Raw genomic sequence first — 52,115 nt, 5'->3', positions numbered from 1 at the left:
AGAGGTAAAGAGAAAGAAGGCGAGAGAGAGACAGAGAACATGGGTGTGGGATTTATTTATTTTTTTTAATCTCTGTTGGTGTTGATGTTTTAGACCAATCCCAGCCAGAATTACAGTACAGCGTTTTTAATGAGGGACCCAACAAGCAACAAATGCATGTGTTTGTGTGTATGGACACATATCTGAACATCCACCACGTCACTTCTTCACCAGTTTATTACAAACATGTCATCTGATGAAATTTCAATAGGGGTCAGTCTGATAACAATCATCGTCAATCTTCAAGCGTGTGCAGTTGTTTATGTGATTTGTAATTAGTATCTACCTGACTCATACTCTTAACGTGCTTTGTGCAACTGGACCATCTGAGCTGCTTTCATTTAACGTGACGTCGCATTTAGAGGAAATTAGAGGGGAAATACCATAACCAGATTAAACAGGCTTTACCTGCGTGTTTGCATGTGCGTGTGTGAGACTAAACAGGATTAAGAGTCAGAGACAGTAGATGTGGTTTATTTCAGAATAACAAGTAGCCATTCTGTAAACAGACATCCGGAAATACGCAATTACAGTAATGAGCGCATGTGGTTCAGTGGTGCACATCTGCTTAACATTGACACCAAGTAAATGACCATTTGTGGTGGAGTCAAGGATGAGACATGCATGGGTTTGTGTGTGGCAAGTTAGGATGTCAGTGTGTGTTTGCACAGACTACAGTGATGCAAACAGGCAGCTCTCCCAAAGGGCTCTACAGTGGCAAAAACAGACACATGCACATACTTTAATGTCCACCACCACATTTAACACTCTCGGGCTCTAAGGATATTATTCCCCTCTCTGTTATTTACTTATGCTGTTAGCACTGCCATGGCAACTAGCAGTGTTTTGGAGAGTGCTTATTCAGGGAATGTGAGTCTGGGGATGGATGAAAGAATACATGGGACCCTCTCTGCTTCTTCGGGTTCCTGAGAGGGGGAGGGAAGTTAAAAGAAAGACAAAAAGGCAAACAGAAGACTTAGTAAATGACCTTTTATGTACACCTTGAATGGTATTTTACATATTACTGAACATGTCATTCAAAAGCATACATGCTCTGCGTAGTCCCAAGTGATAAATACATTTAAAGAAAGAAAAGGAACATCAAGTAGACATGTTGTATGAAAAGGTGCCATTTTCGTGAGTAAATCATAGTACGAGACAAAAAGCACACTAAGACAACTGGTTCTGGAGGAAAATTGTATTAGGTGAGTTTTCAAAAGCACTCTAGCCTGGAGCACAGTTGCATTACTGAAATAAAACACATTTTGTGAGTTATTACGACATTAGCTCCGTGCCTCCTGATGGCAGACAGGAGAGGAAATTTTTTAAAATCAAACCTTTCTTGTTAGAAATGGAAAAAAAAGCCCTGTTTGGCAGAGCACACGGGGTCTCTCGCAAGCAACAGGGAAAAATAAGTTTTCTGTGATGCACACATTTCTATTACATTATCTGGGCTTTAATAATAGGTCCACTTGAGCTTTAAGTGGACCTATTATACACTTCCTACATTCTGTCATATATATACTGTTACAGTGATGGATGGCCATATTAAATATTGCCAGAGATTCGAATAATGAGGTCAGAGTAGGTGCAAGAAATCCATGGGAGCCAAAAACTCGGGCTTTAGACTGCTTTAATTGCTCAGTTTTTCAACTCCTGTCAAAGAGTGAGAGAGTTTACAAGACAGTACTGAAACTTGCTATGATGTATGGTTCGAAGATGGTGGCCCTCGCAAAAAAAACTTGTTTTGGTTGAGCTGGAGGTGGCAAAGATACTCAGATTTTCATTTGGAGTAACCAGGATGGACTGGATTAGAAATGAGTACATCAGAGGGAGAGCCTAGGTTGAATGATTTGGAGCCAGTGTTAGAGAGGCAAGGCTGAAATTATGGATGAGTATAGGGAATAGAGTACAGATGGATGTTGAAGACCGAGCTGCCAGGTGGAAGGGAAAAGAGGAAGTCCACTGAGAAGATTCATGGATGTGGTGAAGGAGGACATGCAGAATGTTGGCGTTACAGAGGATGCTAGGGATAGAAGTCAAAGACAGAAGCTATTCATAAATATCTCAGGCACACCGCTTTGGCTCTTAACATAACAGTCCCAACTCGCATGATGTTCAAGTCTTTTGTTTGCAAGGAAGAGCTAATGAGAAGGAAGGAAGAGGAACTGAGGCCCAGTATGTGATAAATCACTATTGTTTCTTAACTGTTATTTTTTTGGTTTTGTTTAATATTTAAGGGTCCATAGCGTACAATGTAAAGGATCTTAAGGCAACAGCTGTGAATTGGTGTCATGTGAATAAAACTGAAATGAACTGAACTGACAAAATATGAAGTTACTTATCACAATTTTAAAAATCTGAATAGTGAAAACAGAAATGAATAGTAATTTATTGCAAAAAACGACACCAGTAATTCCAAACTTCCCTTAATTTAATAAAGAAAAACACTTTAAGCCATTCAATTCAAGGTTAAAAGGCCAGAAGAGGGCAGTCATGTGCAGGATAAATAAATAGTGGCTATGTTTACAGATAAAGCTTTTTTTTGCGTGCTAAAATGTCTTATGTGTCCGTATGTGTGATTTTATCTGTTGTGGGGGTGGAGGGGTTCATGCAGTGGGTTTCCCCTGCAGAGCAAAGAATCTGAGGAACGCGTATGACCTGATGAGTGAACCGGTCCAGTGGTGAGGGTGTAAATCCTTCTGTCACATACTCAGCAGATACACAGTGGCCCTTTTCCTTCTCAAATAGCCAGATTCAACTGTTTTTGCTCATCTGACGCTGTCCATAACTCAGCTTCAAAGAAGGGGCTGCTTTGTGTGGTTGGAGTGATAAAACTCCCCTTGAATATAAGAATGTTAATGATCAGGGCTGCTCTGCTTTTGATGGAAGAATATATATATAGAGTCAAGTGAAAGCGTGTGAAAGGGACTAAGTGGGTGTCTATGGTATTTCACAATAAAGGCAATAAAGTGCTTAACATGATGCACAGCAGAATCACAGAGATAAACAGCACTGTTAGAGTTTAATGACGTATCAGAGGAAAGAGTCCAGTGTGGCTGCTCTGGGTACTGGGCAGGCTTGTACTGTAAGTTAATGCCGGTTAAGTGTGTGACCACAGACACTGATGAATAGCCCGTGTGAAAGTGAGGCCTGCTATGCTGTTCTACGCAGGGGGGGATTATGAGTCAGTTCCTTTTGACACTACAACTAGAATTTGGGCTCAGAGAGAAGGAGAGAGATAGAGAGAGAAGGGCATGGAAAAAAATCAGGGAGGATTTACGGTGTCTGAGCCCTGCTGTGAGAGGGCCTTTCCTCTGAAAGGCAAGGAAATACTTCTTCAATCTGTCTCCCCGCTGACACCGGTGCGTAACAGACGCATACATGCCCCCTTAACCCACCCCTTGCCTTTCACTTTCCTGTGCTGCTCTTCATCTGCCCTGCCTTTAAATCTGCTGGTAATGATGCAGCTCATTGAAAGTGGTGAGAGGAGGGGAAGAAAGACTGTGAGTGGAAAAAAAAGTGAAAAGAAAGAGAGGGATACGTCCAGTCCCCAGAGCCTCAGGGAATTCTCAAACTGTGGAAAATGCGTGCTCGTCGTCTCTTCATCCTTCTCCAGAGAGCACAGTTTCCAGGAAGCGCAGGGGTTATGCACACACAGTTTTTTAGTGACCTCACACCTCTGATTAGCCTTGCGTAGCTGCTAAGTGGTTCTCTGTGACTCCTCTGCTAAGCCTGCCAGATCGAAAGCATTTTCCACACAGTAGCAGCAAGCATGATCTATTTCTAAAGTCATGTTGTCCCAGGTATTGTGATAAACTGGTATGGCTTACTAATTAACGTAGCTTGGTTTCACTTATGGTGCAAATATGCATGCCCATTGTACGACAGATCTACAGCCAGTCGAGTGGAACTGAAACATGCTACCAACAGGCTTTGGTTCTGATGCTCTGCACAAACGCCTAGAGGCAATAAGTCCAGCTTGCTTGCGGCTTTGTATTGTGTGATTTTTTTTTTTTAAAGCTCTAATGCTGCGAAGCATAACCACCAGCTTTGCCATTGTTTTTTCCTCTTCTCCCACAGCTGACCCATTTCTGACCCGTTTTTTCTTGTCATGCTTGATATTAGAAAAGTTTAATCATTGCTGGGAGACATACAAAGAGGATTAACATTCCTAGGTCTCCTAAACTCAGACATTGCCCTTCTCCCTCCCATTTCTCTTTCACCCCCAAGCACCCCTTTCTCCCTCACTTCTCCAAACTTTATGCCTGCTTTCATTCTGCTTGTTACTTTTGTTTTGCCCTTTTTATAACTCTGCTAGCAGTCCTGTCACCAATCAGATATCTATTTGTCTTCAGTCTGAAAATGTTAACGCTTCCGTTAATGTCTGTAAAAGCATGTGGACTTGTCAGCATCAGATGTTCTTGTGTCTTTCCTCCCCCTGTCTTTGTTTTTATCTGTACAGGATATGACCAAATTGTTTGTGTTTGTGCTGCATACTTAGGCTGCAATTACAGCTTTTCACCATGGAAGCTACTTTTGCTCTCAGCCTGAGGGCAGAAGACTCTGTGTGGGCTTCCCGGTGCCATGTCCTGTATAATACTTACAAGTTTTGTCTGCTGTCTATGTAGACTGTACTCAAGTGAGCGTCTGTATGCTGTCATCTAGTGTATACAGTTCTCTCTGTGTAGACAATAATAGATGGTCGGTATATCACTTTTAATGAGTTTGAAGTGAGATTAGTGAGGTTAGAGTGTACAGCTCTATGTTTCTAAACATCTCCGTGCCTCTTGCATCTACAACTTATCGTGTGCACATTTGTCTGTGGTGTGTGGTACATGTCTTCAGTACCACACACCATCAAGGTTTATGTTGCTGATTTTTCTTACATGAGATAAAATCCAAATTTGCCCTTATCAAGTGTGATTGAGCAAGGGGATGACCACCATCCCATTCTCCCTCATTTTGGGTGTAACTCCTACTCCCTTTCAACACACCCTCCAACTATTTACCAAAGGAATGAGTGAAGGAGTATTGAATGTTCAAAATACTCGTAGCAGGCATGCAGCAGTTGTACATTAGACCTTTGATTTTAAAGAAGAAACAGCTGTCAGATCCTGTTTTACTGTGTACCCTTGTAGCATGAGTTTAAAATCGATACGTAGGCTCAGGGTGCTGATTGTGCATCGAGATTGTGAAGCGCATGCTGAAGCTGGATGTTCACAGTTATAGAAACTGTTGAAGTATATTGAAACATTCCACGTGCATGCTTTCCATGGAGAGCCTTGTGTGGGCTTAAACCAGATCACTTTCCACTGCAGCCAAAGAACAGGGTTGTATTTCCAGGGTTTGTTTGATGTATGATGCTATCTACTGAATGTATAGCACCACCTCAGTGCTGTCTCCAGACTGTTGAGTAGTCTGCCTTAGGCTATACAGTAGAGATTTGGCTGGCCTTTGATGCTGATGAGGTCAGTCATCATTTGTCACAGCATTGTTTGAGCCTCCTTTATCATGCTTCAAGAAGTTAAGTATTTTCTGGAATCAGGTTCTCAAAAAAGAATTTTTAAAAGCTACACTAAAATGAAAACAATTTGGGTGAGACATAATTTACACTTGTGATATATTTAGCAATACACTACTATCTTACATTGATATTTTTAGTAAACATGAATGAGCTCCCCCCATATTCTCCCATTAGACCTCCTCATGGAGGTGCTTATCATTCATTAAATATCACAAATGTAGATAAAGTGAACAGGAGTTAATAACTGGCATTTAAAATAAGAAATTAAAAAAATCATTGGGGAAAATGATAGAAGATTTGAGAAACCACATCAAAGAGCTAATTAACTTAATTGAAAGAATGAAAAATACTGTATTGAAATAATTCAATATAATACAATACAACAAAAAGACAATGCAACAAGCAAATACAAATTGTGGCTCTTTTTTCTTCTCAATTATATCCTGTTGTATCATAGATAATCTTTTCCTGCAATTTATCAATTATCGCAGAATCACACCATCACGATACAATGGTTATCATGTAATATTGTAATACTGGTTACAAAGATAAATGATTCAAATCTTCTTGTCATGCTAGATCTGGATATGACAATATTTTTTCCATAAGAGTTAAGAATGTTTTTTATTCATTGCTGTTAACAGTTGGTTAGATTTGCCTGTGCACCACGGCATACCTCATGTTATTTCCATTCTCCTAACATATTTTTGAGATCAGCAAGACCTGATGGTCTGACCAGTTCCATCCTGCTTGCCATCACTCCCTGGTGGCATGGATCTAAAACACATGATGAGAGAGTGGCATGCATCTTCCTCAAGACTACTGACACCCGAAAAGACCAGATTCTAAATAAACTTGTCTATTAAAAAACTAACAAAACAACCACAAAACTGCTGGTCACACATTGTGATAAAACACAAAACAGTGTGTTAAGAGTCAGTCACTCAGGCCTAGAGACCTCCTGGCAAAAACCGGTCAGTAAGTGATGCAGGTTGCAAAGAGGTATATGGACTTGCACTGGTTGCATTAAAGATGTTGACTTGTCTGCAAACACTTGTAAACAATTTATCAAGTGTGGTCAAACTGTGAAATATGTGACAGAAACCATAAACAGAGACCATTTGACTTTAAAGCAAATGTTTTGCTTTTTGGTTATTGGACTTGTCTCTGCATAGTGCTTTTGTGCTTGCACTCAAAGTGCTTCATACAACTTCACCCATTCACACACAGCAAGCTCCAGCAACCAAGTACATTTCTTTGGTGACCAAAGGATTCCAGGGGGTATTTGCGTCTTTAATTTGAAATGTTATGGTTAAGACCTGTCTATTACTGACTCTTAATGCATTTACGTTTATATATATGTTACATAATTATTTAACGCACACAAAATAATTTAGACAAAAACACAAATAGACTAGAAAAGCCACTTGTTGTGTAGTCAAAACTTTTCTAATTTTAGGACACTATCTATCACATTTGGAAAATAGGTTTCCAAGTCCATAATCTAATTTGGTCATTGGTGCGGCTTTTAATTTTCTTTGTCAGTGTGTTGGCCAAGCAATAAATAGTGAAATAGCTCTGTCATTAGTGTTATCTTGCGTGTGCTGCGGTGCACCCTACCACAATCTGACCCCTTCCTCTGCTTCTGCGTCGCAGCAGCTTTCATCAGTCAAAGAGCTGTTCTTCTCAGCCTATCATCAGCTGCCATTAGTGCTCTGAGAGGCCCATGCTGTTACTCACACACACACATTCACACACACATGCACAGGTGACACACTGCGAGCTGTTCTTCAAGGTTAGGTCTTAATGCCTCACCACATGGGAGTCTTTAATAATAGTTGAGTCACATGTCTTAGTGAATAAAAGACATTTTCATCATTTAGCCATTTATTTGTTGGAAATGACATTATTAAATGAAACTTTGTGACAATTTTCATCTGATGTTTTTGACCTTGTCTAGGAGGAAGAACCTTTACCTAGAAACCTCAGCACACACCCTAATTGATTGCTATTTGCCACTGACCATGACCGGTCATAACACACCAACACACAGACGCATAACTGCCCTGCTCTGATACGGTATCTTCTCCAAAGGCATTTCTTGTTGACAGGTGGCCAGTAAAGCCATCATTTTCTGGGTCGACAGGATGAATTATTGTAACCATTCTGTCCCCGTCTCTTTCTGAATACACACATTCTTCTTCCCCTGTAGTTCCTTTGACAAAGACGTGACCCACTTTGCATTCTTGAAGCCTGCAACCAGCCTTTATCACTACTTGCTTTTTATTGGTACATCCACATCCCTTCAAGCATGCTGTTCCTTTTCTTATGTGAGTGTTTTTAATCCTTGAAAAAAAGTCTTTGAAACTCTCAAACATTTGGCTTAGCTAATAAAATATGAACAGTGGTAGTATACGCACCGCCTGCTGGTTAAATCCATCAGATATTTACATGCCATATTATATGCTGTTCCTTTGGCTGTACTACATTTTAGAAACCAAAAAAAGTAGAGGAACAGATGATAAGCACAGCTATGGCTGTGTTTTTTGTGTTTGAGAATCCCCATGCTAGGAGCTGACTCAGTTACAGTAGCTCTGGCTTTTACTGGAATCTCTGGCTGATGTGAATGACTCTCAGAGCTCTTGTTGCTGTTGTGAAAATGTGTTGGTGTTTGCTTTGGCATAGGGCAAACTTGTAAAGGTCTATTCTAAGCCATTGAAAAATTAAATCAGGCAGCTGCCAAGCTGCTGGCTGTGAAGTGAGGTACTGTGTCATGTTTGTGCAGGGTAAATATAGATAAAAACATATCAATGACAATTCTGTGTGTTTCAAGTGTAACCGTGAGACTAATTACAGGCATTTGCATTTATTTGTGCTGCTAGTATGTATACGTATGTGTGCAAACTCCTGTCCATGTGTGGATGAGCCAGTGGAGCACAGTTTGAGTGTTGTATGATGAGTTCAGCACAGGAAGCTGCTCGTTTGTTGACTTGTCCCTCTACACCAACAGAGCTGCCAGCAGTTGATCTACAGCTAGTGAAATGGCAGAAAGAGAGGAAGAGAAGTTGAAGGGCGCAGAGACTGGGCTGGACCACAGTGCGGGACTGGCATCAAACGGATCATAGTCTCCTGTAAACTGTGTCCTGAGGATATACACACACACCAGACAGCACTCAACGTATGCATTTATCATTCATTTAGGGCTGCAGTTTCTAAGAGTGCAAACCCGTTTCAATATGAACATCTTCGCATTGCAGTCTGGTGCCAGCAAATGTCACTCACTGTGTAGTTCATCAGTCATCCGACTCTAATTAATTAATTTTCCATCACTTAACCAAACGTTTTGGCATTTTAACAGCTCATGTGGTTTAGATCACACTTGTATGTGTATAACAATGCTTTCACCACTTTTATCACAAGAGCTTTCACAGCTAACAGTACACTGCAATAACCTTATCCATGTGTCATACGCTGCATCTATTTTAAACAACTTTGACAGAGATTAAACACATGTTAATTGCATTTGGGTATATGGGGCATATGTTGATTGAACTGATCCTTATAATGCTATTCAAACCCTTAGCACGCAGAGAACAAAGCATATGACAGAAGCTGCTCATGTGAGTGAAACTTACACGAATAGGGTCACTACACGTGAATTTTTGAGTGGTGAGTCTTGGCTTGGATTAAAACCTGACGCTGTGCCTTCCAGGCAAAGGGTCGGTCCCCTGGGTAGCACCAGTGACACATCCAGCAAGTACAGCTCATCCAAGCCTTTGAGTGGTGAATAAAAGGAAAGTTGCTTGTCAGAGCTGGTCAGAGTCAGAATGTAAGGATGGATGGGGATATTTGATAAATGTATATTAGGGGAGGGCTGGTTTCCAGGAAAGGCGTCTAAGGGATAATACAGAACAAGAAGGGGTGAGGCAGTGGGGTGGCAGTGTTTGTTCTGCACCCAAAGCAGATAACCCTCTTTTACTGGCAGCACACATTCATAGGCTAGGAATCTCCATTTTGATTGTGCCAGTCTGTTATATCTGAGAGAGAAAAGGCAGGATACCAATGCAGGACACAAACAGGCTTCAGAAGATGAATTTTACTGAAATAAAAACACTGAGTGAGCAAGCCGGTGCAGAATCCAATAATAAAAAATAAATAAAAGCCAACGAGAAGCACAGAGAATGAACAGAGGCCGGATACTAAACATAACGAAACGTACAACGTCAAAAAAAAAGGCACCAACTTGAGTCACTCAAAAAACACAGGCAATGACCAGAGGCAGCCAGGGAACACAAACAAGCTGACAGCTAAAGCAGGACAAGACAAGACTATAAATATACTAATCGCAAAACAAGATGCTAGTGAAACCAATGATGGCAGGGCAGACAATCAAAAATGAGTGTATGTTCGTGTGTGCTGTCGTCCTGTGATGACTTTTCATCTTTATAAGCTGGTGTTGACAGACAGAGACAGAGGTTGTTTAGAGTATGATTAAAGAACCAGGGAAGCTCTTTCAGATAGCTGAAGGTCAAAACCACCTTCTAGGGTTTCACATCAACTACACAGACCACTGTGCTCTTCCTTACAGTACTTATAAGAAGATACAACTATAAAATCATCTCTATGCTTTTTATTAATGATTTCTAAAAGCACATGTTGCTTTTAACATGGAGGAAAATAGAACAAGACTTAGACAAGACAAGAACAAGACAAGTTAAAATATTTAGAAAGTCATAAACTAGGATTTCAACCAAGCTCAAGATTATAACCTTGTATCTGCTTCTTTAAACTCGTAGCAGTTGAACTGTTTTCACTGTGAGGCAGCCATAAGCCTGTAGATCATGCAGATGAGCCACTGCACATGTAGGATCTAGTAACTAACAGGAATAATAAACCTATTCTTGTTCTGCCCAACGCCTGCAGTTGCAGCACATGTAACCCAGGTAACAGGAGCATCTTGTAAATTTTGTGGTGCAGCGTGCCTTAATGCAGTTCCCTATCAGCGAATACGACAGGAGAAATCTTAAGACTGTATTTATAAGATGGACATAACACCAGCGAGGATTCCCCTCGTTTGTCACAGTTCCGGGTCAGTTTTGACCCAGTATTTTGAGTTTTCATGTTTTGGTTTGATTTTGTATTTTTTGGTTATCTTCTTGATCTATTTGATGATGATGTTCCAGCTTATTCTGGTTTATTTTTAGTTCTGCCCGTGTTAAGTCTGTGTTTCCTAGTCTGCGTCCTTGTGTATTGTTTCCTGTTTTATTTTGAAGGATTGTGTCTTATATCAGTGTGTCCAGCTTTGCTCCTCCTGTCTCGTTAGCCCCAATTTCTCCCAGCTGTGACCCATTCCCTGATTACCACCCTGTGTATATTAGCCCTGTGTTTTCCTCAACCCAGTGTCGCGTCGTACCATCAGATTATGCCTGTGTTTCTGGTCTCCGTATTCAGTGTTCACTTTTGTTTTTGTTTCTTGTCAGCAATAAAGCTGAGGTTTTGAGTTGTAGTCAGTGTCCGAGTCTCGCATTTGGATCCTCCTCTCCATCCGCCTGCACACAGAGCCCTGACACCATTGGTTTGTGTAGTCTCATTCTGAAGCCTCAAACACAATCATCTTGGTTTCTTGGACCCATGTATAACAAACATCGGTCTGAGTAACACTGGTAATGAGTAACAATCACAGGAAAACCACAGTGCTTTATGATCTATTTTACACTACTTATTTTACAGGCCTGCAATTTACTTCATCATTTAGTAAATAAGACTTGAAACTAGTGATTGAGACCATAAAAATATGGAAATGAAAGTGTTACTGAGGTCTTAGATCATGCCAGCAGCAGTGCAATTATTACCCTGTGTTTATAGTAAAAAGACAATCAGAGGAGTTGCCCCCTGCTAGCCATTAGGAACAATGCGGGCTCAACATTAGCCTAACTTTTCAGAGTCATCTTTCATATACAGTCTATATATGATGGCTTTATTTAAAGTGCTTCAAGGTGATTCAAGTGTTCCACAGCTTCTTGTAGGAGATTGATGGCTCTTTTTTTTAACCTGATATAAAGAACATTGTAACATGCCATGTGTTGAGTTCAGTGTTTTTGCAACTCATTTGAGTTACTGAAAAAATCCCATGAGGAATGAATTCATGGCTATATATGATTGACATAAATGCTTTCAGCTGCACTTGCCTTTACTGTACCTACACATAAAACGTGTGGACATTCTTAGAGTCTGTTCCGCTGTTTCATATTTTTACCACATGTGAGAGGGGTTGCCAGTAGGTCATGCAGAGAAAGCAGGTTTTACGCGATTTATGAATGATTTATATGTAAAACGTTTTTGTAAAGAACGTGGCACTTGATCTGTCCTTTTAGACCAGGGATTTTAAACTTTGTGTTACCAAGTTGCACAGGGTGATGGGCCAAGATTTCATGGCACACCTCTATTCATATCTATGCAAAATAGCCTGTGTTATCTGACATCGTATCAGACTAATGCATTTTTGACAGCCCATTTGTCATGCTAGGTATAAGGTCCTAGCACCTTGACACCTACATTTTTATTTTAATTTTTGCGAGCATGCCACAACTACATTACCTCCAGTGACTTGTCAGCTTTGGTTACAGATCCAGTGCTGTTTGAAGTATCCCAAGCATCTCATAAAGGATATTTTGTTTCCATTTCCAAAAATGGGTCTTACAGGGGAAAGGTGTGTGTACAAAGTACTGATAAATACTTTAAATTATGAAATAAATTAACAATTTATGTTTTTTTGTGCAGTTGTATATTGCAATAGTAATGCAATAAATGAACTCCCAGGGCACAAATGGACTTGCCACACCCCATCTGGGAACCACTGCTCTAGACGACCACAAAACCTCCATGGTAGAACGGAATGGCGTGCCTGTACTGTTTGAATCTCATGGCTGCATACTTTCTGTATGTGTGTTTTTAACATATAAAAAGGTTTCAGGTTAACTGTTTCATTATCTATGCATACAGTCCACTAGAAAATAAAGTCTTACCTCTTCAAACAAGTTAGTAGGGTAAGTAGTAGCTAGGTGCTGCTGATACTGAACCTACTAACTTAACTTTTGCATAAAATACTGCTGGGCAATTGATCAGATTTTGCTTTCAGTGGTGACTTTGACGCCTAATTAAAACAAGATAATTCTGTCTTGCAGTGGTGCTCAATGTTTTGCTATAAATTGGACCCCCCACCCCCCCAACCAGGCAAGGTTTTTTTACTTTATCAAATGTCCAAGCTTACTCACCACTCAGCACTGGCAATCAGCTGAATTACAAAAAAACCCCCCAAATCATCCATTGAAATTTTAAAAAAGTGTAACAAATGAATATGTTTTGTTTCCAAACCCAACCATGTCAACACTAATCCTTTCAGCATTGACCAGAACAGCTTTGATTATGGTTTTTGTCATAATCAAGCTGCCCTACTTTAAAATAAGGAATGCGTTTGTTGATTTTTTTTTTTAATAGCGAGTGATTACATTAGAGATTATATGGTTTGTAGAGTAATCAGTTATTAATCATCAGTTCCTTTGATAATCTCTAGTAATTCTTAAATGGATATTAGACATTATCTAGTTTTGGTTTCTCAAATTTAAAATTAGTTGGTTTTTTATGTCATAATTTCAATCGACAAAACACAAAATGGACAAAAACAAGATGTTTGAAGATGTCATGTTTGGCTTTTGGGAAATACCTATGAGGCCACAGATCAGTCAAGAAAATGCTTAACAGACTGATTGATAATGACAGAGGAGAGAATAGTTGTATCCCAGCAGCATATATCAAATGAAGGAGCAGATCTGACAAGAGGAGAGCATGACATCTGTAAATCTGAAACCTGCACTTGTGTCCAAGAAGCTCTGACGTCTACTTAAACACCTGTTTTTCATTGGTCGTCTTAGATGTCGCTGTGGTTGGACACTTGATGTTTTGACATCCCTGGGGTACTCACCCAACCTAGACCACACAACCCTCATATCCCACACTATAAAACAACACAGCTCTTCTGATGAAACATTTTCCCATTGATGGACGCTCTGTCTGCTTACCCAAGTGCTCCACTATGCCAAACATGTGCTGGTCTTTTGAAATGTTGGACCGTTAATGTCCATAAACACTTCAAACACTGAAGAGCAATTTCTCTGAAACTGAGCTACATTTGGTGGGGTTATTGTTTCAGGCAGGAGAGGGAAAGTACAGATTTCTATTTTTTTCTTTGGGCAAGTGATCTGCTCATGGAAAGGATTCAGAAGTTTAAAGATTTTGATGATTAAAGCTTTGCAGTCTGTATTCACACCAAGGACAAATAGCAGTGGGAAACATTTAAGAACCTCAGTTAAAACATATTTGTGTGAATATTTACCGCTTTACACTTTATTGTAAATTTTCTGGCAAAGATTTCCAGGTCTTTGTGATATATTATGACGTTCAGAGTACTGAAAGAAAAGTGATACAAAAAAGACTGAGTAAAACATTAATTATATGGCTTGTCATCGGGGCAAAGAGAAGCAAAAGAAAATAAGAAGAAGTGAAAATATAGCAAAGGACTGAAAGCCTAACAAGATGCAAAAACAGGGTTAGGTAGGGTTTAAAACAGCTGAAACAATGCTCAACAAAGCTGATTACCATGAGAACACTTGTGCAAGTAAATCCAGCTTTTCTGTTAGAATGGTGCATACTGCACAATTGTTTCCATAAGATTACAGAAAGACAAACGTGAAGGAATCCATTTGCCAAGTTCTTTGTCTGCCTATAAATCAAAAGGAAACTACACTGTACGTGTTCTTTCTCTTTTCATTTCTTTGCATTTTAAAAGTGACATCTGTTATGGCTCATTTTCTGCCTTCCAATTTGAAACCCTTTAATTAGTTTTTAAATCTTGGACCACAACACACCGCACAAGCCTCCCTCCCCATAGTTGGCCTGACAACACATGTCGACAACATTTCCAGAGTTATTAAGGAAACCAAATCTTACTAGGCAATTTATTTTCACGATTGGTTCTGATTATATTGATTTTTTTCTAACCAAGCGATTCAGTAAAAAGTCTGCTCAGATTCAGGTCCGTTAAGGAAGAGAAGGAAAGCTCCTGGCAGCAGAGTGAACAATAACCCAGGGACTATTTTCACTGCACAATAGTGGTATGCCACCCAAAGACACTCTCGCCCAGACACACTGTTCTGTTTGAAAAGAGACTGGCGAGTGGGAGATGGGAGATTATGTCATTTAGTGGCCACAGTCCCACCTGACCAAACTGCCTTGTCTCTCAGGGTCTGATGGGGTCAGAGTTCATGACCTTGCTGCCAAAACATGGGGGCTCCTAACCCCCAGCTGCAAATGAGGGCTTTGACTCTGCACACAGTTTTGTCAGCCTCCAACCCCCCCACACACAAACACACTCAACAACACACTTTCACCTCCCTCCAACCTTCTGACTGACCTTGACCTCTGCTGTTGTGCGTGTGAAAAAAAAGAGAGCCACAGAGGGTCAACAGGTCGCCAGGGAAACAGATTTATTTATTGGCCAATGCTTGTCTTTCCAAACGGGTGTAAATCTCCACTCCAGCCAAGTGTTTGTGCACGCACGTGGGCGTGCGAAGAGCATGAGCATTAGTTTCTGCTTATGTGTTTATGCCAATATTTGTTTTGTCTGAGCCATTGCATCCTGGCAAGAGTTTGTATAAATACGCATGGATGCGTGTTTGGCTGCACCTGTGGGTGGATCCTCTTTGATGTTTGTATGTGTGAGGGTGTCAGTGTGTGGGCGTGTGTTTATGTGCGCGCTTTCCATGTGGCAGTAAATCTCCAGACTGACATGTTGGTTCAGTAGTGAAACAGCAGGTTTGGGACACACTGATGGCCTTCACAGATGGCGTCAAGGCCCTGCCCATGGGAGGCCTTCCACTCCACCTATTAATTTATTCATTTTCCACTGCAGAGGAGGCATTGAGGCCAATGTGATTGTTTCCGATTGCCAAAGTCCCTTGAGAGTAGCTTGGTTGTTTTCTTATCCAGTCATGTCTTCCCCCCCATTGTTTTCCCAAGTCCCTGTCCCCTGTTTTCTTTTTCCTACGTCAGTGTTGTGTATGTGTGTGATCTGTGGATGTAATCCCTGTGCTGCAGGCTAACTGATAGGTTGTGAATGTGATTTTATTAGTATTTTTGTGTTGGTGAGTCAGCGTGGGAGAAGCAGCTCACACTTGTTCACATTCTACATTTTTGGTTAGTTTTTGTTTTTTTTAAAGTGTAAATTCAGTCAGCACTTTAGAGGAACTGCTGTTGAATGGCTAAGAAGTTTTTGGCTTCTTGTATTCACACCAGTTTAAAATATGTGAATGTGCTTTTATTTTATGGGTTTTCTATGTGCATTAGACCTACACATTGTCATCAGATGGCATTTCTATTAAGGAGGATGAAAGAAGAAAGAAACTACTAAATGATCTGAATGTTTCTGACAGATTGTTTTTAGCAGTCACACCTTCAAGAGTTGCAACACGTACAGGGAAAACTAGACAGATGCAGTCAGATAAGTTATCTAAAGTTATAATACACATTTTATCTTTTTATGAAAAATGGGACCTGGTACATGTAAACACACGTGAACACCTTTAAATAATGATGCATTTTCTTACAGAGGGTCTTACAGAGAGCAATAAATGATGAAGAGTGCAGCAAACGGAACTGGTGTGTTAGCATGAGCGAGTATGCATGTAAATAAGAACAATGCTGTGGAAAACAGACTTCTCAATGGGAGGACCACATGTAAAAAGTTTATTTGACTTTATTAACCCTTTAAAGCCGGTCGGAGCGGGCACGCTTCATTTTGCGTAACTATTTTTAAATCCCTGTAGAACCGTAACCGCGTAAGCTAGCGCAATAATTTTTTTTGCATATGAAACCGGAGGAGTTGTACTTACATCTTATGCCATCAGTTGTCCTAGGTCACGGTTTCCTTCCACATATAGCTTTGCAAATATTGCATAAAAAGCGCTTGCAGGAACAAAAACACAATATTCCAGAAACACGCTTTGCCGATCCAATCAGCTGTTCGTAACACTTCCCACATTGAAACAGACATCGCATGTCCGCCATTACCTGCCCGAAACCGGACGACGAAATGTAGTTTTTTTACTTGTAGGCCTTAAAAGCCTATACTGGTGTTTTTATAAGTCATGTTTGACTTTGTGCTTTTCTGAATAGTTTCTGGGATGCTTAGAACTCAAATTGCACTGCTTAAAATAGATTATTTTGATGCACATGCTGTTTTCTTTGCAAATTTGCATTACAGTGTTTATTTTCGTTTTTCCTGTAGTACATAAAAAATGGTGTATCTCAAAAATAAAACTATAAAGACACTCAATATAAATTTCCTGTTGTTGTAAACTATTTTTTGCAACTTTTTTGTATTTAAAGTTTTGAGGGATAAACCTCTTAAATTTCTCCAGGTAGAAATATATGTAAAAAAAACAAAAACGATTTTCAATTTTTTTGTAGTTTATTGCACTTTTTTGCTTTTTTTATGTAGTTACTATGGACTTAATGCATACATATTATTAAAATATGGGCTATAACAGTTGTATTGATGTATAGCAACTTGAAATGCTCCCAAAAATGGCACTACAGCATATAAAAATATAAAGTAAGCTCTGGTGGCCTTGGTTCTATGGTAGGTCTTAAAGGGTTAAAGGGAGAAAATGATTCATTGGCTTGCTCTAGGCCTTTTTAAACAAGTGTTCTTAGCAAATTTATGCACATGCACAAGCACACAACAAAAACATGCTACATCTTTATTGCATTTTACTGAACAAGGCAGGCCGGAGCTCTGAGACAGTGCAGTGCTTCTGTCAGAGCGCTGCTGTTTCCATTCCATTCTCTCCCTCTCTCACTTTCTTCTTCTAAATGAAAGAACAAGTCTGTGTGTCCACCCTTCCTGCAGAAAGGTGGTCTAGTGCTTCAGACCAGAAGGATGTTGGCTTACTGTCTAATGCTGTTTTAATGGTACCTTGTGTGGTGGTTAGAGGGAGGCATGCAGCACCTAATAGAAATTATTCTGACTCTCCAGGATGTTATATAATGGTCTCATTCTTTGCAGGCAGACTAGTCAGATTTGATTAACCTGTGAGCGTGTGCGTGTTCATTCATATGCTGACTGGTCTGAGAGTGGATATTTGAGTCTGCGTCATGTTTCTGTTTAAAGAATTTTAAAAACCTGAACAAATATTGAGATTATTCATAATTGTCCTGATAAATATGAGCGTATGAGACTTATTCTTGTAAATACACAATTTCAGGTGTGAATGATATTTTTCAGTACTTTCGCTTTACAGCAAGAAGGGTCCTGGTTTGAACTTGCATGTTCTCTCTGTCTGGCTTTCTCACAGTCCAAAGACATTATATTAGGGTAATTTGTGATTCTAAATTGGCCATAGGTATGAATGTGAGCGTGGGTGTAACCCACCTTTTGCCCAATGACAACTGGGACAGGCTCCAGCCCCCCTGAAACCCTAAATTGAATAAATGGTTAAGAAAATGGATGGTATTTTTGTTTTATTAAGAAAAAATGTTTCTTGTTGCCAGTTCCCAGTTCTCCAGGAGCATTTAATGTGAGTCTTTTTGTTGTCAGTTAAATAGAAGAGTGATGATTTCCAAACTTTCCTGTAGCTCTCTCCCACCCTGAGTATTGGATCAATGGAGTTTTTTTTCTTTCATTGCCCATAACTCAAAAAGAAATCAGATGAAGTTTAAGTAATAAATAGCTTTAGGATTACTTTAAAAAAAAGTCAGTACTTAACAGCCACCGACTTCACATACATTCATGCTTCAAAAGCTCATTTCCCAAATGAATGTTATCGCATATGCAAAATATTTTTTCAAATGTTGAAAGAAAAAGTGGTTGGAAGTCGATCACACCCAGCTCTCTGGGTTTTGTCAAAAGAAATTAGTGAAAACTCAGGAAATCAACAGCCTAAAGAAAACAAGTGGGTGGATTCTGGAAAATGTTAAAAAAATATATGTTTTTTTTTTTAAAAGGAAAATCAATTTACAATGCACACTGTATGACAGGGTGCGAGTGCCCGTGATCTAAGATATGCTTGCACGTGTGTGCCTACAATTTACAGCGTAACAGACTGCCACTATTTAACTGAGAAAAAAGGTCGTGCTTATCAGGACTCTGCAATAAAAATACACAATGTGGCCATTCTTCTATGGTGTGTATAAGTGTGGGCATGCATGTGTGTGGTGATCCATTTTTTTCCACCATTTTTTTTCTGGACCCAATCAAGTGTATTTGAATGGATGCCTCATTAGAACAAGGCATGTCAGTGTAAGTTTGTCATCTTATTACATATTCCCAACATATGTGTCTTTTGAATGGATGTGAGCATTTTCCACGTGTGTCACTGGTCGCTCCCTCATCAGGCCCTCATTAACTACACAAGTGACCTTTGAGGAGCTGCTGATGGATGTCTTTGGGACTCAGCCAAGCTTTCCCTTGTCTCCTTTTCCACCTTCCCTCTGCGCCTTCCCCTGCTTTAACTTACGTCTTGATTAATGAAAGCTGCTCATCATTTTCTTTGAAGGTACATTTTATCTACTGCACGTGTGCTGATTCACTTCTAAAGGAGAGGTCAACACTTTCCAACAAAGGCTTCCTCACTTCAGCTTCATGGCATTTAAACTTTTATCTCAGTCTTTAATCGGTTTTGATTAAGTTTCCAGTAAAGGAACTCTTGTCCAGCATATTTCTACCCAATATGCCTGTCCCCTCCTGTTTCTGTCATTCCACAGCCTAGAGACTGTGCTCTATCTCAACAATCACTTGGAAATAGGTCGCCACTCCACTGGCGTTTACGCTTGAAACAGCCTCCAAAACTCTCCACATTCCGGGAAATATGGGTGGAAGACAATAAACACTGTAAAGTGTCACAGTTGATCCGTTTTGCATTTTGGAGAACAAAGATTCCAAATCTTTTTTCTTTTTTTTTGTAGTAAATTAGTAGTGTATGTGTCTGGAGTGTTCAAGCTACGTATGGTTTTGATAAAGTTGGTCAGTTTCAGCGCAGCCTGCTGTCTATCTGCATCACCCCTTCACTCTGTCAATAAATACTGGTGGCTTTGTTGCCCAGGCTTTGCTTAGAGCTGAGGGCCCAGTGTGGATCTGAAAGGTTTTGGAATAGAGCAGAGCAAAAATGAGATTTTACTTCTGATACTTCTTTGTTTCCTTTTGCAAATAGAAATGAAGGTGTGTGGCAGCCTATGCGCACTTTCACGATCCTTATCCCCTGATGTTTTTGGAAAAGCTGCAGCTTATATTGGGTGTGTGTAACACTGCCTAAAATAATCTCCAACCTGTTCCTCAAATGACCACTCGCCCCACAGGGAAGCCAGTCCACATCAGCTTCCATGTTTAAATGTCCACCTTACCAGTGGAAACAAACAATCAAACAAACTGACAGTTTGTTACCGAAACTGTTTAGGTCTCAGTGGCTAATACCCCCATTCACAAAAACTAAACAGATTTGCTTATTTTTGACTCACTTGCTTTAAATGATGTAAAACTGAGATTGTGAATCAGTTGTACTAAGAGCTATACTTATAGCTCAGTCACACTATAGTAAAAATAGGATGAGAACCTATTGGTGGTTGCCCTGTTTTGTTTTTTGTTTTCACTTTCAGAGACCAATTCCAAAACCTAATACAAACTTTGGATGACCACTTTCAGTCACACAGTAATTACGAGTCGCCTGGTGGAAGGAAACCTGTCTCCAAATAATTGTGGTTGGATCTGGGACTGACTGCAATCAATCTCAGGCAGATTGTTGAATATTTGCGGTGTTTTTACAGCTATGTTGCAGTTAAATCACAATCCTGCAGTAGCTACGTCACTGTTTGTGGAGAAATCTTCTTCTGTTTTAAACCAGGAGGTTCTGGCTGGAATGTGAATTTAAATGATAAATAGACAGTGTGCTTTATGTCAAACACATCACAAGAGAATAGGATGGCCAAACCAACAAACAAAAATCACTGTTTTTGATTTACGGCCTACAGTGAACATTGAGAAACATCAGACCAAGACATTTTCAACTTGTCAACTTTATTTTATGCTTTGACAGTTGGTGTGGTAGATTAAAAAATTGAAAAAGTGTAAATCAGAGTAGTTTCCTTTTCTATTCGTCCCATTTTATTGCATCTAATTGGCCAGTGAGAAAAGTATCTGTTTAATATGAAAAATGTTAAAAAATAAATGAAGTCGTAAAATACTGAGCATCCTCATTCAAGTGTGTTAGTTACTTACGCGCTTCTTTTTTTTTAAACCAGTCGAACATTTTATGCAGATGATAGTCTGAAAATAATTTTTTAGGCATGAATATACACTTTGTGGTTTATTGGTAATAAATGTGAAACATGACATTTCAAGCAGGTGTTCTTTATAAAAATTTAAAATATATTTTATTCATTAACTTTTTCTGTAAAACAAAGATCTATTTCAGTAACAGAACTACTTACAGGTTAATAGGTTAGAAAAAAAATCTCTCATTGTTACATCAACAGTGTATTCAGGTGCTCTTTGTGTAGGATTTTTTGTTTTCATACCATAGATGTTTAACTGAAGCATTTAAAATAAAATAAAAAAGTACAAAAAAAGAAACATTTGAAGACTGATAGTGAAAAATAGCGAGTACAAGAGACTTATGAATCCAACATTGTTGGTTGTGTCCAGAGTCTCTCTCTCTTTCTTTCTCTTTTATTCTCCACTTGTTTTCCAGACGATGCCTTCACTGCCCTAACTTTATTCTCTTTCAAAATTAAAAAGTAAAAAATATTCAAGTTTCCCTCTTTCAGGCCACAGAAATGGTTCTGTACAAAGTCAGTGGAAGCATCAGTCAGTCTGTCTCATTCCATCAGTCTTCGTTCCCAGCATGGATAAGAAAAATAAAACAAATCCCAGTTTTCTAAGCATTTAGTGTTGGTCTGAATTACCTACTTTTTACAACATGCAGTTAAGTGGATCATCAATATTTCTGTGCTTTGATGTTGTTCCTTGGAGCACTGTGCCAGCGTGTGCACTGGTACATCACACAACCCACATACGTTCACTCTCTCATTGCTCTCGGCACTTTTTGCACAGAAACAAACCTTCCCATAATTTTCATTTCACTACAGCGTCGAGCGTGTTTTCATTCCAGTAGTTAAATTTCCATTTCTTAATGCTGATGTCTAAGAAGATTGCTTTAGGATATGATTTAAGTGATTCTATAATATCAGAATAGGCAAGCATATTAATGAAGAGTACATTAGATTCCAGGGTGTGAATCAATATGAAATCATTATTATTGTCTTTTTTTGATGGAAGGGAGGGACTTGACTTATTTAAAAAGCAGTTTTCCTCTCTCCAATAATAATAATAATGATCTCTAACATCAAAGGAGAAAAGGACAACTACCTGATTCGTGTTTAGCTTCGGGGCTGGTAAAAGATTTTATAGGATCCATGACTCAGGGATGCATTAGTGAAATAACTGCTATAATCTAAGTGAAACAAAGGTTGAATCTGAAAAGCAAAGTTGTGGAAAGTTCAGCGAACACTGCAGTGAAGCACATCACTGGAAGACGGTGTGGTAGGTGGGGCACTGATGGGACTTCATGTATTTGATGGCGACCTTGAGCTCCTTGCTCTTCTTGTCCCACTTGTGAATGGACGTGAGAAGCAGTTGTTGGTCCACTTTGCGGCCCATGATGAGGAAGTTGGAGCCCAGGCTGTCCAGCTGGGAGCACGGACAGTTGGCACCATTCTTAATGTACAAGGTCAGCTTCTTCAGGTCCTTCTTCCTCAGCACGCCCTGCTTCAGAACTTTCTTCTTCTTTTGTGCTGCAATCAGCTTCCGGTCACCCTTTTCCTTTTTCACCTCCTTGATTTTCATCTTTAGGACTAAAGGAGAAGAGAAGAAGATATTTAAATGGATTTTTATTCAGTAAAACCCTAAAGCTCTTAATGTGTCACTCTGATCCCAGTGTTTCACTCTTATTTAAGCAGCTGTGGTATTTTTTTTAACTTCTGGAAGTCTAGTACTGAGCTCTGTACTGTTCTAAAGCAGTAGCTATTTTACACCTCCCCCGAGTATCATCATTTAGACTTTCCTGAGCAGTGTGCAAAAACTGCATCCTTGTGAATGTCTGACTCGGGAAAAACTCCACAGTCCAACATCATTTTGGAATTTGGTGTACATATTTTGGCAATATAAATCACAAGTCTTCTCTTTGTTGTTGTTGGGCTATTCCTGAGCAAAAATCATCTTAAATGATTTTGCTTTCAAGTCTCAGACAAAGTCAGATTTATAGTCAGGTTCAGGACATCCATAAGTCTAAAAAACTGCTTGCAGCATAAGATTAATATTGCTACATGGAATCATTATCATCTGTTGTCATTCTGCCCTGCCTGTGTCATTGTTTACACACTTGCAGTGCAGTGTTTTGCAACCAGTGGTGTATTTTTAGGCAAAACATATACAGAACAGAGAACCTCTGTGCACAGTTTTTATTACATGTAGGATCTGGTTACAGCAAACTCAAAGTTTATCAGCCTAATGAAGTACTGACTTGAATCTCCCATTGCACCTTCTGTTTATAAGTTCATATTTTTATATGCGAGAGATTAAAATTGAACTGCCAAACATTCAAAAGAGGAATTCTCTGGGTGAGAATTTTGACAGGTGAAATTAATCACGGGTCGGGCAAAGGTGTGGGGTCGGTATGAAGCATCGCTATGTACCCCGGCCTGCTGGAAGATCGCCATTTCACTTCTCGCCTGCTTGTCTATGGCTGCATAAACATCCCTCGGTACACTCAGATAGGTATACAGTACATGTGAAGTGATAGCGTGTTCAAAAAGGAATGTGTGCATTGAGTTGCCCCTTGTTCACATCCAGCTCCTTCGCGGCGAGTGTGTTTATGTGCTGTATTTGCCTGCCTACATGCCTGAGCCGCGTGTGTTTTTGTGAAAGACCGCATTCATGTGTATGTACGGCGTGTGTTCAGTGAAGGTACGGACGATAATTCATCTCCCTCTGCTTCACTTTAAATGCCCACCCGTAATCAGTCATATTTAGTCATAAGTGATGCAGTGGGGCCCTCTGTGCTGCCTGGCCAGCATCTTTGTGACAGGCTGTGCCCACGTATTTATACCAAGTCGCTCTCTTTAAAGTGAGAAGAGGAGGGCGTCGAGGTAGAAGCAGCTGGAAAGAGAGGGAGTGAGGATTATGCCGTTGTTTTGAGGAGAAACAGGTTTTCTTCAAGCTGAAGCAAGCAATCTACTCTAACAACAAGGTGTCGGCTAGACAAGACTCTTGTCATTTGTGCAGCAGCTGGATAGTGCAGTAAGAAATGTCATGAGATTGTCCATGAAAAGCAGACCGTAGCAAAAACAGTGTCCAAAGATGAATAGGTAGCAGCATTCATGAGGTATGAGCTCAAGCTCTCGCACTACAGAATAACATTGTAGAGTTGTTCCTTCCTTGATCTCCAAATCCATGTGTCACACTTATCTTTTCGATGCATTCCCTTGCGAAAACGTCTTTCTGCGGCTATCTGCAATCATGTTTCATATTAATGAACAGAAAGAATCTGTGTTTTCCTTTATGATCCCTGAAGCAACCTCTGGTTAAAAGATTGAGTTATATAATCCCGCAATTAATCAGACAAATAAATATCCCTGATTTGGTAACGTCACGATGAATTACAGGAGACGTGTCTGCATTTTGGTTGTGGCTCAGAGAGTCAAGAAGGTGCGCACGGACGTGTTTTGTTGTTGTTGGATGTGGTTTTATCATTTATTATGGGTCATGCTCTGTATATTCTGGCTCTTTTGTACATGTGGTTATTTTGTAAAACTGTTTTATACTGCAGGCATCGCCTCTGCGGGAAACATGAAATATGCAGATTAAAAAATGATCCTGGCCACACATGCTTTTGTAATTTCACAACTTTTTGTCACCATTCCTCATTTGGTGCTTAACGTGTTTGGAACAGAGCAAATAGACAGCAGTTTATCATTAACTGTAAACACTGTAAACAATTCAGCTGCTGTGATGAATTCAAATAACAGAATATTTATATAATTATACTCTGGCTTCATCTTAAGGTCATTACTATTGTGAAACACGAAGGCTGGAAAGTGGAAAGTTTGAAATTGGGGCTAAGAAATGAAGTCATTTATCAGCTCATGTGAAGAAAAAGTCCATTCTAGCAGCAAAATTAATGCGAAACGGCTGCAATAAAGACTTAACCGAAGGGAGGATCAGAAGTGAGAAACAGGGATGTGCAGATGAGATTCTCTGTGTGGTTGCACATGCTTTTTAGTTCATAATCAAAGGAAAATAGCGTAAATACCAGTTAATCTTCATTTTATGTAACCACTGATAGCTCAAAGTTAAGCTTTCGTTTTAGGTGATTTTGCTATAAATTTATGTCCATGCCATTTATGTTGATGGGAGTTTTTAAGGACATAGTGCTTTGGCTTTTTAGTTTGTTATTACAAGTTTTCGACACAATATTAAAAAAAGATTTTATGATTACGTCATGAAACAGACTTGTAAATCCAAATCAACACCGTGGTGAAATGTTTTGCTTGCACTCTTGTACTTGGCTGACTGTTGTACACAAAGCAATTGCACTTTTCTGCTGTGTTGTCAATCTCTCACAAACTCCAGTTTACCAGACTGCAGATAGGTAAGAACGTTTCCATAACCCTGCTGTATGCTAGTGACCGTAGTCGGGTACTATGTTTTTCAGTTTTTTACTACTTACCAAAGTCACTTGCACAGTAATGCTCCATGATGTTGTCTTTCTTCAGCTCATTGTCACACGGTGGGCACACCTTTGACACTGAGGGGAAAAAAAGAAGGAAGAAAAATTTGTCGTCACCTATATTCAATCTCGTTTCCTTTGGTGCTTTTAAGACCAGATTAGCTCACATCTAACGGCAGCGTTGAGGTCAAGTGCAGTGAGCAAAACCAAAGTAGTGTCAGTATGAAATCGTTAAGCCCTGAGCACTTCTGAGGCACTTATTTGCCGCCGCCCCCTCCCTTGTCAGAGGCTATTTGCTGCTGAGTGAACGCAGAGTCCAGTAGGCTGACTGATGTTTGCCCTGCAATTACACTGGAGAAAATGTTTTTATTCTGGCCCGTTGTATATTTTGGTGGCGCAGGCATGGTCTCGGCTGTTCAGAAAGGTAAACGGTGCGGCGGGAGCTGCTGAACATGGTGAAAAGTGATTCAGTACACAGACGCAGCCATCACTTAGGCCACACAGCAACCGCACATTGTGAAAGAGCGATGGGGAAACCAAAGCAACAAGTTCAGTTTATTTTTAACTCAAAATTTACGGTCATGCATGCTTTACTCAAGAGCGTGTTTGGCCTGTCTAACTTTGATATGGGACTTTGTGATTGTTGTTGTTGTTGTCTTCCCACACAGTTGAGACAGAGCACATGAGGGAAGAAATACAAGCCCTGCATAAAATCCTTTTTATGTATTTTTTGCATGTTCCCATACTTTTATATGTATATAGCTGAAATGAACAAATAAGGCCTTGCCATTCAATTAATAGGATTTATAAAGCGTCAGAGACTTCTCTGACACACACATACACGAACACACACCGTCTTGTAATTTTCCCCTCGATATTAAACATTATCAAAACAATTACTGCTTCGATTCCATTTATTTCCAGAGTATTTCCAGCTCTACACATCTAATATCAAGCCACTCATCCACCAAACAGAGCCGCAAGCCAAAAGAGCAAAAAAAAAAAAAAAAAGTACAATATTAGAAAGGGCCACAGAGAGAAGGATGTGGTATAGAAGCATTGCCCTGACAACATACCTATACACCTAGGGGATAAATTTGACAACATGAAGGGAAAACAGTGCAGAACTTTTGCTGAGTTAGCAGCCTTTTTTTTCTCGAGATAACTGCTTATAGGAGAGTTTAGTTTTTCTGACATTCCCTCATTGCAAGATCCAAAATGTGTTATTCCCCCACCCCCTGAGTTCCCTGTGCTTTCCCTTTCCTTCTGTGTCTCCCACTTTCCAGAAACACACCTATGCAAAACGACACACCTCTCCTTGCACTGTGCAGGCCCTGGGTTAAAAGTCAGGGTTCAGAGGTTATCACCTCAGCCCAAACCTCAGCGTCTGGCCAGATAATGAGATGGGTCAAAGTTTAACATGCTTCGCTGCTTGGGTCATGGGGAGGTGAACCCCCTAACCACCAGTGAGTGTATGCATGTGTGTGTCTGCCTATATGTGTGTTGGAGGTAGCTGAGCCATGTTCTTGTAGAGCAACTGCCAGTTTTTTCTCCTCTGAGGGTTCCCATGCTTTCATAGGCAGGAGACCTGTGAGGCCTGCAAGGTCAGGCTTCTAATTGTTTGGTGCTGACATGCAGACTGGGACAGAAGCATGGAAACACACACACACACACACACACACACACACACACACAGAACAAGAGACAACAAAACTTCTCTGGATTTGTCCGTCTTGAATGGTCCCCTTGAAGCCGTTCGGTCTTATTCAGACTCGGTGGTAATTAATTCTGGTTTCACAGGGGTGGTATTTTGGCAGAAGGCCCGGTTGCGCTGATGCCAGAGCATGTGTCAGGAGAAAGCAGTCCCTCCATGAAACTTAGTTGAGCTTGGACCGAAAACCAGCGTTTGGATGGCGCTTAGAAATCACTTAAGGGATGACTGCCCTCATCGTCGGTCTCTGTCGAGGGAATCACCGTCATGTTCTGATGGGAATCACTGCTGCGTGGCTTGGTACTTTTTTCCTGGACACATTTCTGCTCAGTAAATATTTTGACTTTGAGCTCATTAATATATTTTTTGCCATCGTCTCAAAGCAGCTGAAGAATTTTTTACCATGCGATTAAATTGTGAAAATCTTGCTCTCACTCTGGTTGACTTTGGACTTGACCACCTCTTGTGTGCTACTTTTGGCATTTACCTACTGCGTTATAAACTTAATTACAGGAATTTTAATGTTCCAATTTATTATGACAAATGTTACTGTCTTACAGAGCTTACAGAACCTGGGGAGGATGAGGAGGTTGGGAGTTGATGATTGAGGATAAGAGGAAAGGGATAATGGGAACGGGGTGAGTAGGGAGGAGGTCTTGTGGAAGGCCCTGCTGTTAATCTTTAAACAGCAAGCCAGGGTGGAAATGGTGCACAGCAAGAGGGGGAAACTTCTCCAAAACTTCACTTACTCATAGCTCAGAGGTTAATAACATTTCAGTCTTTCTGCAGTGTCTTTTGTCTATAAAGAAATCTCCAAGAAAAACCTATTAAACTTATGAACGTGAAAACTAATTTGCAAAATAAATTTGGAATACAAAGCAGTGGCACCGTGTACCAATGCAAAGGAATATCTGTTCTCTTTAATGACATAGTTATTCTTATTTTGTTTTACTTAGCTTAGGAAATTGCTTTCTGGCATGAAATTTATTGGGCAACAACACAAATCATCGTGCCTGTTCACAGTGAATTCCTAATAGACACCGCTTGTCATCGCATGATATTTAACAATCTAATTAACGTACTTTAAACATGCAGCTGAAATCACAAACACTACAAATCATATTTTATGTTTGTTTCATTTGACTGATTCGCTCGGAATCGTTTTTATAGTCGGGTAAAAATGCAAGAGGTTACATGCCACCACTGCCTCTTTCTCTTATGTGCACTTTTGAATAAACACAAACACATGTCTTCACACATCTGACGACCACATCTAACAGCACCGTCATCTGGTTCTCTGACATTTCTTGTACCTTATTGCTCGTTGCCCGAGCTCCACAGCGACTTTTATAAGAAGAATGTGCGCCGGTCACTATCTCATGCCTTATTTGGGTCTTTTAAGTTATGAGCAGCAGCACTTATGACATAAAATGGTACAATCCCGGAGATGAAATTCAACGTGATTTACATCGGAGAGCCAAACATCTGTTGAAATTCGGGGCGGAGGAGAACTAAAGCATGACTCGGGGAACCCACGGGGCCCCTAAAACACAGCATGCTCCTTGCATCTGTAGGAAGCCTACACAGAAGAGAAAATACATCCTCATAACGCCTCGGCAGCGCTCCATACCCAGAGCATTGGATCATATTTTCCTTTTCATATAGTAACCAAGTTCATATGAGCAGTGACTGTTGTGCTGCTGGGGTCCTGACAGTGCTGCCTGTCTCCTTTAATGTGGTTGTAAATCACACTAGTCACATTTCATCACAGATTTCAGCAAGGACAGACCTTTCCTCCCATGCAATTTCACTGGCATGCACATATCTTGAGTGTTCATTTCTGGTGCAAACATGCAAACTAAGTTAAGAAACAAAACCAGAATCCAGTCTGTGATAATCATGCATACTGATTTACAGATGCTGACAGCAGCTAAAAGTGGCATCATTAAAACAATGAGGTGTAGTTGATGGTGTGGCAATAATTGTTCCCTGTCTGACAGACTGAGCTCGGCTGGCCTTTTCCGCTCCCGGGATGCCTGGGCCCTCTTTTGTCAGCAGTCAGCTTGTCTTCTGTGGTATAATATACAGACTTGTATTTCACATAATCACACCCCTTGGGCTCTTCACACACACACACACACACACACACACACACACACACACACATACACACACACATGCATGTAAAGGCACAAGTGCCAGCACAAAACCTGAGCTCAGGTAGTGGTGAGTTTCTGCCAGTTTTGGCTGTGACACAGAGGTGGAAAGTGAATCTTGCTCTGTACTGTTAGTTTCCACAAGAGTCCTCGAACCGTGCTATATCATGTAATTGCAGAATAGCTCAGATAGCATTGGGGCCTCCCGGACTGGGAGACCAGCGAGTAAAGCTATACTAATTCTTGTGATTGATCCAACTCCCAAAGATTCACCGTGTTTACCACAAGATTCTTCATGCGATCCCGTGTAAAGAAAATCGTCAGTGTCCTCCAGTGACATAGAAGCTTCCCGGGAAACTCACTTCTAAGAGCTCTTAGCTGAAATTCCTTTTTATTATTGCTGGCTGTGTTTTCATGTGTGTGTGTGTGTGTGTGTGTGTGTGTCTGTGTGTGTGTGTGCGGGTGTGCATCCGTGCGGAATTAGAAGCCAAAAGCTTGTCCTCGGGATGGCCTCATCGGCACATCTGAGAATCTCTGGTTCTTAGCGAAATGTCAGTGGCTGAGCCTCCGGGCTAGAAGTGATATGGGTTCACTCTCAGTTTGAAACACTCACAAGAATACATGCACATGCACACGCCTAAAAAAGCACACACCCAAATTTAACTTTACCGTTATTTCATTTTTGTTTTTGAGTGTCATTTTATTCTTTAAAAATTAAAATCAGCATATTTTTTCTTTTGTTCTTTGTATGTAAAATCTCCCAACACTAAAAATCCTTATTTCCACTGATTCTTCAGGACCATCTGTAATCTATCCTCCTCTGATCATTATTTGAATAGATGGGATCAACAAACAGTTGGCTGTTTGGGGAGGTGGCAGATGAACATCAAGCCGCCTCCTTCTCAAAGTGCATGTAGAAGAATGAATTATAACTCCGCAAACCAAAATGTCACATACTTGATACGAGTCCTACAAAAACAGAACGGCCATTTTCCCTAATGGAAAAAGTCAGAACTGCATTAATTCACCCAAAAATCTTCCACTGGTCTTTTTCCCACTGCTTTTTGCAAATCAGATTAGATACTTAGATGTCAGTATGCTGTGACCATTATTGATAAAAAGGAAAGATATGTCACACAACTGACTGACATTGTTTTTGTAATGATTGGTTTTCAGCGCTTTAGGAAATGTGTTTATCTGTCAAAGAACATCTCAAGTAACAGAAAGGACATTTCAAGTGAAAAAAGACCTTTTCACCATAAACGAAAGAAGATGAAAAATGAGATTAAACGGTTGAAAGCAAATCGTGAAGTAATGTGAGCAATATGGCAATGGCCATTTTATTTATATAGCATTTTTCAGCACGTACGAACTCAGTGTCCTTAACATAAAAGATAAATTAAGGCTTAGTTTGTAAAAATAAAAAAAATAAAAAATTTAAAGAGGGTTTTTAATTTTGGACACAGTTTTAATTGACTTTGGCTCAACAGGCACCTGCCCCCACCACCAACCCACACACAACCACAGTAACTGAAAGCACCTTCAGCACACTTAGATCTAATTCTAGGAATAGTTAAGAGATCTGCACCGTTTTCTAAACCGGATCTAAACCGTTTTCTTCAGGTTCTCATTGAAAGCAGAGGCAAACACTTCTTATGCTGCAGGAAGCAGCTTTTCTCCTCTTTTATTCGCTGTGTGCCTGTCCTTACTCTCCTGCTTCCCTCTCCTTTCACTCCTCTTCATTCTGCTCTCTCAGGGACAATCAGACTTTAGCGATTCCCATTCTCTGCCTGCGTCTCTTGTCCTGTCATGTCAGCTAATTAGTGGGAACTCAGTAATTGGCCTTCTAGCTAATTGGCCTGCTGGCTGCCAGACCCAACAATGGCTGAGCAGACTGGGACACAGTGGGGACTGTCCCCCTCCACTGTCTAAAGACTCTCATCAACTCCCTCTCTCTCCCTCTCAGCGCTGACTGCTTTTGTGAAGAGGCTGCTTAAGTAGTTGTGCTTCTCACACACATGCACACACACACACACACAGGCATTTGCACACCTCTTTGGATTTAGTTCCCACTCAGTCCCACTATTCACAATTGATACTCTTACTCATTGCTTGTGAAGAATAATATATTCTCTTATTTTTGTGAATCAAATCTCTCTCAGAAACTCTTGATAAAGATTTGTCCTCTGTTTCATCCAGCTAAGGTTAATTTGGTAATTTGACTCTGTGCAAACCATGAAATAAAACATGATTCATTCACTCTTTGACTGTTTCGCTGTAGATGGATGACTACTGATAAGGGTGTGTGTCCATGCATGTGCCTCTGTGTAACTTTCAGTTAATACCCCCGCAGTCCATCTATCTTAACTCGATGCGCGATCTGGCTGCTGGAGTCTCCAAGTCTCCTGGCTCCCTTGGTCTGTCTCCGTACCTCCCTGAGGCATATATAGATGGCCAGAGCCATCCTCAACTGTCCACTTAGAACTTTCCCCTGTAGCATCTTCCTGCTCCCGTCTCTTTCGCTGACCTCCTTTGGCTAGTTTTCCACTTAATCTCTTGTCTGTCATTGTTGAAATGTATGGAAGCCATCTGATTCTCTCATCCTCACAGTTTACAGACTCTCAGTGTATCCGATTGCAAGGACTTGAACGATCATTTGCTAAAGTAATATTATGAAAACAATGAAAAATTCAGAACTTTATCTCCTCGTTTACTTTCTGCTAAGTTTTTCATCTCAGCGCCTGCGTCTGCAAAACACAGCATATTTTTTGGGGCATCTTTTCCTTCTGTCGAATTTAAAACATATGCGCATTCATATATCTCTTGTTTTCAACTAGATTTTATCAAATATACCAGGACAGAATATTTAAACACTGCTTTTTTATTTTAAAAAAAACTCAAAGATTTATTAAATGAGCATTTATTGAATTATTAAATCTTTTAAAAGAGATTGCTAAAACATAATATTTACATTTTGTGGAAAGCACCAGATTATCTTTTTGCTGCTGGAAAAGCTGTAATTTTAACCAGTAGCCTCTTCAGTAGTTATGCAAATTAAAATTGGTTATGATTTCATTGACATTTCTCTTCACTGTATTTTGCAAGAGCGTGCATGAATGAAGGTGGCCTACCTGGTGGCTGGGTCGCATGGTTCCCGGTGAACTGCATGGGGATGCACAGGTCGTTATCAATGGGGAACTTGTCGCAGGTCAGCATCTCCGGCCAGGGAAAGCCGTAGGTCTCCATCACCGGAGCACAGCTGTCCCTGACAGCCTCGCACAGTGAGCGGCAAGGGTAGATGGGCCTGTCTAGGCACACTGGTGCAAACAGTGAGCACAGGAAGACCTGCGTATCAGCATGGCACCGTTTGGCCAGGAGGGGCACCCAACTGCCTGCCTGCTGCTTAACTTCGGGCATGGTCTCATGGTCCAGGAGGTTGGGCAGCCTCATCTTCTTGTAGCCCACATTGTGGCACAGGCGCAGGTCAGCTGGTATGTCCAGACACTGGGGCTGCTTGGTGTAGAAGCGGCCATTGTGGAAGTTGTCCGACTGCCAGCTGTAGTAGTCATACTCATCTGCGGCCGAGACGGTAAGGAGGAGGAGGAGGGAGAAGGGCGACAGGCCCAGTGCCAAGCTGAAGGAGCCCTGGGTTAATGCCCACCTGGGGCTCTTTTGTCCGTTTGCCATGCCTCTACGAGTTCAGACCAACAATTCAAGAAGGTTATATCCAAAGTCTCCAAAGTAACTCAGTGAAGACAAAATGCAAGGAGAAGAGAGAAACAAGGGGGGGCAGGCGTGAAAGCTGTAATCCCTTTTTTTCTCCTGAGTATGAACGCAGCGGATTGAAAACAAAAGTGTTTAATTCCCTTCTTCCCTGGAGAGTCGACCCTCTAAGCCTCCCTGAAACACCTCCCTGTGTGTGTGTGTGTATGTGCCTCAGGTAGTGGAGTGGAGAGGCAGCAGTCAGGGAAGAGTGAGCTTACAAGTAGGACTTCTTACTTTTCCTAACTTTCCCTGTTCACAGTTTCTCACTTTCTTTCCCTGGTGCTCTCCTAGAACTGCCTCCAGCTCTCTCCTGCTCTCTGTCTATCAGTCTGTAATGAGGAGTACCTAGGTTTTAAGAAGCAGTGGTAGCTGCTCTCGTCTGCTGCCTGCCCCCTAGCAGGCGTCCAGACCATTCACCTTCCTACTGGCCTCCCCTGGACTCACTCAGAACAGCTCCAGCCAATCACAACCCCAGGGGGAGGCTCCCACTGGCCCTCAGGACACTCCTTCTGCCCCTTATTTTCACCAAAAGCCCTCCTCCAGAAGAGCTTAACAGGAAAGAAAGAGAGAGCAGCCTGTGGCAAGTTTCTACAGCTGCATTTTTATATTGATCTCTCGAATATGCACACGATTTTTTAGTTGGAAACACATCCAGAAGACACTGCCATCCTCTTACTCATGTTGCTTTTGTGATGGATTTCTAAACTCTTTAGCCCACTTCCATTTGCTTGTGAGAGACAGACTCTACGGGCTCCCTGCAGATTGCTCCACGTGTAACAAAGGATGTGTGCTTGCAATTCAAGCACGCTCACTTCATTAGCTCAAAACAGTCTGGCAGCAGCTTTGGCTGGCATCAGCAGTGAGAAAACTTACAAGTGCACACATTCACATGCATAACTGTAAACGTGAGAGATGCAGGAGGAGAATATGAATGAAGTTGAGGGGGGAAAGGGCACCAGCATGGGAGAAGTGAGGTTACTGAGTTGTGCAACTACAGGTGGCTAGGTGGTTTATCCGCGCCAAGGGAGTTATGCTAATGTGTATGTTGGCTGTGAAAAGAGGCACGCTGCATATCTGTCTCTTTCTATCAGTGCCACTGACACAGTGAGGGCCTTCATCTTTGGAGCAAACTCCCTAGAAGGGTCACATTCAGATTCAAAAGCCTGTAGCATTGTGAACAGGATGTGGGATCAGTGGCTCACTTGGAGGGTGTTCCTGCATTTGCTATTTGATCTGCGTCATGCATTAATGCTTTTCCTCATGTGAATAGACTGTAAATGCAGGCCAATACAGATGATTTTAAAGTGACTGTTTTCTGTACTATATCAAGATATATGTGGATTGTGAAGACACCATATAGATCATCCTGCAGCTGGATTGTGGAGAGACTAAGACGAAGTAAACAAACTGTATGTGGCAGTACAAACAAGGGGACCGGGAAAGTGCGTGCATGTGTGTTTTGCAAACAGCTGGCGGTGTACTTGGATGGGAATCAGGAACAGTATTGTTCTGCGCCTGTAGGGTGGAAGATAAAATTCCAGAAACAGCAGTGAGTCCGTAGAATCTAATTCAATAAGATGATATGAAATAGAGAAAATCATGTTTTAATAACAGTTAACCAAGCACATCAATAAAATAAGTCCAAGAGCCCGTAGAGTTTTATAGTATCATGACCAAACATTCACTTATTTCCAAACCCGGGCACTGAAGAAGATTACTGCACCATCAAATCGTTTTTTACTCGACAATGGAGTTGAATGTGTTTCAACTTTATCATGCTGGGCTGCGCTTCAAATCCCTGTTAGTACGCCCTTAGTGTGTGCAGATACTTTTTTCGGTGAATTGGAAAAGCTGCCAACAGAGCGAACAAAATCTGCAGTTTGCATAACCTTCAAATGAAGAAAGATAAGATGGTTGTTAGCTGATGTAGCCATTTTTGAAGGAAAATTATAAATAAAAGCATTGTTGGGTGAGCATAAAGCACTTATTTTGTTTTCAGAACCTCACCGCCAAGACTTATTTGACTCACTGTGTCTTTCCCAGCAGTAACACTTTCATCCTTCAACATGCTGTACTGACTGCTAACCTTTGCACTACAACTAATCAACGTAGCTCACAGCTAATGATCTGTGGACCTTACTCTTTTAACAAGGGGTGGTGGGACTGTCTTGTGCATACCTCACTATCTTGGTAAAGGATTTTGTATGCACGTTAGCGCACTGGTGACCTATTTTAGGCCTGCTAGTGTTTCCTCTCGATGCAAGCACAGTGTCCTACCTTCAAGTCAGTAACAAAAGTGTCTTTCATGGTAATCAATCAACAATGGTTGTCTCCTCTTGTTCTCTTTCCCCTAACTGGCCCCTGTGGCCACTGGCCAATCAATTCCACTCTTCAGTTTCCAGCCTTCTGATTGGACGGAGGTTATAAGATTAGGTCCAGCTTTCATTGTTAGGCCGAAAGATTTAGCATGGTTTGAAAAGAGTGTCTCGGCAATTGTGTGAGTATGCCTGTCTGTTTGGAGATGGTGGTAGTGGGTATGGATGGTTGTGTGTGTGTGTGTCACAGTGATTCTAAAGAGGAAAGGCTTGAGAGTGAGTGAGGTGGCTAGCCGCCCAGATATTCCCTCCAAGCAGAGTTTGAATACCAAACCACACAAGAAGATGGAGGAGATGATGTAAAAGACAACAGACATGCCAGCATTTTGCATGTCTTTCTCTGCACACAAGCAACAGAAAGTGCAGGGAGTGTCTTTAACAAACCAAGTTCAGTACTGCGTAGGGTTGCCAACCGTCCCTTAAAAAACGGAATCGTCCCGTATTTAGAAACAAAAGTACACGTCCCGTATTGAGCTGAAAAGGGACGCACTTTGTCCCGTAATACAGTGAGAATCAAAAGTAGTCTATAAGTTTTAATGTAATTAACGCTTTGTTTGAAAACATAATTCCCAGCCCCGCTCCTGCTTTGTGACCAATGAGCTGACAGCACACTTATGACAATTCGAGTATGACAATTCAGATTACCGCTCATCTCATTGGTTGAGGAAAGGTCGCTTGCGGAGAAAATACCGGAAGACAACAGATGACCACAACAAAAAGCATGGCCAACAGGGAAACAAACGCCGACACTGCGGTGCAAGTCTCAGACGACAGTACACCTGAAGCTGGGCAAACACTGTGCGATTTTCAAACTGCACGATTGGCTCGCAGGGGTTAGACGTTCGTAGGTCACGATGCAGGTCTCACACTATACCGCCCGATGCTCTGATGCGACCTGAGTCACACTGTGCGTCCATAAAATGAAGGTTATAACAGAAAATCTGTCGCTCGCTCTCCCTCTCTGTCTTTCACTCACACAGACACACACCACCATCAACTTTGCTAAATTGCTAATGAAAAACACTGATCAGGCAGCTGTGATTGAGCATGTAAATCCAACTATTTTCACGGTTGTTGTGGTCGTGATAATTTGGTGATGCCACATCGAAAAGGCTCGGATGAGCTTTCCAAAGTTCTACAAGTTGTGCCTCCATCGCTTGTGTCCAGATCACACGCTGCACAGCCGTCCGTCTTTTTCACCGACGTTTACGTGTTTGCGCGTGCGCAGTGTGAGCGGCTGCGGTGACACCCTCACGAGCGATTGATGATCGTGAGGTGTTAATCGCTTCTCGTTACCCCACGTATACTACACGATGCACGATGAAGGCCAAAATCGGGCCGATCACCAAATTGGTTGCACGACTCAAAAATCGGCTCAAAATGGGCCAAAAATCGCAGAGTGTGAGCCCAGCATTAGACCAGCAATGTTTGTTCCTCTCAGAGAAAGAAAAAAGGCTTCAAAAGTACAGGGAGGAATGGGAAAAGGAAAACACCTATAAAGCGCACTGCACTGTGTGCCGGCGCACTTTTTCCATAGGCATGCTTCTAATGGTGGGCACATGAAGAACAGGAGGGGCGTGAAAGCTCGGGGAACCCTTAACCAATTTTTGTCCACCAGGCCACGGCAGAAGCAGATATGGTAAACACTGGTTTGTTTGTTTTTAAACCCTCTGGTTAAGGTTAAAATGGGCATGTGCAGTGAATATCAGCGCTATGTGGCCAGAAGTGTGATAATATAATTTATTTTGTGTAATAAACAACTGCAAGGATATATTGCAACAAATAGATGAGTAATACATAAAAGTAATACATAGATGAATAATGATGATGAGTTATGATGCGTAATCATGGGAACAAGTGGGTTTACAAACGGGAGCAAAAGCTGAAATAATGCCTCTACTGAAGCCAATTGCACTAAATGCACTAAATGTGCACTGTTACAAGAATATTTTTCTTTCTATTGTTTTCTATTAATTTATATAATTTTAAGTTAAGCAGGACAGAGTTCTTTTAAAGAAAGATTTACTTTTATTCTCAAAAGTTAAGCATGACAGGCTTCTGTTTAAGAAAGAGACCTGTTTTATTGTGTTAATGTTGTCATTTTGAGCTAAAAATAAATGGCTAAATGATTTTTGTTTCCCATGTCTTGATATCACAAAGAATACGCGTCTACTTGAATCAAATTCAAGTCAAATGGTTAAAAAAATAATTTCACACACAAAAAAAGAGCTAAAAAATTCACCACACTGGGAAGGGTGAAGACAACTGGGTCGCCCGGCCCTGGCCACGAGGTGTCCCTTATTTATTTCTCAGGGAGTTGGCAACCCTAGTACTGCGTTACGTCACTTATACTCAAGTCAGCTGAGTAAAGAAAAGCTCAAAAGTTTTTCAGTGCTTTAGAGCATGGGTAATTCATCAGATTTTCCGTAACCTTTCAAAAGTGTATTCATGCATTGAAATGAGCAGAAAGTAGACAGATTCAAACCTCTCAGCAGATGCTCCTCTGCAAAATATGTTACTTCATTCATTCATTCATTTCATTCATTTATTTGTTCATTTTCAGGCATAACAAATACCTATATTGAACATAAAATGCACAAAACAAAAAACAAAAATTGCCTGAAAAAGGAGTGGGACGAAGAAAACTTATTAAATCCCACCCCTATACTCACTATCAACAAAAAACAATAAACTTCCCGCAGCTACGCCCATCATTGCATGCAGACCCATCAACAGCCTAAGTTGTTAGGCTGTTGATGGGTCTGTATGCAATGATGGGCGTATGCATACAAGCACAATATGTAAGATATGGAAGAACCAGGGTACAGTACAAAGTACGAAGTGCATCTTTATCAAGGTATGGTTTCACTTTGTTCAAAACTGCGAGGCTTCTGGAAATTTTGGTTTTTATGTGTCTAACGTGGGGTTTCCATGAAATTTTGTTATCAATTACGACTCCCAAAAATTTGTTTTCACTCACATTATCAATTGGTACACCTTCAATGATAATTGGTAATTCTATATTATATTTTAAATTACCAAAAAACATTGCTTTAGTTTTATTTATATTTAATGATAATTTATTTATGTCCATCCATTTTTTAATTAATTTTAGCTCCCTGTTTACGGTTATTACAAGATCAGTATAATCATCGCTACTGAAAAATATGTTGGTGTCATCTGCGAACAGTATGAGTTTAAGTACTTGAGAAACATCAAAAATATCATTTATGTATACATTGAAAAGTTTTGGTCCCAACACTGACTCTTGGGGAACACCACATGTAATACCAAGTTTCTCTGAATGGTAATGCCCTATGCTAACATATTGTTCCCGACCCGTTAGGTAACTTTTTAACCAGTTACCAGCTTTCCCTCGAATACCATATCTTTCCAATTTATCCAATAAAATTGAGTGATTGATTGTGTCGAAGGCCTTTTTGAGATCAACAAAAATACCAACTGCATATTTATTTTTATCCAGTGTATCAGTAATTTCTTCTACTGCCTCAATTATCGCCATTGAAGTGGTTCTTTGCGTTCTGAAACCATACTGACCAACATTAATTATTTGATGTTTTTCAAGGAATTTTTCTAATCTTGAATTAAAAAGTTTTTCTAGAATTTTTGAGAATTGAGGCAGTAGAGAAATAGGCCTATAATTAGTAAAACTGTGTTTGTCATTACTTTTATATAGTGGTATTACTTTCGCAATTTTCATTTTTTTTGGAAAACAACCAGACTGAAATGATAAATTACAGATATATGTTAAGGGACTAGCAATATTCAGAATAACCTGTTTAACTACAGACATATTTATGTCATGATAATCCATTGAAGACTTACTTTTACATTTTAATGTGATATTTATTACTTCTTGCTCATTTGTAGCTGAGAGGAACAGTGAAGAGGGATTTGATTTTATATTACTGATATTTTCATTTTTATGACACGGGATGTCAGCTGCTAGTTCAGGGCCAACATTTATGAAGAATTTATTAAACCCATCGACAATATTACTCATGTTGTGATTTTCACCATTTGCATCAGTAAAATATTCAGGATATGATGTTCCAGAAGATCCTTGTTTAATTAAGTTGTTTAACACATCCCAAGTTCCTTTTATATTGTTTTTATTTTCATATAATCTTCTTCTATAATAAAGTTGTTTGCTCGTTCTTATAATATCAGTCAATTTGTTTCTATATGCTTTATATCTTTGTTCCACTTCTTTTGTTTTTACTTTGATGAACTGTTTATACAAATTGTTTTTCTTTTTGCAAGCATTAATAATTCCTTTTGTGAGCCAAGAACTTTTTATCTTTTTTTTCTTTGTCATGTGTTCGTTTACAGGACAATGTTTATCGTACAACATGGTAAAAATATCTAGAAAATTATCATAAGCCTTGTCCACATCTGACTCTTCATACACCGAACTCCAATCTTGTTGTGCGGAATCAAAATTGAAAGCATGAATTGCTTCTTCATTTATTATTCGCTTTGCTATCATGATCTTGGTATCTATTTTTTTTTAAATCACAGTCACACAATGTAAAAACTGGTAAGTGGTCAGTTATATCACAGACAAGCAGGCCACTATTAATTTGGAAATCCATGACATTAGTAAAAATGTTGTCAATAATAGTGGCGCTATGTAATGTTATTCTGCTTGGCTTCGTTATTGTTGGATATAGTGATAAGCTGTACATCGTGTCAGTAAAGTCATCAATGGCTTTTAACCTTGTTGGATTTAGCAAATCAATATTAAAATCACCACAGATGAATAGTAATTTTTGGTTCACCGAAGCAAACGTTTTTTCTATCCATTCATTAAAAGTGTCAATACTTGAACTGGGTGTCCGATATATGCAACTTATTATAACATTTCTCTTTTTTTCATTCACTTCAGTGAACAAGAAGTAAATATAATATCAGCGGAGGAGACTTTATCTGTGCAGTAACAGGTTTTGAATGAACCCGCTTCTCCTCACCATGCTCACACACATACACACACACACACACACACTCAACCTACTCTTGTAAAGCGACAACAAAGATTAGTTTGCAGAACTGTCAAAACACAAAAATTAGTGTCCAACATAAATTTTCTCTCTCTCTTTCACACATACACATTCACACAGATGCACCAGCAGACACACACACATAAATACCTTCAATTAGCCTGATTATTTCTTTAAACTGCAAAAGAAATGGCAACTTGTGAGACTTTTTATTTGCTTTCCGAGTTCACACTTAAAGATGCAGTGTGTGAAATCTTGCCATTAGATGTCAGTGCAATGAACACTGCAGTCAACTGAATTCTGAATTATTATGTTTTTACCACCCCCAGTTCTTCTACTGTTTTTGTATAGAGCCATTTTTGTACACACTATATTTGAACATATTTAAACAATGTCAACATTCAAGATTAAATCAAGAATAAAACATGAATATATGTCAATGAAGTATTTTTGAGGTATTTTACATTTTTACATCTGAGTCACCTCAAAAACTCACCAAATTGGTGAAGGCTGTCAGTCCCCTCAGCTGTCGACATGTCGGGTGAGAAGCGTCCCTATCAATTTACTCTGGAGCAGTCTTTAAAACGTTTTGAAAAGTGTCCCCTGCAGGTAGATGAGACATTGGAGCTCACGTCTGTCTGATGACAGGGATACTGAGTTAAATTGTTGAGGATATCCTGAAGTTTTTATCAGCAAGGGCTGCTGTTTTTGCCACTGTTAACTGCTGTTAGCCTGTTTTAGTTGCTGCTAGCCAGCATTGATAAATCTTTCTTTGAATTGGCTCTAGCTTTGTTGGATTCTGAAACCTACAGAAGGCACAATTACACACTGATAATGTACATTTACAGTATAAATAACGTTTTTTTTCTAATAACCTCAAAGGATGACTGACTGTAGCTTCAAGTTTTAATGTCACGTATTAAAAAATTATCAGCTTGGTTGCATGCATCATTTTAAGTAATAATAGACTTAACTTTGACCTGTTGACTCAGCTTCTGTTGACAATGATCAATTTTTTCAATACAGTTTTATTCATATCGCGCCAAATCACAACAGCAGTCACCTTAAGGTGCTTTATATTGTAAGGAAATACCCTACAAAAGTAAAGAAAAATCCCCAACAATCAAACAAACCCCTTTGGGTAAGCACTTGGCAACACTGGGAAGGAAAAACTTGCTTTTAACAGGAAGAAACCTCCAGCCTTCTGCCACAACCATTGGAGGTGATGAGAGGAAAACAGGGCAAAAGACACACTGGGGGCACACTTGCTTCAAGTACAACTGACAGATTTGGGACTTGCTCTTCTTTGTGCTGCCAGTGCTTACAAAATAAAATAACTTGGAATTTATCATAAAACAGACTATTTACCTGCACAACAAAAGAACAAAATTTTCACTTGTTCCTTGGCTACAATTCTACTTATTGATATGGAAAATTTGTAGGTAACACACTATATTTAGAGGTTATTCATCTACAGACCACAATGGAAAAAGAAAAGTGAACCCCAGACAGGCAGACACAAACCCAAACAAGAGAAATAATCGGAGAGTGTTAGTATGGGTTTGCACAATGAGTGTCAGTGCCACCAGGAAATATCAGGCTTATGAGATCTGGCCGACTTCTGCTTCAGTTCAGACCTCAGTCAGTATACACAGTCACTCCACTGAGCCTGAGTTGAGGAACAACTTTGTCAGAGGGTACTGTTGCACATAGCTGTTGAAATGTGATGAAATTATGTTAGAAGATTTTAGCACCACAGAGCAAAGTGCTATAACCGCAAACACCCATCGCACCGGGCAGTGGTAAAAAGACATGCTGTATATAGGTGATTGCCATCGTCTTATGAACTCTCTTACACAACTTAATTGTTATTTCAAATATTTTTGTTTGATTTTTTGTTTTTTTACTTTGTCTGTTTCCATCAAAACTCCTCCTGTTGTACCGTTATGGCACTGGAGGCTTCTCCTTTAGATGTCAGGGCTGACGTAGGGGGAGTCAGAAGGTACATTCACTCATTCAGTCAGACAGACAATTACTCAGTTTCTCATCTTTTGCCCACCTGCTACACACTTAGACACTGACACGCACCTCAAACTCTTAACAACTCGCTCCAGCTTACCAAGTCGGACTCTTTGTAAAGGAGCTTTGACCAGCTCACCGTCATGGAACCCAATGTAAAGAGACAGAGAGGAGAAAGGGAGACCCAAACGTCAGCTGAGGCCCTTTCTTTTTATGAGTGACGGGAGATTTCCTCTGAATCTTTTGACACACATACACATGTACTATAAACACAAGTAGCAGCACATCTCCAACAGTGTGTTATTGTAAAAGGGTCATAAATGATGGCTCTTGTCAGCATTTTGCGTAAACTTGCTACCACCGTGATACATTTCACACATTTGGTACATGTGTGTAAGCGTGAGCATGCTCGCATATCCAGTTTGCATTTCTACCTGGAAAAATGCGATTCCTCCAACTGGGATTCGCAAGTGACACCTTCAGTGTCCCATTTAGTTTATTTAGTATTTTCAGAACTTTGTAGTCAGCTACTAGAATAACAGAATCGGAGAGGAAAACAGCAGAGACAGTGAAAAGGTGAAAAGAGTACTGGCTTTAAGACTATATTTCCCACAGAGGAAATTCAGTTTCACAGACAAAGCACATTCATGGAACATTTAGTCTTAACTCAAAAAAGCGGAAACTCTTTTTGACTGGTTTGACTAACTTGATTATGAGCTGGACCAAGTTGAGACTAATCCTTACCCCCATGACATTTTACCACTCGATCTCTGCATTTTTGAGGCAATCAGATGGGAACACTTCAAAGCAGAGATTTTATTAGTTTTGAAAAGTCAACAGAGGCTCAGCAAGTTCCATTCAATGAAACCGGACTCAACTATTAGCAGACTTCTTTTGGTGGGAGAGATAAAGAAAAATGAAAGGCTTAAAGCAACCACAATTCCGGCTTTATTCAGGCATTCAGAATAAATGTATGTGGAGCTTTTTAAAACACAGATTTAGTCGTGTGTGTTGAATGTTTTGGAATTGACTCGGATTATCTTTAAATGCATTGGTTTTACTCACAACCTGCAGGTGAGCTGGTGGGTTGTAACGAGGCTTTTACTCATTGGTGTCGTTCCAGGAGTCGCTGTTCGTAATGTGAACCCAAATGTGAGCTGTGTGTTTAGGCTGTTGCTGCAACATCGGCTGTGATTTATGAGCCGTAGTTGTCACGTCAGACACTTTCCTGTCACTTGATCTATTTGCTGTGTGTGTGTGTGTGTTCTGTATCTATCGACACATCTGCTTGTCTTTCAACATTCATTCCCAAGTATGTGAAGCAAAGACAGTCAGAAACCATTTTTCCTCTTCAACTCTTTCTCTTCATCTTTTTGGTTATGTGCATGTGTATCCACATGCCCTCTCTGATTATCTCAGTAATGGCCAGGGTCATCAGTTAGGGATCAGGCCTCACCTCTGTTGGGAAATAGATAGATATGAGTTTCAACAAATGGAAAGGATTTTCCCATGATTTCATGATAACATTTTAGTCTTACACGGGAACATGTCTTGGCATTTATGTAAGCATTTAGCAGTCATTATTTCCAAAAAATCATCAAAGTTGTATAAAATCCTTTAATTTATAGTCTTGTCTTTGAGCCTCAAGCCTACTGTACAACAGAAAAATAGTTCATGAGGGTCCTTTTTATAAATGAGCTGGAACAAGTGATAAACACCACTGGAATGCATTGGATACCTCAAAGCTTGAAATGTGATTTAATAAAGTGAGCAAACCTAGACTGATGCTTTGGTGTAATGGAATAACAATACAATAGCTTCTTGCCCAGTGCTGTGTGCGACTGCATGTTTCTGCTTTCCTTCTGTAGTGTTTTATGGGCGCTTTGTTATTGAAATGTTAAGCAGCCCTCACAAGGTTATTTTCACGGCCGTCCACATTTATCAAAATGAACAACGCTGACACAAAGTCAAAAGTAAGGGAATAACGACTCTTTAAAGATGTCACTGCAATAAAAAAATTCTGTTTGTTCTCCAGTAATCAGTGTTATGGACACAGTGACAGCTCTCAGGGTTATTTCAGTCCAAGATCAAAATGAAATGAAGTTCAATCAGATGGCAAAAAATAAACCACAATTCCAGCTAATTTCATTCATCTAGTTTTCTCTCATGCAGATAAAAAGCAAGTACTTTTTCTTTATATAAAACTAAGTGGAGTTGATAGTAAAGCTTCATTTTTTAGACCTATCTTGCTAAATATGTCGAAGTATAAAGGTAAACCAAAAATTAAACAATTAAACATTGAATTTAAAAAATGCTAATCATTTGTACATTTGAATTATCAAAAGTGTGATCGCTTTTTTAATAAATGGGCATTATTTCAACACAATAGGCTACACACCAAGATGAATCCATTACTAATATTCTTCCATAGCAACTTCTGTATATTTTAGCAGTCCTTGGGTGAAGCACATAATTGAAGCTGTCAGGAGCCAGCAGTAGACGACTGGGAAGTACAAGACAGATTGTGCATAGCTGCAAGAATGTGACATATTACATAAGACCATGTGTTCTGAACAAACCCTGCCCAGATAAATGAAGGTAAGAATAAACCAGTTAATTGTTAAATACAATGGTGCTTTTCACTAATCCAGTGGGCAGACATGCTACTGTACTGTGTTAATGGAAGAACAGCAGTCTAACATTGGCAGCAAGGCCCTTATTCCAAACCACTTCATCTGTCCTCTTCCAGTCTGGTTACCATACACCTATGCTAGTTTTGGACAACACAAACTTTGGAGTAAGAAAAGCATAATTCTCTCGTCTCTCTCTCCCACTTGATCACTAAGTGTGTGTGTGTCTCTCTCTTTCTGTCTCATGGTTTTTACCCCACACAAACTAATTTCCACAGATGAAAAATGTCAAGGGCAGACCACCTGGCTATTCCATGCCTGCTCAGAGGAAAATCTTCCCCGTCTTCATCAATGAGGCGCATGTTCTGTCCCACTCACATATCACAGCCATTAGACAGGCATGTGTTGGGCCGGGTCCAGGGCACAGCCTGCTGTTCGACTCACTGTAGTCTCATTCAGGGTAATCTACACCAACCTAACCAATTTTGCAGGTGCAAAAATGTGTAACAAGAAGAACTTGAAACATTATTGGACTGTTCAGATGATCTTTGGGTGGATTCAACCACCCGGAGAGTTTGTTTTACAAGCTAAAATTTGGCTTATGAAAAAAAAGATTAATAATAATTAAGCGGCTCCAAAACTTTCCCATTCAATGACTTTGCAGGAAGCATCATTCAGATACTTTTGTAATGAGTGTGCTGGCATGAAACATCATTTTAAGCAGTGCATATATAAATAAGATTTCATATATTACATTTTATTCTTATTTCATGCAAGTAAACTGCATCTATATCATTCTAGTCCTCAGTATTTTGTGAAAAATATGCTTATTTAGTATAAATGATCATTTATAATTTTGTAAAAAAAAATCCAACAAGTTTAATTCATAGCTGTAGTTGTTCTTATGCTGTGATTGAAAACATTGTTAATTTAAAGCATTCTTTATCACAGTCACAATACACCATCACACCACAGTAACCAGTTACTCTATGTTGTGTACATTTACTGCCCAGCTCCAAAAGATAAAAAGCAAAGCAAATATTAGTATCTAGCATAGATTTTGCCGAGTTTGTTAGGTTTTGTATTGTTGATTGTCATTTATGCTCAGAAATATCTACTTATATATGCTTAGAGGTGTATAATCAATTGTGTAGTGATAGGATGTGTGATCCTTAATAGTCTGCAAAGGCTTGGTGTAGATTCCAGAGTGTTCTGGAATCCACACCTACATCCTGGGAGCATGGGAGAGGTCGTACATTGTCTTATTGTTTTATGGTAGGATAAACGTGGCTATATCTGTTTTAGGCTAAGTGCCTTTTGTTTATGTGAACTGCTGGACTTTCCAGACCAGTAGGTTTAGGGAAGTCTTTATGGGGTCACGCTCCCCCACACACACACACACACACACACACAATCCTTTGTTCACATGTTTACCTATGTAAGATGTTATATGTTAATGACCCTATGCATATTCATGTAACCACAATAAAAGGAGTGCTATGGGGAACCTGGCTGAGAGTCTGATGGAGGTCAAGTGGTGGAACGACACTTGGCTCCAGGCAGGTCTCCCTCATGCATGAGTAACATGAAGAACTTTGCCTACTTTGGGTCTTGCTTTGCTGTGTAATTATATTGTCTTCAACGTTCCAGCGAATAGGTTTAAGCTACAAACCTATCATTAATTGGTCCTTCGAGAGCCGGATCCCTGGAGTCGACATTCACCAAGGGGAGAAGAGACACGCTGAAAGACTGACGTCAGCCAGGAAGTTCCTGTAGTAAAGTCCCGAGACGTGAGAATTCGTCATCGGGCAGGTGGATTAGCTGTCTGTTTTCTCTCCTTGATGAATGACGATTGGCGGGATTCGAGGCTGATATTACACGCTAAGCAACACCAAGTAAGTGTAAGTCTTTGCCACTGTGTGCGGCAAAGCACGCAATCACTGTGTGAGGCTGAGTTCTAAAGTCTTTATCACTGTGTGCGATAAAGTGTGTAGTCACTGTGTGCGACTATTCTTTGCCACTGTGTGAGGCAAAGCACGCAACCACTGTGTGCGGTTGCGTTGGAGGTCTTTGCCACTGTGTGCGGCAAAGCACGCATCCACTGTGTGAGGTTGCGTTGGAAGTCTTTATCACTGTGTGCGATAAAGCGCGTGATCACTGCTATGTAAGTCTTTGCCACTGTGTGAGGCAAAGCGCGCAGCAACTGTGTGAGACTGCGTTGAGACAATAGGCCTAATTTTTGTTGTTTGTGTGTGAGGATATTTGTTGTTGTTGTGTTCGTTGTGTTTGTGTGAGTGAGTGTGGAGTAGAACACATATTCTGTGACGCCAGCTGTTGTTGTTATCGTGGGTTCCCAAAGCAACCAAGAGTGCGTCAGAGGGTGAAGAGAAGTGTATGATGGACTAAGCTCTTGGCAGCGTAAAGTATTTTGAATATTGGCACAAAAAATGATTTTGAGTGTAAACTGCTTGCTGGAAAATGTTAGAAGTTTTCAGAAAACACACCAGCCTTGAAGAGCGTGTGGAGAAGGCCAGCCCACATCAGCAGCACTTAAGATATGCTCTGGTGAATGGCTTTCCCCCACCCCTTGCTGACACAAAATGTTTATTCTTTAGCTTGCCCTGATCGACAACAGCCTGTGCTCCAGACCATAGATTTAATTGAGGTGGATAAGTGTTAAAAGAATCTGCATTAAGCTTAGGGTTGTTCAAATTAAGTACAATGATATATGAGATGAAGTAAAATAGGTAAATATTTAAACTAATGATGTGCATAGAGGCACTTGACCTGTGTGAAAGACTGTCATCTTAATATGAGCCATTGTTGAGATATAGAGCACACCTATGAAAACAACAAATATGCTGAACCCTGTATGAAACATCTAAAGGTACATGATGGAGAAGCTGAATTGAATATGAAAGTGCAAGTCTTTGCCACTGTGGGGCAAAGCACGCAACCACTGTGTGAGGTTGCGTTGTGGTCTCTTCTGAGCTGACGATCAAGCTACACATTATCAGATCAGGAGCTGGCTGAGAACTCTTTGAAGAGAGGGAAACAGAACTATGATAACTGTGATAACTGGAGTGTGCAGAGTTTCCGTGAGCAGTTTTCCTGCATCTTATCTCATGTGTGTAGAGTGTTCATAGCATCAGCATCATGTTTTTGTTTATTTGTTTTGTTGGGTTGAAAATAATTAAATAAACTTGTGATCATACTTATGGATCACCATGGCACATGCCATTGGCCAAATGATTTATGTACGCAGATGAAAAAAGTGAGTGTGAATGTGTCTGACGTCACAGTGTTTTTGTGCGCTGTGTAAAAGTAATTGCCTTTGATTGTGAGAGTGGTGATTCTGCAGGTCACCAGCTATTGTAAAAAAAAAAAAAAAAAAAGAGAGTACAATAGAGACAAAATTTACATTGTAGATGAAAAATAATCATAGGAAAAAGGTTTTGTGTTGATCAGCCAAGAACAACTACTATCTCATTTTCTGCTTTTAAGAAAGGAGAGTTCACAAAAACAGAGAGAGAGAGAGAGAGATGTGTGTTGATTAAGCAGTGATAATAATAATGAAAATGTCTTAGTTTGTCACTTTCAGATGAAAAGCAGACCTGAATCAATTTTCCACATGCAGCGGTCGGAAGAAAGTTATAGTTTAACATCATTGGAAACATTCAGGCCAAGTTTCTGGCTAACTTATTTACAGCACCATGTGTCTCTCAATCTCACAAGCAAGCTCTCACTCCTCCCTGAAGACAAGGAATGCAGCTCCAAAGAGCAATAACATGGCAGATAAAGAGACAGCAGCAGAGTCCTGAGCAAAAACTCCCGAGCAAAGAGTCCCAGCAAGCAGCAGCAGTGTGGACAAACAGCATCAGAGAAGAAGAGCAAACCCATCATCCTGCCTGATTGGATGAATGGCACTGTGTTTCCAACAAGCTGCAACTTCACTGTGCATGTGACAAGAACATTTGAGGAGAACTGAGGAGACTGTTGGAGTTTGACATTTGCCACCTTTGGAGAAAATGGCAAGAAGAGACAGTGAAACACAGGACAAAGCTGAAGGAGAACTGCCGGCTGTTGGACTGTTGAAGTGGGAGAGGACAACAGAGTGAGATGGGTGGTGAGAACACATAGGAATTTTGTTTAATATGGGAAATCAAAATTTGGGTTAGCAAACCTGGGGAAAAGAAAACTGACTGCTTAAGTTGGAAAATTGTGAAGGAGTCTGAAACACTGCAAAAAAGAAACATACAAAATCACACACACAAGCAGAACATGCATTAACCCTACTAACACTTCCAAATACAAGAGAGCTCATGAAGATTAGACAACATCTTAAGCATGTGAGTCTGTTTATCATCTTGTCCAAGTCACCTTGTGTGATGTAAAGACCAGTGGACTCATAGCACATTAGTTAAGAAATGATTAAATAATAGCAGAGAAATGTGTAGGAAAGGCAGCTTTAAGAACATGTTCTGCTGGAGATGCAGCTCCACAGACATTGATTAAACCTGCCTAATAACACAAACACACATGCAATGAAAGTCAGCTTGTTATCTTTCATCAGTGTTAAAATAGTGTTAATTTAACAGACACTTGTTATCAAATACTGAATTTATCCAATGCTGACAATTAACTCTCTAGGTTGCAGGACAACAGTTTAACTTTTGTAAAAAAAAAAAAAAAAAAAAGATTCTGGTTTGATCACCCAGTGATCAGACAATAAATTTAGTTGTTACAGTAAATTGGGAGATGCTTCCTGCTTGATTGATGCAGAACAAATAATTTACTGTATGAGGGGAATTCTATTTTTGTGATAACATTTTGAACATGAATTTCTGTTGTCCTGTCATCTTAGTGGGTTAATAGCTGATATGCAAATTAGTTGATCGTTCTTAGATTAAGGAAAGGTGACTGAATTCTAGCACGAGTGAATGAGATGTGTTGGAGTTTGTTGTGTGTTGAGTGTAGACTCTAAAACACTGAGTTTCCTGTTTTGATGTGCGAGTGAATCCTGTACTTAGATACACAACTCTGAATACGTCAGAACAAACTTCTTTTGTGAAGTGCATGACAGCATGTCACATGTTTTATGATGAAGGGAAAAAGGAAAACTGAATAAAATGGGTGTGTGTGGCCTAAATGAGTGAAGAGCACAGACCTGGGGATTAAACTCCTAGATAATAAGACGTTAGGCCTATGTTGTGTGTTGTGCAGCTGATGGTTGGTTTGGAGTGAATTTAGCTGATGATTTTTCTTTTGTTGTGAAGTTGAGCCTGCCAATTAGTATGATAGTATGATAAACCATGCTGATGGTATGATTTACCCTCCTGAGATGAGGAGCTTGTGTCATGACTTAACAAGGCCTTTTTATTTTTGTTACTTTCACAGTGCACTGAAAGTTTTGTTTGATAATCTCTGTTTGAGCAGATCTGCACGATTAGAAGCGCTATACGATACGTCGTCAAGAAAATTGTTACAAGTGAGCTTCTCCACATTAAAATGGGCTCAGGAGAAAGTCACTTATCTGGGACAATTAGAAAATGAGAGTTCCTGTCCAAAAAGGATTCAGCGAGGTAATCCGATCTAAAGTTCTTCTTTTTCTTTTTGAAATGACGTCATTTTGCTGAGAGTGGAAACGTAATGCGACGATCGATTCCACTATCAGCAAAGAAAGAAAGAATGAATGTATGAATGAATGAATGAGTGAAAGAGAAAAAAAAAAAAAACTGGTTGGTAAAAGCTGACAAGGCTTGACCACTACTCAAGGTTAACCTCCACCTAGACAGGACAAAAGGGTGGATGAATCTATGTGTGTTTCCTTTTTACAGGAGCAGAAAGATGACAGCAACATTCGAGGTTGCGTGATGATTTAACCTTTTAGGTGCCACTTTCTGTGTCTGTGCACCTACCAGGGGTGTTATTCACTACCTTGTGTTGCTCACAGAAGAAACTGTGAGAAAGAGTGTATACATCTGCGCAGCGCTAACATTTGCATTTTCTTTTCTACAGCATTACAGTTCTTCATGTGAATTGATCATGTGATTTATACCAGGACAGCTGGTTGATGTTTTTTCCTACTACAGGATTTCTGGGTTTATTTGTGAAGATAACTGTGTTTACAGGTTATGAGTGGTGATGCTGTTACACTGTGTTTTTGGGAAAATGTGAAGGTTACTTTGATGATGTGAATAACATTCTTTCCACAGCTATGGATGGTTAACTTTATGGTCCTTTTATAGCACCTCTGGAACCTGTCGACCTGCGTCTGACCACCGGGATGGTCAATGTGTATTGCTAATGTTTGTTTTTCTAAGAGTACATGTAGAGGATTCGGCAGAAGCGGACAAGTGACATAAGAAAAACAAATAAGTTTTTTGAGCTCATAGTGATACATGAGTGGAGTGACTTTGCTTAAGAGAAGTCACCGATTACATTAATGTTGACTGAGCACATGGGATGATCCATGTCTGAGGCAAATTATGGAACTAATTGTAGTTTACTGATTTGAGAAAACCTGCACATGACACTTGTCTTGCTGATGTTGAATGCTTTATTACTCTTATGATACAATTGTTTATAGGTGTGAAGTTTGATTTCACTTCCAGATCTTGTTTTCCAGGCCATGATGGTGTGTATGCAGGCTCCTGGCGGAGCCAGGTGTTAAGCAAACTTAATATGCAAAACACACTAACATCTTTTATTGCAGGGTTACGGAGCTACTCCGGAGGAGATGCCCTGATGTTGCCTGGGACATGATCTAGCTAACCTTTTTTCTTTAAGACAGGAATCTAGGTTTGATGAGTTGACTCATGGGAGTGTCCATGAGTCAAGAGGAGGGGTCCAGGATTAACATGAAACAATGTTTTCTATTATTGTTGCAGTGATTTGTGTGATTAACAGTTCATTTATGGGTATTAAACCTACGCAAGTGTTGCATTCAGGTTCAGATGAGGCTTTGATGGCCTATAAGTGAAGTTCACTGAACTAAAGAATGTGGTTTGATGATTGTTGACATGCTCTCCAAATAGAAG

General features: G+C 40.1%; 1 protein-coding gene and 1 long non-coding RNA gene across 2 annotated transcripts; one reads left to right on the top strand and one right to left on the bottom strand.

Moving 5' to 3' along the window:
* Positions 1-20,895: 20,895 nt before the first annotated feature.
* Positions 20,896-33,425, bottom strand: sfrp5 (secreted frizzled-related protein 5). The gene is made up of 3 exons (XM_085182856.1): positions 32,397-33,425; positions 25,399-25,476; positions 20,896-22,525 (listed from the first exon to the last, which is right to left on the bottom strand). The coding sequence occupies exons 1-3, from the start codon at positions 32,950-32,952 to the stop codon at positions 22,197-22,199; spliced, it is 963 nt and encodes a 320-aa protein (XP_085038982.1). The 5' UTR covers positions 32,953-33,425; the 3' UTR covers positions 20,896-22,196.
* A 12,718-nt stretch (positions 33,426-46,143) lies between these two features.
* Positions 46,144-50,554, top strand: LOC146505396 (uncharacterized). The gene is made up of 2 exons (XR_014877561.1): positions 46,144-46,980; positions 47,142-50,554. It is a non-coding gene; the product is annotated as an uncharacterized LOC146505396 (long non-coding RNA).
* The last annotated feature ends 1,561 nt before the right edge of the window (positions 50,555-52,115 follow it).

This window comes from Neolamprologus multifasciatus, chromosome 13 (genome assembly GCF_963576455.1).
Source record: "Neolamprologus multifasciatus chromosome 13, fNeoMul1.2, whole genome shotgun sequence".
In the NCBI taxonomy this organism is placed as follows: Eukaryota; Metazoa; Chordata; class Actinopteri; order Cichliformes; family Cichlidae; genus Neolamprologus; species Neolamprologus multifasciatus.
This window is presented reverse-complemented; position numbering and strand designations above follow the sequence as displayed.

What these genes read in the sequence shown, in the direction of transcription:
- sfrp5 (XM_085182856.1), bottom strand. Translation starts at nt 32,952, where the DNA reads ATGGCAAACGGACAAAAGAGCCCCAGGTGGGCATTAACCCAGGGCTCC. An exon ending in CCATGCGACCCAGCCACCAG is followed by an intron (nt 25,477 to 32,396) that starts GTAGGCCACCTT and finishes TTTTCCCCTCAG; the next exon opens with TGTCAAAGGTGTGCCCACCG. An exon ending in TTACTGTGCAAGTGACTTTG is followed by an intron (nt 22,526 to 25,398) that starts GTAAGTAGTAAA and finishes CTTCTCCTTTAG; the next exon opens with TCCTAAAGATGAAAATCAAG.